This window comes from Pituophis catenifer, unplaced genomic scaffold, assembly GCF_029215685.1.
Source record: "Pituophis catenifer annectens isolate HBS135680 unplaced genomic scaffold, rPitCat1.0.hap2 SCAF_15, whole genome shotgun sequence".
Taxonomy (NCBI): Eukaryota; Metazoa; Chordata; class Lepidosauria; order Squamata; family Colubridae; genus Pituophis; species Pituophis catenifer.
The window spans coordinates 18,323,321-18,395,409 of NW_027256895.1; the positions used below are offsets into that span (position 1 = coordinate 18,323,321).

The 72,089-nt window shown below is 38.6% G+C and overlaps 2 protein-coding genes and 1 pseudogene across 2 annotated transcripts; 2 read left to right on the top strand and 1 right to left on the bottom strand.

Annotated features, from left to right (window-relative positions):
* Nucleotides 1–4,811: 4,811 nt before the first annotated feature.
* Nucleotides 4,812–20,530, top strand: LOC139324515 (vomeronasal type-2 receptor 26-like). The gene is made up of 6 exons (XM_070954227.1): nucleotides 4,812–4,870; nucleotides 6,034–6,325; nucleotides 7,117–7,971; nucleotides 12,958–13,185; nucleotides 17,259–17,385; nucleotides 19,629–20,530. The coding sequence occupies exons 1-6, from the start codon at nucleotides 4,812–4,814 to the stop codon at nucleotides 20,528–20,530; spliced, it is 2,463 nt and encodes an 820-aa protein (XP_070810328.1).
* Nucleotides 20,531–27,786: 7,256 nt separating this feature from the next.
* On the bottom strand, nucleotides 27,787–27,923 carry LOC139324706 (thymosin beta-15A homolog; annotated as a pseudogene).
* A 4,144-nt stretch (nucleotides 27,924–32,067) lies between these two features.
* On the top strand, nucleotides 32,068–42,081 carry LOC139324517 (vomeronasal type-2 receptor 26-like). Its single transcript, XM_070954228.1, has 4 exons — nucleotides 32,068–32,838; nucleotides 35,566–35,793; nucleotides 38,823–38,949; nucleotides 41,180–42,081. The coding sequence occupies exons 1-4, from the start codon at nucleotides 32,068–32,070 to the stop codon at nucleotides 42,079–42,081; spliced, it is 2,028 nt and encodes a 675-aa protein (XP_070810329.1).
* Nucleotides 42,082–72,089: the final 30,008 nt, after the last annotated feature.

The following is a 72,089-nucleotide window of genomic DNA, read 5'->3' on the forward strand; positions in this document are numbered from 1 at the left end:
CTTCCTTTGCACTTTGCTGTTCATTGGACAACCTGACCAAGTAAAATGTCTCTTGAGACAAACTGCTTTTGGCATTATCTTCTCTGTAGCACTTTCTTGCATATTGGGGAAAACAACCATAGTGGTTCTTGCTTTCATGGCCACCAAGCCAGGCTCCAAATTGAAGAAATGAGTGGGAAAAAGACAAGGCAATACAATTGTCCTTTCTTGCTCCCTGGCACAATTCACGATTTGTGTGGTATGGCTGGCAATTTCTCCCCATTTCCAGATTCTGACACACATTCAGTGGTTGAAGAAATTATTCTGCAATGTAATGAAGGTTCAACCACTATGTTTTATATTGTCCTTGGTATTATGGGGTTCTTGACAGCTACCAGTTTCATAGTGGCTTTCCTAGCTAGAAATTTACCTGATAGCTTTAATGAAGCCAAATTTATCACCTTCAGCATGCTAGTTGTTTGTAGTGTCTGGTTATCATTTGTTCCCACCTATTTGAGCACCAAGGGGAAGTACATGGTGGCTGTGGAGATCTTCTCCATTTTGGCTTCAGCAGCTGGATTACTGGGCTGCATCTTTTCCCCCAAATGTTACATCATTATTCTGAGGCCTGATTTTAATAAAAAGGATCGACTACTACAGAAATAAAATTAATTAAAATGTTTACTAGGCATTTTGAATGAAGTTAAATACTTTATGTTGTTTATAGCATGTTGGTCATTTAATATTTTTTCCTTAAATTATTTATCTTTCCTTGAATCCTTTCTTTGAACATTGTTTGTCTTTCCTTAAATCAATTAAAAAGCATAATGTTTTTTTTTTTACTTGTGTGTTTAATTGGATTCTCTTTATCTAGTTTTAGGATGTGTGGAAAAAGGATATTTAGATCATATTTATGCAGGAATATTAAATTCAAAGAGTTTGGCAATTTTTTTGAGTCACACTGGAAGCCATCAGCATGGTAGAAAAAAAATATGTATTTATTTATTTATTTATTTATTTATTTATTTATTTATTTATTTATTTATTTATTTATTTATTTTATTTCTATACCACCCTTCTCCTGAAGGACTCAGGGTGGTGTACAGCCTAATTAAAAACACAAAGACAGACAAAATTTAAAAATAATTAAAATTATTAAATAATAGGCCCAATTTGTAAAACCCCAAATTTAAAATCCCATTTAAAACCAATTAAAAATCTTTACATTGATAGCCCAGCCTGGCGGAACAACATGGTTTTGAGGGGACAGCGAAACACACGGAGATCAGAGATTTTACGAATTTCTGGGGGCCGATCATTCCAAAGGGCAGGGGCTCCCACAGAGAAGGCCGTCCCCCTGGGTGTCGCCAGCCAACATAATTTGGCCGATGGCACCCTGAGGAGACCCTCTCTGTGGGAGCGAACTGGCCGGTGGGAGGCTACTGGTGGCAGAAGACGGTCTCGAAGGTATCCAGGTCCAATGCCATGGAGCGCTTTAAAGGGGGTAACCAACACCTTGAATCGCACCCGGAAGACCACTGGGAGCCAGTGCAGCTCACGCAGGAGGGTTGTCACGTGGGCACAATGAGTTGCACCCATAACCACCTGCGCGGCCGCATTCTGGACCAGTTGGAGCCTCCGGGTGCTTTTCAAGGGGAGCCCCATGTAGAGAGCATTGCAGTAGTCCAGTCGGGAGGTGACAAGGGCAGATTATATACTGCAGCATTCCTGCTTACATTTTAAAATTATTGAAGCCATTATTGTGTTTGTGTGAATGTATGTATGTGTGCGTAGCATGTATGTGGAAAGGTTTTCCAGAAGTGAATTTTCATTGCCTGTTTCTTAAAGCTGGGAAAAAAGACTGGCCAGAGTCACTCAGCTGGCTTTATACTTAAGGTGAACTAGAATTTGCAGGCTCCTGGTTTCTAGCCTAGTCAAATTCAAATTGAAACCTTTATTGTCAGAGTACAACATGTGTACTATGAGATTGGTTGAGACTCCCTTTGTGCACCCCCTCCCCCAACACAATACAACTCACAGTGAAAGACAGAAAATCCCTCTGAATCCTGCTAACAAACACCCAGTCCTATTGCATCATGTGAATTTATTGCAAGTTGTGTTGGCCCCACAAGTCAATCGTACTATGTTGTTGTGGTTATTTTTCATTTACGAGTCTGACAGCTCACGGATAAAAACTGTTCTTCAAGCCTGTTTGTGTAGCTGCCTATACTTCTATATCTTCTTCCTGATGGTAGGAGAATAAAGAAGTGCTGACCAGCGTGTGAGTCATCCCTGAGGATTTTCCTCACTCTTCTAAGGCAGCGAGCCCTAGCAATGTCATCTAGTGATATCAGGGGACAACTGACAATGTTTTGTGCTGTACTCACAACCCTCTGTAATGTCTTTCTATCCGTGGCTGTCAAGCCAGCATACCACACCATAATGCACTGAGTGAGGACACATTCTATTGTAGACCAGTAAAAGGTGGCCTTGTTCTTGTTCCACTTTGTTTTTTTTTTTTTTGTTTTTTTTTTGCAAGACTCTAAGGAAGTGGATAGAGAAGGCAACAGAGAAGGTCCGTAAATTGTTCTTTCTTGCTCTCTAGTGCAAGCCACCATTAGGGGTGTGTGGCTGGCAATTTCTCCCCCATTCCCCCATTCAGACATGTAGTCTATGGCTGAAGAAATTGTTTTGGAACATAATGAAGGTTCAGGCATCATGTTTTATACTCCCCTTGGTTTTATGGGTTTCTTAACTGCTATCAGTTTCACAATAGCTTTCCTTGCACCTTCAGTATGTTGGACTTTTGCAGTATCTGGATATCATTTTTTCCACCTATTTGAGCACCAGGGACTTGGTGGCTCAGTGACTAAGATGCTGAGCTTGTCGATCGAAAGATTCAGCAGTTCAAATCCCTAGTGTCGTATAATGGGATGAGCTCCCGTTACTTGTCCCATAAAAAATGCAAGTAGAAAAATAGGGGCCACCTTTGGTGGGAAGGTAACAGCATTCCATGCACCTTTGGCATTTAGTCATGCTGGCCAAATGGCCACGGAGATGTATTTGGACAGCACTGGCTCATCGGCTTTGAAATGGAGATGCATAGTTTAATCCATAGCATTAAACTATGGCATCACCATAGCATTAAATCAACTAAAGTCTACAAAAGCACCCTAAGTAAAGCAACAATTCAGTAGTCCCAGAAGGAGAAACAGGAGTCATCTACAACATACACTGTAAGGATGGTAATAGCCACTATTTAGAACAAACATCCATGAACACCAACTAGCAGTAAGAACATATGATGAAAATTTTGTAACAGCTGAGAAACTCTCAGCACCAGAGACATACCATTCAAAAGAGATAATCAAAAAGCCAAATTGGAAACAAAAAGACCAAAACACTTCCTCACCACCAATCAATATCCAGATGAGCAGAGATTAACACCAAGATTAACACTATCCAATAATCAGGTAAACAATACACCAATCAAGGAATTACTAATTCAGACAAACAAGGTAACAGCCTAATCAAGGAACCACCAAGACCCCTGAACTGAAGAAGCTTCTTGGATGAGAACTGAAATAATTTCAAGGACAGAAACAAGAAAATCCAGTTTCCTCTTGGAAAAATGCTTTTGGGTGTGCCCCAAATAAGCACATTGACTTGATAGGCATATCAAACAAAATGCATACAATACCCCTACATTGATTATTTTATTGTAAAATATCTGAAGGGAAAGATGCTCCTTAACAGTGAGATCTAAATTTCATTTAAAACAATTTAATTTTATTTGTTGTTTAATTAATCATGATTGAAATTTCCATTTCAATTCAACTGTTTTCTCACTTGGAATTGACACTGGATTTTATTATAGGTTTTAGTTGTTATTTATTATTTTATACTAGAATTTTTAAGCATTGTGATTAACACCAGCTGTCTGCAATTACTGTAAGTTTGAATCTCACCAGGCTCAAGGTTGATTCAGCCTTCCATCCTTTCTAAGGTAGGTTAAATGAGGACCCAGTTTGTGGGGGCAATAAACTGACTTTGTATAAATATACAAAAGTATGAAGGCTATTGCTTAACTCATTGTAAGCCGCCCTGAGTGTCCGGAGAAGGGTGGCATATAAATCAAATTTTTTTAAAAAGTGTATATATACTGAGTGCTTGTATTTGTTCTGGTCACTGGTCTAAGACTGTAATAATAAATTGTTGTTGTAATCATGATTGAAATTTCCATTTGAATTCAACTGTTTTCTCACTTGGAAAAAAAACAGATACTGAAGAAGAAAACTTTTTATTTATATCATTTAGTTCTTTCTTCCTCCTGCCACTGTTATTTTGTCCTTAATTCCATACAGTACAATTCCCTGCATGTCACAAATTAGTTTATGCACCTGAGCATGTACAATTATTATCAATTATGCATTATTATTTTCAACCTTGCAGTTACAGAAAATATTAAAAGTAATGTATTTCAATAGCAATAAAAAACATAATATTCTGCCCCCCCCTCCAAGGGTACAGCTGGAGAACAAAGACCTTTGATACTGACTTTTAAAACACTTACACCTCCAACTTTTAAGTAGCCTCATGGAATAATGTAATTAGATTGTCCTACTTCAAATGACTAATGGAATAAACAGATGGCTGAGAGATGGATTGGTCTGCAAGATATTATTCTTTGCATCTGTACAATATTGTCCTTGTACGTAGAATCTGACACACCTCTTCATAGATGTTCTGTAGGAAACCAGCCTCTTATTAAGTACAAGCAATATCATTCAGAAGATTTGGTCATGGCAGGCATTTCCTGTCTAATTTACATGATGTCTGAAAAAGTAACATTCACAAGAAATCCATCAAAGGAACTAGTGGATGATTTCATGTATGTAATTCTTAGTTTTAAGCAATGCAATACAGAAATAGTTAAAATTTGTAGCATGATTGGATTAGAATGAGGGATAAATTTTGGGTTGCCTTTGCTGCTTGATTATTTCTCTCTCTCCTTAAGATAGATGATAGATAGATAGATAGATAGATAGATAGATAGATAGATAGATAGATAGATAGATAGATAGATAGATAAATAGATAGATGATAGAATTCTTTATTGGCCAAGTGTGATTGGACACACAAGGAATTTGTCTTTGGTGCATACGCTCTCAGTGTACATAAAAAGAAAAGATACTTTCGTTAAGAATTATAAGGTACCACACTTAATAATAGTCATAGGGTACAAATAAGCAATCAAATCATATTAGGAAGCAATCAATATAAATCGTAAGGATATAGCAACAAGTTACAGTCATATAGTCATAAGTGGGAGGAGATGGATGATAGGAATGATGAGAAGTTTAATAGTAATAGTAATGCAGACTTAGTGAATAGTTTCACAGTGTTGAGGGAATTATTTGTTTAGCAGAGTGATGGCATTCGGGAAAAACCTGTTCTTGGGTCTAGTTGTTCTGATGTGCAGTGCTCAATAGCATCATTTTGAGGGTAGGAGTTGAAACAATTTATATTATTACTAAATTATTGTCAGATTTCTATTACAAAAACTATTTTTCAATATGTTTTTATTTAGATAGCTTACAACCCCCTCCTTGATATCATTTGGGCAGATAATAATTTAATTTCAGTACATTCCTTTTTCATGTGGCAATAACTAGGCAATGTACAAAAAAACGTCAGCATTGGCATCTCATTAAAGAAGGAAGAGGAAGAAGAGCAGGAAATGGTGGAGTAGAATATTAGAGTAGGAGATAGAAACAACATTAGATCCCTAAATTAAAGAAACCTTCTGTAATTATTAACAATTATTCTATTTTCCAATTCAATCTTCTAAATGTATCCCAGTATTTAGGGCTATTTCAGATGGATAGAAGGAAGTGGAGTGTTACAGCCCAGGTATTTCAGTAAGACATTTATATCTATTGTTATTTAACTTTGCCCTTTGTCTGGAGACTAGCAAAATGCAAAAATAGAAAACATAAATTAGGATGCAGCCAATTCCAACTCTGTGAACAGATGCTCTAATACTCATTTCAGATTGTATATGCAAAACTACCAGCACATTTTGGCTTTGGAATTTGCAATCAAAGAAATCAATGAGAATTCCAGGATTTTGCCTAACATCACCCTCGGTATCCATATCTCCAATAGCTATGCCCTGGCAAGATGGATCTATCTGGCTTCCATGGAACTTATCTCTACAAAGGGAAGGTTCATCCCAAACTACAAGTGTGATTTTAAGGACAATGTAATATCTGTGATTGCAGGACATAATGGTTACATTGGTCAGTTCATGTCAAATATTCTGAGCATTTACAAGATCCCACAGGTAAGAGCCATCCCAGAAAGAAAGAAAAAAATCAAGTCCTTCCAACAATCCATTTATACGAACATTTGTGGCTTGTGCATACGAAATAGAAATAAAAATGATGTAATAAATTCATCTGGGAATTTGCTCCATCTAAGTGTAATGAAATGTAGATCTAGCCCAAATATAATGTACAGATATTCCTTTTTTATGTGAGAACACATGGATATAAAATGGAGCATATCATTTTATAGTGCAGCATAGGCCATCTTGAATTTCTCATTCTAGTTAAAAGTTAATTTCGTGAAGGAATATATTTATTCACAAAAATGTAAAACAGGTTCAGATTTTTAGTTGGCCGAATATAATGTTAGCTTCTAGTTTACATATCCAACTACTATACAGTATGTGAAATATAAGGATGACAATGTGTTTGATTTTGTTTAATTTCTATTCCAAAATTTTATCTAGATTATGAATGTGGTTACTCTCAGAAATCTTCAAAATAAAGGAAGATTAAAGGAAGATTAAACCTCTGGTCCCAGTGACTGACCCAGATTGTATCACAAGTTTTAAGTATAGCATAATGCAACGGTACATTTGCATCCTTAAATTCATACGTTTCTGAAGCTTTAAAATTGTACTGTGTTAAAAGAAAAAGAATCCATTTACATAAAAATTATATCAGCATGTGCAAATTCTGCTGTTCTTTCAAAAAACTATATTAATATTTGTATCAATACACTTCCTTAACAATAGATACAAGTACTTTGAATTGGAAATTTATCCTCCAGTTTCTTCATTTTTCTTAGCTCATATATGGTTCAGCTACAGAGATGGATGACAATATGCAAGCTGCTTTTTTCCATCAATTATTTCCCAATGAAGATCTTCAAATTATGGGGATCATCCAGTTGTTGCTTCACTTTCAGTGGAAATGGATTGGCCTCATTATACAAAATCCTGAAAGAGGAAAGAGTTTTATACAGAATAGGCTTGATATGTTTTCTACGAAAGGCATCTGTTTTGACTTCATAAAAGAAATACCAAAGGAACCCGTTACCAATGACATTGAGGTTCATCTTACTGGCTATTTTACGATATACGAGGTTATTATGAGAAGTACTGCCAATGTTGTGATCATATATTGTGAGAATGAGGACATGACTGTCTTGAGAATGTTGCCATACATTTCAGAATATGTGGACATGCCAATGAAGAGAAAAGATAAAGTTTGGGTCATGCCAGCACAGATGGAATTCACATCAATCCCCTTTCAAAGATACAGGAGCCTGGATTTCATCCATGGTGCACTATCATTGGTAGTTTCCTCAAAGGAAATATTAGGGTTTAAGAAATTTATTCAGGTGAGAAAGTCTTCTTCTGAAGAAGAGGATAGTTTGACAAGAGTGTTTTGGGAACATGCATTTGAATGTTCTTTCCCAAATGCTGGGTTAGATGAGGACAGTGACAATCAATGCACTGGTGAGGAGTCATTGGAGAGCCTTCCCAAATGTCTATTTGAAACTAGTATAAGTGGGCAAAGTTACAGCATTTACAATGCTATCTATACAGTGGCCCATGCTCTGCATGCCATGCTTTCACCTAAACGCAGAAAAAGAGGAAATGCTTGGGAACTCAGGACTCTCAATCAACAATCATGGCAGGTAAAAAATGAAATGTATATAAATATCCCTTTATATAAATGACTATTGTATAACTGTGTTCAGTTAGTATTGTAGAGTTGTATAGCTAATGAGATCAAAGTGATATGTCAGAAATTCAAAGGGGAGTAGCTTTTGCCTTAGTTTTAGAAGGAAGACAAGGGCAGTATGGGATAAATCATTTCCCAATGAATGGGACTATTTTTTATTTTTTAAAGAATAGAATAGAATTCTTTATTGGCAAAATGTGGTTGGGCACACAAGGAATTTGTCTTAGGTGTATATGCTCTCAGTGTACATAAGGAGAATAAAATACATTCATCAAGAATAAAAATGATAACCTGCTCAGGGCCAGGTTATCTTCGAGACCGCCTTCTACCGCATAGCTCCCAGCGACTGGTAAGATCCCACAGAGTTGGTCTCCTCCGGGTCCCGTCAGCTAAACAATGCCAGCTGGCGGGCCCACAGGGGAGGGCCTTCTCTGTGGCTGCCCCAGCTCTCTGGAACCAGTTACCTCCTGAGATCCAGACCATCCCCCACCCTATTGGCCTTCCGAAAAGCAGTGAAGACCTGGCTTTTCTGGCAGGCCTGGGGCCGTTGATCTCGCTGTTGCGATCTGGCGAGATCCGGCCATGAATGGGTTTTAATTGTTTTTAATGTTTTAATTTTTAATGTTTTTATATATGGTTTTTAAATGCATTGTAAGCCACCTTGAGTCTTTGGAGAAATGCGGCATACAAGTTGAATAAATAAATAAATAAATAAATAAATAAATAAATAAATAAATAAATAAATAAATAAATAAATAAATAAATAAACAGTACTTAGTGATAGTCAAGGTTATTATCAAATTGTACTAGGAAATAAATAAAAACAATATATATTGAAAGATACAAGCAACATGGTTATAGTAATAAGTGGGAAGAGATAGATACTAGTAAGGAAGAGAAGAATAATAGTAATACAGTCTTAGTAAATTATTTCACAGTGTTGCGGGAATTAGTTGTTAAGCAGAGTGATGGCATTCAGAGAAAAACTGTCCTTGTGTCTAGTTGTTCTGGTGTTCAGTGCCCTTAAAAGACAAACTGAGACATAAGGAATGTTTCCTTGTAGCCCACAGTGGTTTGTGATAGTTCGATCAAAACATTCCCCTATCCCCTTGCATAGGTTTTTGGAGATTCAAGATGTTGTAGGATGTAGGCCAGTCATATAAATAAATAAATAAATAAATAAATAAATAAATAAATAAATAAATAAATAAATAAATAAATAAATAAATAAATAAATAAATTTCTATACCGCCCTTCTCCCAAAGAACTCAGGGTGGTATACAATCTATTAAAAGCACAGAGACAGACATCAGTTAAAAATAATTAAAATTATTAAATAATTTTGGCTCAGATTTAAAACCCCAAAAATTTAAAACACCCAATTTAAAATTCATTACATTGATAGCCCGGCCTGGCGGAACAGCAGGGTCTTGAGGGCACAGCGAAATACACGGAGGTCAGAGATCTTACGCATTTCCGGGGGCAGTTCATTCCATAGGGCAGGGGCTCCCACAGAGAAGGCCCTCCCCCTGGGTGTCGCCAGCCGACATAACTTGGCTCATGGCACCCTGAGGAGACCCTCTCTGTGGGAGCGAACTGGCCAGTGGGAGGCTATTGGTGGCAGAAGTCGGTCTCGAAGGTACCCGGGTCCTATACCATGGAGCACTTTAAAGGTGGTAACCAACACCTTGAATCACACCTGGAAGACCACTGGGAGCCAGTGCAGCTTGCACAGGAGGGGTGTCACGTGGGCACCACGGGTTGCGCCCATAACCACCCATGCAATCACATTCTGGACCAGCTGGAGCCTTCGAGTGCTCTTCAAGGGGAGCCCCATGTAGAGAGCATTACAATAATCCAGCCGGGAGGTGACAAGGGCGTGAGTGACTGTGCGCAAGGCATCTTGGTCCAGAAAGGGCTACAACTGGCGAATCAGGCAAACCTGATAAAAAGCCCCCTGGCCACAGCCGTCATATGCTCTTCTAAAGACAGCCGTGCATCCAGGAGGATACCCAGATTGCGAGCCCTCTCTGTGGGAGGCAGGGATTCGCCTCCAATAGTCAGCGATGGCACCAGCTGACTATATTGGGATGCCGGAAGCCACAGCCACTTGGTCTTGGAAGTGTTGAGTCTAAGCCTATTTCTCCCCATCCAGACCTGCACGGCCTCCAGGCAGCGAGACATCACATCAAGGGCATTGTTGGGGTGGTCTGGGGTGGAGATGTACAGCTGAGTGTCATCAGCGTACTGATGGACTCTCACCCCAAAACCACAGATGATCTCACCCAGCGGCTTGAACAGAAGGGGCGAGAGGACCGACCATTGCGGCACTCCCCATGCGAGGTGCCTTGAGGTCGACCTCTGCCCCCCTGCCAACACAAACTGCAAACGGTCGGAGAGGAAGGAGGAGAACCACCGCAGGATGGTGCCCCCTCTTCCTAACCCCCTCAACCGTTGCAGCATGATACCATGGTCGATGGTATCAAAAGCCGCTGAGAGATCTAATAGGACCAGGACAGAGGAGCAACCCCTGTCCTGAGCTCTGACCATATAAATGGTCAGCTAGTTTTGGAGTTGTATAGCTAATAAGAGCATTCTGAAGCTGAACTAACTCATAAGCGATATGTCAGAACTTCAAATAATAATTCCAGATAACACTAAACATGGGGTGCAACAATGCACAATGAGAAGGAGGCAATGTCAAATGTTAATTCAAGAGAAGTTTTAGAAGGAGTGTGGGGTAAATCAGTTTCCAAGTGAATGGGACTGTTTAATAGGATATAAGGAATCCCACAGTAGTTTGTGATCTTTCTATCAAAACATTCCCCTAGGAACCTCTGAATCTTATGATGCAAATGTTTCTTCTATCTATGACCATGGTTCTCTTTAAATATCAGAAGGGATGGCCGTAACTTGAGATCTATTATGTAATTATTTATGAATAGTTATGCATGCATCATTTTGCCTTTTTGAAATCTAAAAATATCAGTTCTCTGCGGGAGTTCCCTCCAGTAGTTTCTGGATGGAATTTCTCCATCGTACACTGTTAACAATAAATCCTGCACTGTTCCTTGATTATTTGCTTTGGGTTCTTTATTTTGATTCTACAGTGAGGAGAAGAGTATGAGATGCATAAAAAAAGAAAGAAAGGATAGCATTGTTATTGTTGCTGCTGCTGCTGCTGTTGTTAGTTGCAAAGTCATGTCCGACCCATCGCGACCCCATGGACAATGTTCCTCCAGGCCTTCCTGTCCTCTACCATCTCCAGAGTCCATTTAAACTCATGCCAACTGCTTCAGTGACTCCATCCAGCCACCTCATCCTCTGTTGTCCCCTTCTTCTTTTACCCTCAATAATTCCCAGCATTAGACTCTTCAGTCTTGTCATCTCTTGTTTGACAACATCCAGCTTCACTTGATTCATTGATCTTACATTCCAGGTTCCAATGGAGTATATAAGTATATATATGGAGTATATAAGGATAGCATTAAGTACTGATTAATAGGCAGATTGCAAGAAGAAGGAAGAATGTTGTTTGTTCTTCCTTCTTCTTAGTCCATGCAGACATCCACAGCATTTTTAGTACAGCAATTCCAGTACAATAGACTAGAACCCAAAATTTCACAAATGGTTATATTAACACTTTTGCTTCAGCTGGTATAGATGATAATATTTGTTCCTGCATGATGAGAATGTAAAGAAATTCTAAAAATAATGTCAAGCAGTGCAGGGATGCCATTGAGACAAGATGCAAAAATAAGACGGAGTGTTAATGGAAATGAAATGATGATTCATTCCTGGAAAAATGGGATTTTTTAAAGTCATAAGTTTATTTGTCAAGCATATATAAGATAACAGGTAAAAGTATAAACATAATTTGAATACATGAAAAGAGTAAGTAAAAAGGAATATTAGGACAGCACGCTGGTGCTCTTATGCACGCCCCATACAGATCTCTTAGGAATGGGGTGAGGTCAACAGTAGACAGTTTAAGGTTAAAGTTTTGGGGGTTTGGGGAAGAAACTACAGAGTCAGGTAGTGCATTCCAGGCATTGACCATTCTGTTACTGAAGTCATATTTTCTGCAATTGAATTTGGAACGGTTTACCTTGAGTTTGTATTTATTATTTGCTCGTGTATTGTTGTGGTTGAAGCTGAAGTAGTCATTGACAGGAAGGACATTGTGGCAAATAATTTTATGTACTATGCTTAGGTCAGACTGAAGTCGGCGTAGTTCTAAATTGTCTAAGCCCAAAATGTGGAGTCTGGTGGCATAAGGTATGTTATTGCGGTTAGAGGAATGGAGGACTCTTCTTGTAAAATATCTCTGGACTCTCTCGATTGTATTTATGTCCGATATGCAGTGCGGGTTCCAGACAGATAAGCTGTATTAAAGAATTGATGTAGCAAATGTTTTGTATGCTCTAGTTAGTAGTACAACATTACCAGAGAAGAAGCTATGCAAGATTAGGTTAACAACTCTTAATGCCTTTTTGGCAATGTTGTTACAGTGGACTCAGGCACTTAGATCTTTAGAAATGAGTACTCCAAGGTCCTTGACAGAGTGAGGGTCATCTACAAGGTCATGTCCATCTAATTTGTATTTTATGTTTTGATTATTTTTGCCAATGTGCAAGACAGAGCATTTGTTGGTTGAAATTTGAAGTTGCCACTTGTTAGACCAATCTGACATATAGTCAAGGTCTTTTTGAAGGGTAGTTGCTTTGTCGGTGGTGTTAAACACTTCTGCTAGAGGGAAAGTTTACTAGGCTTTCAGGTTTCTGTTGTCATACCCTACAACAATAAAAATAGATTTTTGTACTATGTTTGCTGATTGGTGTGCTTCAAAAGGATCGCATATAGCTTATGAAAGTTCCTTCCTTTATTCTTGCTCCTTATTTCCAATTGTTAAAACTTTCTCTCAATTATTTCCATTCAGTTCCATTGGTATCTGAGAACTGTTTCATTTAACAACAGTGCTGGAGAAATGGTTTCCTTTGATGAAAGAGGAGAGCTAGCAACTGGATTTGATGTTATCAACTGGGTCACCTTCCCCAACCAATCATTTCATCGAATCAAAATTGGAAATATAGCTCCAGTGGCTCCCCCTGAAAATGTTCTTACTATTTCTGCAGAAGATATAATCTGGCCCACTATGTTTAACCAGGTACCAATATCAAACCACATGGAATAATTTCTATAATTTCTTTTATTTTCATTTACTGGTTTAAGATTCAGACAGTTTCTTCAACAATTCTGGTGGGACCCAGAAGAAGGGCCTTCTTTGTGGTGGCTCCCTCTCTCTGGAACATCATTTCCCCCAGAAATTAGAATTGACCCCACTCTAATATTCTTCTGGAAGGTGCTGAAAACCTGGTTCTGCCAGCAGGGCTGGGGAACCCAGAGCGGGATGGAGCCCATTAAATGGCTCATGTGATCTGCTGTCACTGGGGTGGGGGTGGGTAGGAAGTGGGGGGTGATTTTGTTATACTGTACTATATTAATTTATTTGATTCTCTTTGTTAGCTTTTCTTGTTTTAAGTGTGGTCTTTTATTCTGTAAGCTGCCTTGAGTCGCCATGGGTGAATAGGTGGCAATATAAATTCAATAAATAAATAAATAAATAAATAAATAAATAAATAAATAAATAAATAAATAAATAAATAAATAAATTACAGGCACACACTTCCTGTGTTGGCACGGCAACACAAGGGCCTTCAGTTTGATGCTCCTCAGCCTCAGCGCTCATGGGGAATGTTGGTGAGTCACTTCAAATTTCTCTGGATCAAGGAGAAAACAAGAACACATCTATGTGATCTGTAAATGTTTGCTCCTTGCAAGCAAATAATGGAGCAAAAATTTTATAACTTTTCAAATCACTTCAGCAGTTGTGGGATGAAGAATTTCAATCAGTTCATGGCTTTTATAAGCAATAGACGTGCTGACCCACATTTCTAATCACTTCTGAACTGCAAATATTTGCACCCAAAGAGAAACATCTTTGTTTTTGAGGATACGTATTTACTGAGTAGGGATGCAGTGGCTCAGTGGCCAAGATGCTGAGCTTGTCAATCGAAAGGTCGGCAGTTCAGCGGTTTGAATCCCTAGTGATGCGTAATGCGGTGAGCTCTTGTTACTTGTCCCAGCTTCTGCCAGCCTAGCAGTTCAAAAGGACATAAAAATACAAGTAGAAAAATAGGGACCACCTTTGGTGGGAAGGTAACAGCATTCCGTGTACCTTTGGCATTTAGTCATGCAGGCCACATGACCACGGAGACGTCTTCGGACAATGCTGGCCCTTCGGCTTTGAAACGGAGATGAGCACCACTCCCTAGAGTCAGGAATGACTAGCACATATGTGTGAGGGAAACCTTTACCTTTATCTATTTACTGAGTAATTTCCATTTGCTGGGGGACTATAATCAAATTGGAGTGAGCTAGAAAAAAATGACTTAATGCAAAAAGTGAAGTATTCGAAATAATGTTAGAGATGGTATTTATCTCCAGATATAATGGATTACATTTAAAAAGTATCTCCAAATATTTGCTGGAAGGGTAAAATGGCTAAGAACTTTTTAGGTGGGCTTACGAAAAAGTAATATTGGATTAAAATTTATAATTCAATTAAAATTTTTGAAAGTTAGTATACAGCTTAGACCTGATATTTGTAGCATTAGGGTTTATGGACAAAGAGTTGGAAGAAAAATCACATGGCACTTTACTTTTATATGTGAAAAAAGTGGGTCAGCTCTGGAAGGAACCTGCAATACCTACAATGGTATAATAATTAATAAAGGTGACAGAACTGGCAGCTATGGGTAAATTAACAGCTTTTGTAAGAAAAATGACACTGAAAATTTAATCTACAATTGGAAGATGTTTTGCAGGTAATGGGGAAAAAAATCAAATTATGTTATATGGATTCAATGATTGTTCAAACTTCTTAATTTGGGGAGGGAGAAGGAATAATGGACATTTATAATATAATGAATATTATAATATAGTGTTAAACTAAGGATTGAATTTAAGTGGTTTTTATTTTCTTAGAAGTCATCATTTGCATATATTATAATTTTGTTTTGTTTTTTAATTAGTGAATCATCTCTGTTTCTCATTTATTTATTTATTTATTTATTTATTTATTTATTTATTTATTTATTTATTTATTTATTTTTTCTTTAATTTATATGCTGCCCTTCTCCGGAGACTCAGGGCGGCTTACAGTGCGTTAAGCAATAGCCTTCATACTTTAAATACTTGTTTATTTATACAAAGTCAGCTTATTGCCCCCACAATCTGGGTCCTCAATTTACCTACCTTTGAAAGGATGGAAGGCTGAGTCAACCTTGAGCCTGGTGGGATTTGAACTTGCAGTAATTGCAAGCAACAGATGTTAATAACAATGCATTAGTTCACTGTGCTACCAAGGCTCTTTCTGATTGTTCATTTTGATTAGGTTTTATGTAACATAAAATGTTATAATACAGAGGAATTGACTGTTCTCTCAAAATGACTCAGGAACAAAGTGTTGTGACTCAGGCTCAAGTAGTTAGTATTAAATACAAACAGTTCGAAAACAAGCAGACTTTATTAGAACAGCTGAGAATTAACTCATTCTCAGTGTAGTCCAAACTAAATTAAAGCAAATTCTTCAAAACACCATTCCTCAGTTTATCACCGACCTTGGGATAATTAGGCAAACTGCCAAAGGCTTTTCTTGGCAAAAGTTCAGAAGCAGAAGACCGATAAGAAATGAATACAATGAAACAAGAACCAATTCTCTCAATGTTGTTTTCTGGCAAAGAGGCCAAGAGCCGTTGCTGGTCTTTTAAGCCTTATGGGAGGGGCCAATTATCTCTTGGCCCTACTCCTGAGTCGTCCTCTCTGTTTTATCTGCTCCTGCCTACTGGCAGCTCTTCTCATACGTGTGCTAGGAACAGGCTCCTCCTGTTCCTTTGCCTCTCTACTATCAGCCTCTGGAGGCTCTGAAGTCTGCACATCACTCCCCGATGGCCCTGGCCCCATCTCTGCCTCCGATGCAGAGCCCTCAACCGGGCCTTCCCCAGCCTCTAGGACTGGCCCATGTTCTTCCTCAGCTTCATCGCTGTCCAACTCCACTGCTAGCTCTGCAGGCTGCTGGCGGACCACAACACAAAGTGACTCATGAATACTATTACCATGAAGTTAAAACCTCCATTTAGAAACTGACTTGAATTATGTTTTTGGGGAAATAAAATAATTTTCATTCCATGGATACAGAATTCAATTTTTCTCAATTCCCATTCATTTTGTTGAACTTTTAAACCAAAGTGTTGAAACAGTTTCAGGAATTGCTAAAAAAAAGAATTATTGCCGTATTTTTTGGAGTATAAGACGCACTTCCCCCCTAAAAGAGGCTGAAAATTTAGGTGCGTCTTATATTCCGAATGTAGCTTTTTTGAAGCTTTTTTTTTCAGCCCTAACGAGGCGCTAGCGAGTGAAGTGACCTTCACACTTTGCCTGCTTTTCTCATTGCTTCTCTCTCCAAAGATCAACTGTGCTTTAGAAGCTGTTTTTTATCCCCAAGCAGGGGATAAAAAGCCCCCACGCTCAAAACCAACTAACTAATGTGCTGAAGCTGACCAGACTAAGGACACTAGCCAGATGAATACCTGGTAGGTAGATTTTCCTCCCCTATTTTCCTCCCCAAAAACTAAACTGCATCTTATACTCCGGTGAGTCTTATACTCTGAAAAATACGGTATATGATATATTAAAATGTATAGGCATATTATTGCTTATAAAAAAACTATATATTGAAATGAATGTACTTAACCTACTGGCTAATAGCTTCTACAAAGGGGAGAATTTTATCAGTCTTTAAAATAATAAAAAAGCCATACAATAGGGCTACTCTTACTATGTTCTTGTCACATGGTTACTTATGGCTGTATGCTTCCCACAGTATGAACTGTTTCTGGCTTGTGTGAATATGCCTCTTAATCTAGAGTTTTATGAACGTTTGCTCAAACTCAAAAATATTGGAAACAGTATCCAAAATTGTCCAATATTCCAAAGGAATGCCTATTTTAGTGTAATTTTAATTGCAAAAGATGTTAAATGAATACTGTAATTGAGTGTCAGAGCAATTTAAACAAGCTGTGTGTCTACCTGGGGGGGGGGGATATTCCCAATTCTTCTGCAAAAATTTCTGAATGTTAAATAATCATTTCTCAGTTTTCCTTCTTAATGTCTTAATAGGCACAGCCATTTTCTATGTGCAATCCTCCATGCTCATCAGGTTGCAGCAAAATAAAAATAGAAGGAAAGCCCTTTTGCTGCTATGATTGTCTTCCATGTCCAGAAGGAAAAATGTCAAACAAGACAGGTAAGGAATCTAAAAAGCACATATTTCATTGCTATGTATTTTGTGCCATGTCTTAGGTCTATTTTTTTAATTAGCTTTTTAATTGTAAACAGCTAGCTTGCCATCTCTTTAAAAGCCTGTCCATAATTCAGGAGAGATGTTCATTATTCAATCTATTCAAATCTCATGCCATCATGAGGGCAGGGCTGAGGATTTTGTGCAGTATCTGCATGACAAAGTCGCTCAAATTCGGGAAGGCTTGGACTCTGAGTGGGTAGATGCAGGCGGGTGATGGAGACAGGTCTTGAGAGTGTTATCTGGGAGGAGTTTGACTCAGTGACCCCTGAAGACGTAGACAGGATTCTGGGTAGACCTAGCGTGGCCACATGTTTATTGGACCCGTGTCCCTCCTGGTTGGTGCTGGCTTCCCGGGAGGTTACACGAGGCTGGTTCCAAAGGATTGTCAATGCTTCTTTGAGAGAGGGTTACTTTCCCTCTGCCTTGAAAGAGGCAGTGGTGAGGCTCGTCCTCAAGAAGCCCTCCTTGGACCCGGCTGTTTTAGCAAATTATCGTCCAGTCTCCAACCTCCGCTTCGTGGTGAAGGTTGTTGAGAGTATGGCGTGACAGTTCCCCCAGTACCTGGATGAAGCAGTCTATCTCGATCCATTCCAGTTGGGCTTCAGACCTAGGCATAGCATGGAAATGGCATTGGTCGCATTGGTTGATTATCTCTGGAGGGCTTGGGACAGGGGTTGTTCCTCTGTCCTGGTCCTATTAGATCTCTCAGCAGCTTTTGACACCATCGACCATGGTATCATGCTGCGCTGGTTTGAGGGGTTAGGGGTGGGGGGCACCTCCTTCCTCTCTGACTGGTCACAGTTTGTGTTGACGGGGGGACAGAGGTCAACCCCGAGGTGCCTTGTATGTGGGGTGCCGCAGGGGTTGGTCCTCTCGCCCCCTTCTGTTCAATATTTATGTGAAGCCGCTGGGTGAGATCATCCGTGGTTTCTGGGTGAAGTACCATCAGTACGCTGATGACACTCAGCTGTACATCTCCACCCTGAACCACCCCAATGATGCCCTTGATGTGATGTCCCAGTTTCTGGAGGCCGTGCGGATCTGGATGGGGAGAAACAGGCTCAAGCTCAACCCATCCAAGACCGAGTGGCTGTGGTTTCCGGCGTCCCTATATAGTCAGTTGGTGCCATCTCTGACTATTGGGGGCAAGTCACTGGCCCCCATGGAGAGGGCTCGCAACTTGGGTGTCCTCCTGGATGCACGGCTTTCTTTAGAAGAACATGTGATGGCTGTGGTTAGAGGGGCTTTCTATCAGGTTCACCTAATTCGCCAGTTGCATCCCTTTCTGAATCGGGACTCCTTGCACACGGTCACTCATACACTCATCACTTCCCACCTGGACTACTGTAACACTCTCTACATGGGGCTCCCCTTGAAGAGCACCCGGAGGCTCCAACTGGTCCAGAATGTGGCCGCGTGGGTGATTATGGGAGCGTCATGGCGCTCCCATGTAACACCTCTCCTGCGTGAGCTGCACTGGTTCCCGGTGGTCCTCCGGGTGCAATTCAAGGTGTTGGTGACCACCTTTAGAGCGCTCCATGGCTTAGGGCCTGGATACTTACGAGACCGCCTTCTGCCACCGAGAGCCTCCCACTGGCCAGTACGCTCCCACAGAGAGGGGCTCCTCCGGGTGCTGTCGGCCAAACAATGTTGACCGGCAGCCCCCAGGAGGAGAGCTTTCTCTGTGGGAGCACCTGCCCTCTGGAATGAGCTTCCCCCGGAGATATGGACGATTCCAGATCTACGTACTTTCCATCAGGCCCTCAAAACTTTTATTTCATCAAGCCGGGCTGGCCTAACTTTCCAATGGTGTAATTTTAATTTTAATTTTAAATGGGGGATTTTAACTGTCGGGCCAAATTGCTTAAATTAAATTTTACTTTTACAGATTTCATTGCTATGTATTTTATGCAACCTTTTAGGTTTTCCTTTTATATATAAACATTTTCATTACTTTGAAACTTTGTCTATAATACAGGATAGATGTTGATTACTTAGGAGTCCATTCAATCTATTTTATAATCATATCATCCTTTTACTCTAAGAAAGATCAACCAGACCATAAAAACACATCTTTTCATGTTTGGTTTCTATGAAAGCAAAGAGATTACAAGACTAGGAACTATCTTTCCTTCCATTCGATCAAATAAAATTTATAAATATGAATGCAATAATTTCTTTTTCAGATGCAGATGACTGCCTCCCATGTTCAGAAGATCACTATCCAAACAAAGCTCACAATCTTTGCATTCCAAAACATATCACATTTTTGTCTTATGAAGAAACTCTGGGAGTTAGCCTGACAACTACTGCTTTCTTCTTTTCTTTCATCTCAGCTTTGGTGCTGCATATCTTCATTAAACACCGAGATACTCCCATTGTCAAAGCCAACAATAGAAACCTCACTTACATTCTTCTCATTGCTCTCCTCCTCTCCTTCCTTTGCACTTTGCTTTTCATTGGGGAACCTGACCAAGTAAAGTGTCTCATGCGACAAACGACTTTTGGCATTATCTTCTCTGTAGCCCTTTCTTCTATATTGGCCAAAACAATCATAGTGGTGCTTGCTTTTATGGCCACCAAGCCAGGTTCCAAAATGAGGAAATGGGTGGGGAAAAGCCTGGCCAACATTATTGTTCTTTCATGCTCCCTAGTGCAAGCCACCATTAGTGGTGTGTGGCTGGCAATTTCTCCCCCATTCCCACATTCGGATATGCACTCAATGACTGAAGAAATCGTCCTAGAATGTAATGAAGGTTCAGCCTTCATGTTTTATAGTGTCCTTGGTTTTATGGGTTTTTTGACTGCTATCAGTTTTACAGTGGCTTTCTTTGCTAGGAAGCTACCTGACAGTTTCAATGAAGCCAAATTTATCACCTTCAGCATGTTGGTCTTTTGCAGTGTGTGGATATCATTTGTTCCCACCTATCTCAGCACCAAGGGGAAGTACATGGCAGCTGTGGAAATCTTCTCTATTTTGGCTTCTGCAGCTGGTTTATTGGGCTGCATTTTTGCCCCCAAATGCTACATTATTGTTCTGAGGCCTGATCTGAACAGAAAGGGACAGCTGATAAAGAAACAAAACTGATTGTTTAAATCAGAATGCTATAAAGTCTCCAAATTGTGATAGAAATCTCAATTGTCTCCTTAAGAAATTGCTGTCCATCTCATAGGACTGTTTGAAAACAAGTGTGCAGGAATAAAATGTGGAATGTAGTCCTTATATAATGGTTCCTTTACATTTCATATTGGGGGCTTTTTGTGTGAAATAGACAAATGTAATGCAGATGCTCTAAGAGGCACTGAAGGCTGTCATAGAAAAAGTGACCATAGGAAAACAGGAAGCTAATGAGAAAATAAAGGGAACGAAGGAAGGAGAAATGTGAGAAATAAAATGTGAACTACTTTTTGCCATTTTTTTCTACTTTTTAAAAAATTACATAGTCCAAAAATAGAAGAAAAGACAGGAATGTTGAGAAATAACTCAAAAAAAAAAAAAAAAAGGAGAGAAACACTTTTGGTAATAGGTAAACTTCTAAAAGAACACTGAGAGGAACAAAATGAGGTTACATATGTAAGTATAGCTAAGATTAGGGTTAGGAATTATATTGAAATCTTACAGCAGTCTTGAAATTTACATAATATTACCTGCTTGTCCGTGTAAATTTCATAACTAATGCAATTTATCATTAATACAATTTATTAACTTATACTAAGTAATAAACAACAAAGCACAAACCGTAGCATTAAACTAACTAAAGCATGGCATCCGGGGTGAAATGCTACCAGTTCAAACCGGTTCTCCTGAACTGGTATGAAAAAATCCTACTGGTTCGGGTGAACTGGTATTTCTGACGATCAGCCGGGTGACGATCAGCTGGGATGCACAATTTATATTAGCTCGAATCGTAGGAGTTCCTGCTTTCTAACTAATCTAAATCACATGGCATAGCGGATTCCCCCCTCACAGACTTGGAAGGCTTCAAAATGTTCCTTTTTTAGTGCTGCGCAGGCGTGCCTCAGGCATGCATGCGGGCGCAGCGTGCGCTCAGTAGCAGACTCACAGAACCAGTAGCAGACTTCAGAGGATTTCGCTGCTGATGGCATCACCATAGCATCACCATAGGGTTAAACCAAGTGAAATCTCTCCAAAACACCCTAAGTAAACCAACAATCAGGTAGCCCCAGAAGACGAAATAGGAGTCATCTGCAACATACAATGTAAGGGCTATAACTATCACTATGTGGGTCAAAAGACTAGCCAAACACATCCATGAATACCAACTAACAGAAGCTATGATGAAAGTGCCTTAATTTCACAACATGGAATAACTTAACCATAGTTTAAGCTTGGAAACTGTGAGCATCAGAGATCCAGCCAAGTCCCAAAACACACAAAGAGTTCACAACATCTACATACCAGAGTTGTGATGGCATACTGGTTAGAATGCAGTACTGCAGGCTAATTCACTACTCATTCCAGGAGTTCTGGCTAGCTCAAAGTTGACTCAGCCTTTCATCCTTTCGAGGTCAGTAAAATGAGGACCCAGATTGTTGGGGGCAATATGCTGACTCTGTAAACTGTCTAGACAGGGCTGAAAAGTACTATGAAGTGGTATATAAGTCTGTGCTATTGTTATTGTTACCATTCAAAAGAGGCAATCAAAAAGCCAAAAAGGAAAGAAAAAAATCCAAAATACTTGTGTCCCAACAATAAATACCAATATTAATGCTAGACCGACAATCAAGTAAACAACAGAAAAGAAAAAACTTATGCAGTCAAACAAGCTAACAGTAAACAACAGTCTAATCAAGGAACCACCAATATCATTCCCAGTAACACTGATAGGGCAAGCCACTATTATATAGAATGAGAGCAAACCCCACTCCGTTCCAGCACTGATGGTGTTACTTACTAATGTAATGAAATGTCTGCAGAAAAATGACCAAGCTCAGAGAGCACTAAGGTTTCGACAATTCAACTCTTAGCTACAAATACTTTCTTCCATTGAAACAGCAAAGTCTGGAAAAGATCTATGTATGTAGAGTACATTTATATTTATGTGTATCTACATAAAAATAAAGGGACAATGTGGCTCAGAGGCTAAGATGCTGAGCTTGTTGATCGAAAGGTCGGCAGTTCAGCGGTTCAAATCCCTAGTGCTGCATAATGGGGTGAGTTCCCGTTACTTGTCCCAGCTTCTGCCAACCTAGCAGTTTGAAAGCATGTAAAAAATGCAAGTAGAAAAATAGGGACCACCTAACTGTGTTCTGTGCGCCTTTGCCATTTCATCATGCAGGCCACATAACCACAGAGACATCTTTGGACAGTGCTGGCTCTTCAGCTTTGAAACAGAGATGAGCACCACCCCCTAGAGTTGGGAACAACTAGCACATATGTGCGAGGGGAACCTTTACCTTACATAGAAATAAACTGTATCTGTCTCTATATGTGTGTATAAAATCAGGGGGGGGGAAGGAGGGAGAGAAAGAGAGAGAGAGAGAGAGAGAGAGAGAGAGAGAGAGAGAGAGAGAGAGAGAGAGAGAGAGAGAGAGTGTTAAAAGAATTCTTTGAAGGGATTAGCAAATCTCAGTTTTTATTCCTTTCAAATTAATTTAAGGTCAATAGAAATTTGCATTTTCATCACTCTACTGCATTTAAAATGGGTAGAGAAATATGTTCTCTACCACATGCATTTTAGATCTTATTTGCCTAACTTTATTCTCATCTGAAACATTTTCAGATGAGAACTCTATAACAAAATTGAGAAAGAGAAATCTGATAGATCACACTCTCTTGATAAATTGAACAATCTAGGAATGAGGAATTCACTTTGCTTCCATAAAATGTACATAAGATTAAAAACTTGAACATAGAGCCGTGATGGCGAAACTATGGCACGCGTGCCAGAGGTGGAACACAGCACCCTCTCTGATGGCACGTGAGTTGTCACCCAAGTTCAGCTCTGCTGTGCATGCGCACATGCCTCCCACCAGCCAGCTGGGGGATGGGCCCCATGCGCAGGCCGGGCACATGCAGGTGATGGGGGCCCACACACGCATTGCATTTTGGGGGTTCAGGCATGTATACATGCATTTACATGCATGCATGTGCTCTATGGGCACTCGATCTGGAAATGGTTAGCCATCATTGACATAGAAAATTCCAGATCATTTCTTCCATTGGCCTTCTATCACAGATCCATGTATAAAAATGGGAAATGTTCCAAATGCACCAAGAAGTAGAAGTTATTCTACTTCTATTACAGATTTCCCAAAAAGGGAAAACCTGCATTGAAGAATTGTGCATGCAATACAACTGTTCTATGAAATGCTAATAATATTATAATAACTGTGACCCAAATAAGCACATTGGTGAGCAACAGCATATAAATAAAAATTCAGAGAATACCAGTACTTTGATTAATTATATTAGTTTAGAATATCTGAAGTGAAATATGCTTCATAACAGGGAGATCCAAATTTCATTTAATGGCAATAGCACTAACACTAGACTTATATACCACTCCATAGAACTTACAGAACTCTTACAGAACTCTTTGAGCAGTTTATAATGTCAGCATATTGCCCCAAACAATCTAGGTCCTCGTTTTATCAAACTCAGAAGGATGGAAGACTGAATCAATCTTGAACCGGTCAGGATCAAACTCCTGGTAGTGGCAGAGTTAGCCTGCAATACTGCATTCTAACCACTACACCACCATGGCTCTTAATACAACTTAATTTGATTTACTCTATTGTTTACTCTGTTCATCATAGCTGAAATTTCCATTTAAATTCAGCTGATTTCTCAGTTGGAAAACCAATTACAAATACTTGAGATGAAAACCTTTTTACATTTCTCATTTAGTTCTTTCTATCCCCTGGCCACTGTTATTTTGTCTTAATTCCAGGTTACAATTCCCTGTGTATCACAAATTGGGTTATACATCTGGACATGTCTAGATCTCTACAATTATCAATTACGTGTTCTTCTTTTCACTCTCTAAGGAGTTACAGAAAATATTAAAACTAACATTTAAACAGCCAAAAAATATAATATTCTTCTTTCTCCAAAGGTACAGCTGGAGGACAAAGTCCATTCGTTCTGATTTTTAAACCATTTACACCTCTGATTTTAAAGCAGCCTCATGGAATAATGTATGTTAGGCTGTTCTGTTTCAAATGCTTAATTCTCATGGAGTGAACAGGTGGCCGAGAGATAAATTGATCTGCAAGATGATATTATTCTTTGCATCTGTAACAATATTGTCCTCCTATATAGAAACTGAAGCAGCTCTTGGTAGATGTTCTGTAGGAGACCAACCTCTTATTAAGCACAAGCAATATCATTCAGAAGATTTGGTCATTGCTGGCATTTGTTTTCTCATTTACATGATGTCCGACAAATTAACATTCACAAGAAATCCATCAAATGAACTACTTGATGATTTCCTGTATGTAATTAGTTTTAAGCAATGGAATACAGAAATAATTAAAATCTGTGTCATGTTTGAATTAGAGTGAGAGATGAATTCTAGATTGCCTATGCTGCACTATTATTTTTCTTTTTGAATAATATTACATTAATTATCATGTGATTTCTCATATGCAAAGTAAAGTTGAATATATATTTCTATTTCAATAGCTTCCAACAGCCTCCTTGATAACTTTTGGGTAAATATTAGTTTCATTTTAATTTGCTTTCTTTTTCATGTGGTAATAACCAGGGAAACTATGAAGAAATAACAGTGATCATTTGTAGAAAGGGTATGTGACTGCAGTTAGTCCCTACATGCAGGTATTGTAGCAAATACTCTCATAAATTTACATTCTTTGAAAGTACTATACCGTGAGAATTGAATTTCCTTTTTTAAATACATGAGAAACATAGTTATAAGGAAGAATAACAAGGAAGAGAAGCTGGAAATGGTGGAATAGAATATTAGAATAGGAGCTAGAAATAAATCAGGATCCCTACATTAAATCCTATAGTAATTATTTAATGATTTAAAGTAATTATTTATGATTATTTCGCTTTGAATTCAGTCCACTGAATGTATCACCACTATTTATGGCCATCTCCAATGGATAAAAAGAAGTGTTACAGCGTGGTATCCCAGGGAGAATGTTTTATCGGTTGTGATATAATTTTGCCTGATAAGAGCCAAGGTGGCATAGTGGTTAGAGTGTAGTACTGCAGGCTATTTCAGCTGACTTCTAGCTGCAGTTCAGCAGTTCAAATCTCACCAGCTCAAGGTTGTCAGCCTTCCATCCTTCCGAGGTGGATAAAATGAGGACCCAGATTGTTGGGGCAAGATGCTGACTCTGTAAACCGCTTAGAGAGGGCTGTAAAGCACTATGAAGCAGTATATAAGTCTAAGTGCTATTGCTATAACTTTGACACTATTGCATTAAGCACTCAAAGAGATACCTTCCTTGAATGTTAATGTACCCCCTTGTTTCAGTGCTCATGGGCTGTATAATATTGAGTGATATAAAATAAAAAAAACATAAATTGGGATGCAGCCAATTCCAACTTTGTGAACAGATGCTCTAATACTCATTTCAGGTTGTATATGCAAAACTACCAGCATATCTTGGCTTTGGAATTTGCAATCAAAGAAATCAATGAGAATTCCAGGATTTTGCCTAACATCACCCTCGGTATCCATATCTCCAATAGCTATGCCCTGGCAAGATGGATCTATCTGGCTTCCATGGAGCTTCTCTCTACAAAGGAAAGGTTCATCCCAAACTACAAGTGTGATTTCAAGGACAGTGTTATATCTGTGATTGCTGGACATAATGCTTACATTGGTCAGTTTATGTCAAATATTCTAAGCATTTACAAGATCCCACAGGTAAGAGCCATCCCAGAAAGAAAGGATTCAAGTCCTTTCAACAATCCATTTATGTGAACAATTGTGGTTTGTGCATAGTGATATATGAAATAGAAATAAAAACTATGTAATACCGTATTTTCCGGCGTATAAGACAACTTTTTAACACATGAAAATCTTCTCAAAAGTCGGGGGTCGTCTTATATGCCGGTGTCATTCTCCTGTAACCAGGCAGACCAGCCCGAAAGGCTCTGATGAGCCTTAAATGGCTCTGGCGATCCAAGCTCTGACAATCCCAGCTTTGCCTGCTAATCAGGCAACTCAGCTGGGATCGCCAGAACCATGTAAAAGGAAAAAAACTTTTTTCCTTTTACAGGCTCTGGCTATCCAAGCTCTGATGATCCCAGCTGAGTTGCCTGCAGGGGCCATTTTGGATCTAGCACAGCTGCTTTTACATTGTGGGTGAGCCAGTTGTGTTGTGTTGTGTGTGTGTAAAGTGTGAAAGTTGTTTTTTTTGGGGGGGCTTTTTGTGGCTGTGTGAGGTTCCTGCTTGTTGCAGGGGCCATTTTGGGTCTAACACAGCTGCTTTTACATTGTGGGTGAGCCAGTTGATGTTTTTTAATTTTTATTTGGTGTGCGTTGGAAGAGGGGTAGTCTTATATGGCGAGTATAGCCCAAACCCTATATTTTAACAGTAAAAGTTGGGGGTCGTCTTATACGCCCAGTTGTCTTATACGCGGGAAAATACGGTAAGTTCATGTGGGAGTTTGCTCCGTCTAAGTGTAATGAAATGTAGATCTAGCCCAAATTCAATGTGAGCACACATGGATATAAATCCATACACTTTCTCATTTAATTTAATTTCATGGAAGATTACATTTATTTATTCACTAAAATAGAAAGGAGGTACAAATGTTTAGTTGTCAGAATACAATATTGTATCCCAGTTGATATACTAATATACAGGTGATTCTCAAGTTATAACAGTTCAGTTAGTGACCATTCAAAGTTATGTGATAACCCGCTCAAGTGTTTGTCTATGGAGATTCTCAGTCATCCAGGTCATGGTTGTCCCAAAGGTGATTTTTTTGAGAGACAACTGGACTTTCTGGTTTTTCTTTGAAGACGTTTTGCTTCTCATCCTTTTTTATTTTATTTTAATAGATTTTTCTTTCCATTTCTTGGAATTCAAAGTTGCAAAAACAATCACAAACAATTTTACTAATTAGGATTTAACTGATGAAATCACCCCATCTGACAAGAAAGGCAAACAATGAGAATCATACTGGGCAAGCCCCAGAAATTTCCTGTGAATTATTTTTTCTTCTATGATGGAAGCAGAGGGCATGGCCAAGCCCTGAAAGGTGTGGGGGGAGGGGGGAGGCCCAAAGAGGTAGCAGCGACAGATGGGCTGCTGTAGCATTTCTTGAGATGTAAGTTTATATATACGTTGTTTTAGAGAAACAACTGAGAAAGATCATCAGAGCTTCATGCCAGTGATCTATGATGACTTGGCACACTTTTTTTCCTGTTCAATGGACTCCTGGAAGGAAGCGTGTTCTTCTCTTCTATATTACTTTTCTTCAGCTTCTTCTTATCAAACTTCTCAACCTCTGACAGATCTGGTTTGTCGCACATCTTGGCCAGACAGTAAGCTAAGTCGATACTCTCAGAACTGCAAAGCCGCCTCCAACTTCCGCACCTTCTCGTTTTGTTTCTCATCCAAGGAGCTTCTTCAGCTCTGACTGGATGGTGAGGAATGGAAGGATTTATATTCCTTGCAGACTGCTGGACATTTGCATTTTTTTAGAGAGTAGTTGAGGCCACTTGGAGGTTTATCTGTGTCATCAGGGTCACCTGAGTGGTACAAATTGGTGTGGAGCCTTCTTGGAACAGTTGAAAGGAATTTGTTGTAGATTGGGGATAGATGATGTCATATGCCTTCCCACCTGTTGAGAGAGGGCTGTTCAGTTTTTACATAGATGGCCTTTTTGAATTTTGAAAGAGGGGTTAAAGATGTTGAAAGAGGGGTTAAAGAGGTCAGCACATAACTCCCAGATGGCCCTGGCCCCATCTTTGCCTCCAATGCAGGACCCTTGTCCAAGCCTTCCCCAGACTGGCCCATGTTGCTCCCCAGCCTCTCACTGTCCAACTCTGCAGGCTGCTGGCAGACCACAACAAAACCTTTCACTCTCAGCATGAAAAGCATTTTCAACTCAATCAGACACTGGAAGCAAAATCCTGTTGCTTTCAGCATCCCATCGACTTGCAATTGCTTTTCACACTGAGAGTGAAAGGTTCTGAGGGCTGTGATCTCATGCCCTCAGAACCTTCAGGCACCCATTCTCTGCAAAAGTGGATGGGTGCCTGAAGTCATGCGAGATAATTCCCTCTTATGAATCCTCCAGTTACAAATAGAACTGGCAAGCTCCATTACATGCGTAACTCAAGGATGATCTGTAATTAAATAAAATATAAGAGTATTGTTGATATTGGATAACAACAGAAGAATTGTTATGAAAGTATATTGATCCCCCTTTCTATTAAAATATTTCTGACAATATGATTGATTTAATTTTTAATCCAAAATTTCATCTAGATAATTAATGTATTCCTTAAAAAATAGATACAGTAGTGGCCAAAATTGTGAAAACCTTTTGGGAAAAGTGGGGTTTTTTTTTTCTTCCAATTTTTTTTTTAATTGTTTAAAACACAGAAATAGACATACAATACATCTTTTCAGGACAGAGCATTGATCTGGTCATATATTTGTTCAACTTTTTGCTCATCTTTAACAAAAAAAAATTATACTCTATTTTTGCCGTAATACTTATCACAAATCTCAACTATTACCATCTTATAAAAAACTAGCTCATATTAACTTGACCAAAGCAATTACCTTTCTATTAATCCACCTTAAATATTAAGTCAATTAATACCTCATAATACATTTCACAATTCTTACCCTAAATACTCACTATTAACAATACAATTCAAACATGTTTATATTTTTAAACCTTGTTTCCATTTCTAAAACTTCCTTACATTTTATTATTACGTCATATAATAGTCATTAAATCTTTATTTAATTACTTCCTCAAATTTAAGTCTTATCTCTAATCTTGAAAATATACCAATTTGACATTTAAACAAACTTTTAGTTCAAATAACACAACATAATACAATTGACAATTATTTCCCTAGATTCTGTCTATTTAACAATACCATTTATATAAAAACCAATTACATGAGTCTTATTTAGTAAATCATAATCCTATATTATTTCAATTTTCTTTTCTTTTTGCTTAAATGAATGTATTATTTAAAATATTCAAATTATTAGAATTGTTATAGGTATTTAAACAATATCCCAATTATTATAGTCATCAATTTTCTCAAATTATATCATCCAACATCTCAATAAAAATTAATTCATTATGTCCATTGATTTATTTTCTTTACATAATCTAATTTTCGTTTATTTTTGCTTCCATCTATATTTCAATTCTAAGTATCTGTAACATATTCTTCTCTCATTTCTATCTTCGTTTCTCTCTCCCCTCTTTTGCCCTATCTGTCCTGTTGTTTCCCCTCTCTTTTCCTCTTATTTTATCATTAGTAATCTCAGTATAATCATTAAATCAAAGTCCTGGATTCTTCTATTTAACACTATATTCCCTAGTATTTTTCAACCTTTTTCTTTTATCATTCCACTGTTAATCCCAGTGTAATCATCTTTATTTTTACTGTTAATCCCAGCATAATCATCTTTATTTTTTTTCATTGTGAATCCCAATGTAATCTCTAAAATTCTCCTTTTTATTATTACTATCCACATATTCAGTAACTTCTTCATATTTAATCATATTGTCTTTATCTTCTTTATTTTCAATCTCTGTGTGTTGCTTCTCCATCTTCATTTTCCTGTCTGCTTGCATGTGCTCCATTTCAGCTTTTATGTCCTTAAATTTTAGTCCTCCATACAACATTATAATTATTTCTCTTATTTCCATTTTCCATGGCAGGTACATCAATTTAATCATTTCTCTAATTTCCTGTGCTATTTTATTCTTTTTAAGTTAGTATTGTTCCAATTATAAAAGTTCCGTTGTATTCCCCCCTTTTTTCCCCCTCAAAGTCAAGCCGCTTGCAGACAAAGAAATCCTCCCCCAAAAGTTCTCACAGCTCTTATCTATAAAGTTCACACTTTTCCAAAACAAAGACCAAGTTGCAATTATTCCTTTTTACTCCTGAAGGTGTCTCTCTGCAATACACAATTACCAAATGTCAAACAAGTATCCATTTTGCTTCAATCTACATCAACAATCTTTAACTTCTCTATTTCTTTTAGCTTTTAAAAATATCAAAACAGTTTTATAGTCCAGTCCAAATTTAAACAGCTCTTCTCACTTCTTTTTTCCTTTTTCCTGTTTTAAAACTTATTGTCCATTCTCTTTGTTTTTCTTAAAGTTCGGGGAAAAAAAGGATCTATTTATTTCTTTCCAATCCTTTAACCAATCTTGGAGCAATTTCTCTAGTTATTTAAAGTTTCCAAATAGTTTTGTTCAAAATTCAATTTTCCATCAGGTTTTTATCCCTTTAAGATTGTGCTTCAGAATCTTCTTTTCTTCCCCCCCTGCTCATTAGCCGCTGTTTCATCGCTCGTGGTCTTAAAGTTAAAAAAATGTTTTCCTTATTGTTGTTTCAAACCATAGGTTGGCTGTCACTCACTCAGCTTCCAAAAACTCCATTCCATTCATCCCTCCTGCTCAATGCTTAATCCAGTTGCCCCAGCTTCGTAGCAGCCGCAATGGCTGCCATCCCCTGCCGCCGAGTCATAGAGAGTTTCTTCTGATCTTTAAGGAACTTGCCTGTTCCTCTTGGTCTTCCGATGTGCCTCTCTTTCTTCCCTGTCCCTGCAGGACAGTTCTGGTCCAAAGACCCATCGGCAATGGTTTGTCAGTCCAGGTTTTCGTGGGGCTCATCAGAGCCCGCTTTTTCCCTGACTGTCTCGCCGTGACGCCAAACCAGAAGTCCCCTGGGAAAAGTGTATTATTATTATTATTATTATTATTATTATTATTATTATTATTATTATTATTATTATTATTTTGAGTTTCAAGATAATCCTATTCCACTGCTGGAATGGCCTGGGACTAGCCCAGACCTTAACCCAATTGAAAATCTATGGAGCCAACTAAAGAAACTTGTTAGTCAGAAGTGACCCAGTAATAAAACCAAGTTAATAGAAGCAATCATTCAATTTTGGTTTCACATTATAACAGCTGCAGAACTAAAAGACTTGGTTCACTCCATGGGAAGTGAAGGCCGTAATTCATGCTAAAGATTACCCAACTAAGTATTAACTGACGTGATAATTTTTGTATATCTTGTTTTTTCTATGGTGATAATTTTTGTATATCTCATTTTTTCTATGTGTTTCACTTTTCTTCTTTATACTGTAACTGCTATTCTAGTAGCAAATCCTTCATAAAAGTTATTGCATTACATTCTTGATTAAATTATCTTTCCATTGATATATAATTTTATGGTACTACTCCAAAAAAAGTGGTGTTATTAGCTAGTTTTAGAAAATACACTTTCCCCAAAAGGTTTCCACAATTACAAAACGTTGCCATTACTGTAAGTATTTGGATCTGAAAATATATGCTCCAGTTTCTTTCTTTTTTCATAGCTCCTATATGGTTCTTCTATGGAGACAGATGACAACATACAAGCTGCTTCCTTCCATCAATTATTTCCAAATGAAGACCTCCAAATTATGGGGATCATCCAATTGTTGCTTCACTTCGAATGGAAATGGATTGGACTCATTAGCCAAAATCCTGAAAGAGGAAAGAGTTTTATACAAAATAGGCTTGATCTGTTTTCTCAAAAAGGCATCTGTTTTGACTTCATAGAAGAAATGCCAAGGGAAACTGTTACCAATGACATTGAGGTTCAACTTAATGGCTATCTGATGATATACCGGGTCATTATGAGAGGTACTGCCAATGTTGTGATCATGTATTGTGAAAATGAGGACATTACTGCTCTTAGAATGTTGCCATTTATTTCGGAATTTGTCGACATGCCACTGAAGAGAAAAGATAAAGTTTGGATAATGCCAGCACAGATGGAATTCACATCAATTCCCTTTCAAAGAACCAGAGGCATGGACTTCATCCATGGTGCACTATCCTTGGCAGTTTCCTCAAAGGAAATGTTAGAGTTTCAGAAATTTATTCAGATGAGAAAGCCTTCTTCTTCTGAAGAAGAAGATAGTTTGACCAGGCTGTTTTGGGAAAATGCATTTGAATGTTCTTTCCCAAATGCTGGGTTAGATGAGGACAGTGACAATCAATGCACTGGTGAGGAGTCATTGGAGACCCTTCCCAAATCTTTGTTTGAAAGTAGTATAAGTGGGCAAAGTTATAGCATTTACAATGCTGTCTATGCAGTGGCCCATGCACTGCAAGCCATGCTTTCATCTAAGAGCAGAAAAAGAAGAAATGCTTGGGAACTCAAGACTCTAAATCAACAATCATGGCAGGTAAAAATGAAATGAATGTAAATATCTCTTTACATAAGTGCCAGTCATATAAATGTTTGGCTAATGTTTTAGAATTGTATAGATAATGTTGTGGCCTGCCAGCAGCCAGCAGAGCTGGGAGCAGATTCAGACAGTGTGGAGGTTGGGGAGGAATGTGGGCCAGTCCTGGAGTCTGGGGAAGGCTCAGATGAGGGCTCTGAGTCAGAGGCAGAGAGGAAGCCAAGGCCATCTGGTAGTTCTTTGGTGCCTCCAGAGTCTCTGGAGTCTGACATCAGTGAGGCAGACAAACAGTGGGAGCCTGTTCCCAGTGTGCGCATGCACAGAGCTGCCAGAAGACAGGAACAATTAAGAAAATAGGGTCGATTTGGGAGTAAGGCTTGGAGATGATTGGCCCCTCCCATAAGATATAAAAGAGGAGCAAATGGGATGTGAGCTTTTGCAGGAAGCAATTACTGTATTTTTTGGAGTATAAAATGCACCTTTTTGCTCCAAAAAAGAAGGTGAAAATCTGGGTGCGTCTTATACTCCGAATGTAGCCTCACCCAGCTTCTCAAATGGAGGTTTCAGAGGCTGAAAAAAGCATCAAAACGGAGCTTCAGAAAAGAAGCCCCCAAACAGAGCTTCAGAAAAGAAGCCCCCAAACAGAGCTTCAGAGGCTTTTTTTCTGAAGCTCTGTTTTGGAAGCTTTCAGAGGCAGGAAACAGAGTTTCAGAAGTTTCAGAGGCAGAAAAAAAAAGCAAAAAAATAAAATAAATCAAGGCACAGAGCTCACAGCCGATCCACCTGCCAATCAGCTTTTTTCTTATTTTCTTCCTCAAAAACTAAGGTGCGTCTTATACTCTGAAAAATACAGTAGTTCATCTGGTCGGTAAAAGATTTGGAAAAGTTCTGTTGACTCTGTGTTAAGTTTGGCCTTGCCTTTTGTGTGGCAATTAGTTCTCTGGCAGCATTCCAAGGGAGATAAGGTGGGTGTTTGTAAACACTCCCCTGAAAGACTGTTTGAAAAGCTTTTCAGACAACCAAATGAATAAAAGCGGTTTGCCGGGACTAAGATAGTGCTCTACACTTTCTAAGGAAGTCTAGGTCAGAACAGCTAATAGGATCAAAGTGATATGTCAGATCTTTAAAGGGGGTAGATTTTGCTCTAATAATTCAGGGTAACATTAAACATGGTGTGCAACAATGCTGAGGAGGCAATATCAAATGATAATTTAAGAAGAAAATCAGTTTTAGGAAGAAGACAAAGCTGACATCAGAGGGCGGTGCTGTGGAAAAAAATACTTTTCCAAATGAATGGGATTGTTTAATAGACAAATTGAAACATAACTAATATGTCCTTATATCTCACTGTGGATTGTGGTGGTTTTATCAGAGTATTCTCCTGGCAACCCCTGAATCTTATGATGCAAATGTTTCTTCTGAGCTATAAAACCACTGTATCCTGAGATCTATTATGTTTTTTGGTTATGAATATGTATGCAAGGGTCACTTTGTCCTCCTTTTTGAAATATATGAGTGCATCCTTTGGCCTGCAGGAATTATGCCCTCCCCATGCACACACAATTTATGTACTGAATTCCTCCATTACACAAGGCTAACAATAAATACTGCAATGATTCTTGATTATTTGCTTTGGGTTCTGCATTTTAATTCCACAGTGAGGAGAAGATTATGAGATATGAAAAAGAAAGGAAGGAAGGAAGGAAGGAAGGAAGGAAGGAAGGAAGGGAGGGAGGGAGGGAGGGAGGGAGGGAGGGAGGGAGGAAGAAAAAGGAGGGAGGGAGGGAGTAAGAAAGATCATTTAGCAGTGAAGAAAGGCGGATCACAGCAAGAGGGATGAAAGTTGATTGTTCCTCATAGATAAGACACCAATGTCATTTTTAACATACCACAGTTCTGAAGCAATAGAATTTAAACAAGATTTCAGAATGGGGCTACATTATCACTTTTCATAAAATATTAATATTAATAATATTGCTTCTTGCATGATGGGAATGCTAAAAGAGTTATAAAAATAATGTAGAGGAATATAGACATTCCATTTGGAAAGGATGCATAAGCCTTTAGAAGGACCGTTAGCAGAAAAAAATGGTGATTCATTCATGCAAAAGAGGGAATGTGAAATAGCAAAAAATATATACATTCTACAAAGAATGTTTGCTGATTAATCTGCCTCAAAAGTGTAATATCCTTCGGGAGTAGGGCGGTATAGAAATCTAATAAATAAAATAAATAAATATCTACCATATTTTTCTGAGTATAAGATGCACTTCCCCCCCCACCCTAAAAGTGTGTGAAAATTTAGGTGCGTCTTATAGACTGAATACAGGCTTTTGTGGCTCCTGAACTCCCTGCACATTGTATTTTCACCCTCTGCAGTGCTCCACAGTCCATTTTCACCAAAAATGGCCCTAGTTTTGGGTTCCTGAACCCTCCGTGCATCCCATTTTCACCCTCCTGGGCCCCCAGAAGCACTCTAAAGGCCAAAAATGGGCACAGTTTTGGTGAATATGGGCCATGAGGAGCTCTACAGAGTGCTTCTGGGGGCCTGGGAGGGTGAAAATGTGATGCACGGAAGCCAAAAACTATTTTTTTCTTGTTTTCCTCCTGTAAATCTAGTTGTGTCTTATAGTCTGAAAAATATGGTAGCTTATGAAAGTTCCTTCATTCCTACTTGCTCATTATTTGCAATTCTTAAAATTTGCTTTCAATTTTTTTTGCATGTAGTTCCATCGGTATCTGAGAGCTGTTTCATTCAACAACAGTGCGGGGGAAATGGTTTCCTTTGATGAAAGAGGCAAACTAGCAACTGGATTTGATGTTATTAACTGGGTCACGTTCTCCAACCAATCATTCCATCGAATCAAAATTGGAAACATAGCTCCAGTCACTCTCCCCCAAGAACTTCTAACTATTTCTGCAAAGGAGACAATCTGGCCTATCATGTTTAATCAGGTAGTTTTTGCAATGATATCATGTCACAGGGAATAATTCCAATTCTTTCTGTTATTTTCACTTACTGGTTCAATAGTCAGACAGTTTGTTACAGGCACATTATTCCAGTGCATGGCCACCTGCGGGCCTTCAGTTTGAGGCTCTGCAGCATGAAGACGACACCTCAGCCCACCACAGAGAATGTTGGTGAAGCAGTTCAAACAGATTCCTCCAGATCAAGGAGGAACTACCAACTTTTTTTTTTTTGCTTTAATTTATATGCCGCCCTTCTCCGGAGACTCAGGGCGGCTTACAATGCGTTAAGCAATAGCCTTCATACTTTTGTATATTTATACAAAGTCATCTTATTGCCCCCACAATCTGGGTCCTCATTTTACCTACCTTTGAAAGGATGGAAGGCTGAGTCAACCTTGAGCCTGGTGAGATTTGAACTTGCAGTAATGGCAAGCAGCAGATGTTTATAACAGTGCTTTAGTGCTTTAGTCCACTGTACTATCAAGGCTCTTCCTGGTAGCAAGCAAACCATGGAGTGAAAGCCTTAGTAGTCAGCAAATGAGTTGAACTTTGGACAATCCAGCACTGTTGGAACTCTGCGGAAATGAATATTGAGCCTTAGAACTATTCCAGATCCAGTTGAAGATATTCATGAAATGGTAATTCAGGTTCTGCAGATTTATTAGACTGGTGAATGGCTAACTAAAGAAGAAAGAGATAAAATATATTGAATCAATACACATACTATGTTATGCTAAGAAAAGTCCTGGGATTTTATTTATTTAGTTCACATGGCGTAATAGAATATACCATTAACCATTGTTTTTATTTTCAGTACTCGTGTTGGTTCTTCTTTCTGAAAGATACTTGTAAGGTCTGGCAGCCAGAATATGTAGATTATTTAGCCATGACAAAGTCATGTTGCTCAAATGCAGCATGAGGAGGCTAGTCTACATTGCACCCCAGTTGTCATAGTGTATTTTGTAAGGAAAATAAAACGACAACAAATGTTGTCATTTTAAATCAATCACCAATTGATACCACAATTAATAAGAGTTAATCAGGATGGCAGATATGTGGGGTAGAATTAGATGTTCTAAAAAACCTTTCTGTTAGGAATGTAAGCACCTAATATCTGTAAAGATACTTTTTATAAGCATATGATGGATCAAATGTTATGTTAATCACATCAGATCTGGTATCTGTGTATTGCTTGGACAGCAAAAGTGACCAACAATCAAATGCTGACATGCATAACACCAGACATTTCACTAGAAGGCAAAAATGACAAAACTGCATTTCACTTATTTTGGCCATGTCATATGGGGGAATTCACTGGAAAAAACAATTAAATGGGGAATAGTTAGTGGTAAAAATAAATCAGGCCACCAAAGAACACAATGGCTGGATACCATCATCAAAGTTGACACAGCCAGAGTATTGAAAAACTCAAAGAAATAGTGCAAGATCAGAAGATGTGCAGAGACTTTGCCCATTGAATCATCAAGAATTGATGAATGATCAATGAATGATCAATGATGAATGATCACCATCATCCTCATCCTCATCCTGGCTAAAATGGACAAAGGGGCTTCAAATACTTGCTGGAAGTGTAAAACTCAACTAAGAGCTCCTTTGATGGATTTGCAAAAAAGCTAAACAATGTTGGATTGAAATTTTTAATTTAATTTAAAACATTAAAAATTAATATACAGTTTATGTGCTCGCTTCGGCAGCACATATACTAAAATTGGAAAAATACAAAAATTAATATACAGTTTAGATATGATATTTTAAATGTTGGGGTTTATGGACAAAGTATCGAGCTCTGGCCTATGGCTCGCCCTACCTGGGGAGATTGCAGCGGGAGCAGCAAGAGAGGTGGCATCCTGGCGGTGGCAGGCCCACCTCTAATGACATCAAACGGCTGCAACGTTCCCCTGCTGGTTCTACACCGCCCAGCTGATCAATCCCAGCCAGTTCTGCACTGCCCAGCTGCTTGTTCCTGGCCCGCTGACACCAAACAGCCACGGCATTGGCTGCTGAACCTGCGTCTCCCAGCTGATTGGGACCGGCGGCCTTCGCAGTTACCACGCACCACCCGCTGGCCATTCCGGGCATCAAAGGGGATATTTGCCACTGGATAGGTTGCAGTCCTAGCAGACACTGTGGTGGCTGGACATACACTGTCTCAACACTGACCGGAGCCGGATAGTGGTTACTGGTAGGCGTGGCAGCCGGACAAATGGGGGTGGGGTCCAAAGGCATGAAAATGTGCTGGGAAGTGGGCACTCCCAATGCTGACTTTACAAGGAACCTAATCATACAAACTCATCGCGTTCTGAGCCTCTGGCCTGTTTGTGGAAAGTAAAACCAGAGTTTTGCCACATTTGTGTCCTGGCTCCTTTTATTCCTACCAGGTCTGGCCTAGACCAGCTGAGACAAAGTCTTGGGAAAAAAATCACATGATACTTTTCTTCTGTACTTGAAAAAAGTGGCTTAGCTGTGGAAGGACCTACAATACCTACAACAGCATGGTTAGTAAAGGTGAAAGAACTCAAAGTGATGGGTAAATTAACAGCTTTTGTAAGAGAAAAGTCACTGAAGAAATTAATCTACAAGTGGAAGTTTTCGGACTTTTTGCAGAAAAAGGAGAAAACATCAAATTATGACATAGGGATCTGATGATTATTGAAACATTAAGTTTGGAGAGAGGGAACAATAGATCTTATAATATAGTGTTAAAATAACGGTTGAATTTAAGAGCTTTTTACATAAAGGCTGTAAAGATGTAAGTCATTCTTTGCATATACTTTTCTTTTTTCAAGTAGCAAGTATCTTTTTGCATCCCTTTCTTTCTCTCATTTTCTTCTTTACTTTTTCTTTCTGATTGTTAATTTTGGTTAGCTCTTATGTTTTATAATATGTAAATATTTATATGCCTAAAATTACTAGTGAAATCCCAACTCTCTAGATGCAAAAATTTCTAAATGCTAAAGCATCATTTCTTAATTTTCTTTCTTAATGTCCAATAGGCACAACCTTTCTCTATGTGCAATCCTCAATGTTTATCAGGTTGCAGCAAAATAAAAATAGAAGGAAAGCTCTTTTGCTGCTATGATTGCCTTAAATGTCCAGAAGGGAAAATTTCAAACAAGACAGGTAAGAGATCTAAAGCAGAGATTCCATTGCTATATATTTTATGCAACCTCTTAGGCTTTCTTTTTACATATAAACAGTAGTTTACTTTAAAACTTTGTCCATAATATAGAAGAGATGTTGATTGCTTAGGAGTCCATTCAACCTATTTTATCATCATATCATCCTTTTATTTATTTATTTTATTTGTCAAACATGTATAAGATAACAGATATAAGTATAAACATGATTATGAATACAGGATACAAATAATTGGGGACAGTAGGACAGGGACAGTAGGCACGTTGGTGTGCTTATGCATGCCCCTTACAAACCTCTTAGGAATGGGGTGAGGTCAACAGTAGGCAGTTTAAGGTTAAAGTTATGGGGGTTTGGGGAAGTAACTATAGAGTCAGGTAATGCATTCCAGGCATTGACCACTCTGTTGCTGAAGTTGTATTTTTTGCAATCGAGTTTGGAGCTGTTTACCTTAAGTTTGTTGTCAAGTTTCGAGGTCGTCACTTCAAGCTGCATTTACTCTGGTGCTGACATTTGTATCTATTGTGTGTTCATGTATTATTGTGGTTGAAGCTGAAGTAGTCATTGACAGGTAGGATGTTGTAGCAGATAATTTTGTGTACTGTGCTTAGGTCAGATGGAAGGCGGCATAGTTCTAAATTATCTAAGCCCAAAATTTCAAGCCTGGTGGCATAAGCTATTGTGTTGTGAGCAGAGGAGTGGAGTACTATTCTGGTGAAGAAGAATTTTTAGAGTAAAAATTCTTTTACTCTAAGAAAGCTAAACCAGATATTAAAAATACATATTTTCATGTTTGGTTTCTATGAAAGTAAAGATATTACAAGACTAGGGTGAAGGGAACCTACAATCATTTTGGAAATTATGGTTCAGAAGCAGATTTAAAGAAATGCTAAAGGGAAGATCCCACTTAATTAATTTTATTTTATGTTATTTTATTAAATTTCTATACTGCCCTTCTCCCGAAGGACTCAGGGAGGTGAACAGCCACAAGATAAAACACATAAATACAAAAATTTAAAATAAAATAAAAACGAATTAAAGAATTTGGCTGAAGGCTGAATAATTAAGCCTAATCTAGGAAGTAAAATTTATTGATAGTATATTCTTGGAAGTATAGATACATTTAAACATTAAGATATCTCAAGACTGTTCTTATTGCATGTTTACTATAAGAAAAGTGAATTCTTTAATGATCATTAGATCAACAGTAATGGTTTCTTAATCATAGAAAGCTAATAAAACAAACCAAAGAATAAATAATGTGGACAAAAAAATCCTAAATTAGTTATGTACTATAGATTTTTTTTTTAAATGATTTTAAGTGGTGCTGTGTTGTTTCCTGGAATGGGTAGCAGAATGGGTAGTAATAAGGAAAAGTTAAAAATAATAATTGATCTGCCTTAATTATGTTCCTCTTCTTTATAGAACAGAAATGTTTTGGTCTTTCTTTCAGTTCCAGAACTCCCAGGTAGCATACAGAACAATAGGCATTTTCTACATTAAACCAATCAGAATTTCTTTTTGCTTTATGCAGCACAGCTGTCAGAAATAATACATCATCATAACAGAATAATAGAGTTTGAATGGACCTTAGAGGTCATCTAGTACAATCCCCTGCTCAGGCAGGAAGACCTATACTATTTCAGACAAATGGTTGTCCAATCTCTTCTTAAAGAGTTGGAGCATTCACAACTTCTGGAGGCAAGTGGTTCCACTGATTAATTGTTCAGGTAATTTATTCTTAGTTCTAGGTTGCTTCTCTCCTTGATTAGTTTTCATCCATTGCTTCTTGTCCTGCCTTCGGGTGCTTTGGAGAGTAGGTTGACCCTCTCTTCTTTGTGGCAAACCCTTAGATATTGGGACACTGTTATCATGTCACCCCTAGTCCTTCTATTCCCTAAACTAGACATACCCATTTCCAGCAACTGCCCTTTATATGTTTTAGCATTGAGTCCCTTAATAATTTTCATTGATTTTCTCTGCACTCTTTCTAGAGTCTCAACATCTTTTTTATCATATAAATGTTGACAATAGGCATGTTAAATCTCCTTGATCACATTCTATCAGAACAAATTGAAAACACTTAGTTTACAAAGTTTCATTAGTTATCTTTCCTCCCATTTGATCAAAACATCTTGTTCTGGTCAAAGACTGTAATAATAATTTGATTGACTCAAAACATTTATAAATATGAATGCTATAATTTCTTTTTCAGATGCTGATGACTGTTTCCCATGTTCAGAATATGAATATACGAACGAACCTCACAATTTTTGCATTCCAAAACACATCATATTTTTGTCTTATGAAGAAACTCTGGGAGTTAGCCTGACAACTACTGCTTTCTTCTTTTCTTTCATCTCAGCTTTGGTGCTGCATATCTTCATTAAATACCGAGACACTCCCATTGTCAAAGCCAACAATAGAAACCTCACCTATATTCTTCTCATTGCTCTCCTGCTCTCCTTCCTTTGCACTTTGCTTTTCATTGGAGAACCTGACCAAGTAAAGTGTCTCATGCGACAAACGACTTTTGGCATTGTCTTCTCTGTAGCCCTTTCTTGTATATTGGCCAAAACAATCATAGTGGTTCTTGCTTTCATGGCCACCAAACCAGACTCCAAAATGAGGAAATGGGTAGGGAAAAGGATGGCCAATGGTATTGTTCTTTCTTGCTCCCTAGTGCAAGTCACCATAAGTTTTATATGGCTGGCAATTTCTCCCCCATTCCCAGATTCAGACATGCACTCTATGGCTGAAGAAATCATCCTAGAATGTAATGAAGGTTCAGCCTTCATGTTTTATATTGTCCTTGGTTTTATGGGTGTTTTGACTGCTATCAGTTTTACACTGGCTTTCTTTGCTAGGAAGCTACCTGACAGTTTCAATGAAGCCAAATTTATCACCTTCAGCATGTTGGTCTTTTGCAGTGTGTGGATATCATTTGCTCCCACCTATCTCAGCAGCAAGGGGAAGTACATGGTGGCTGTGGAGATCTTCTCTATTTTGGCTTCTGCAGCTGGTTTGCTGGGCTGCATTTTTGCCCCAAAATGCTACATTATTGTTCTGAGGCCTGATCTGAACAGAAAGGAACAGTTGGTAAAGAAACAAAACTGACTCTTTAGATCCAGCATGCTATAATGTTTCCAAATTGTGATAGAAATCTCAATTGTCTCCTTAGAAACAGAAATTGCTGCCCATCTTAAAGAATTGATTGAAAACAAGTGTGCAGATATAAAATATGGAATGTCGTTCTTATAGAATGGTTCCTTTACACATCAGATTGGGGGCTTTTTGCGAGAAATAGACAAATGTAATGTAGCTGCGGGAAGAATTATTTAAATTTGTCATAGAAAAGAGAGACCTATAGGAAAACCAGAAGGTAAAAGCTAATGAAAAAATGAAGGGGAGGAAATGAAGGAAAAAATGGGTTGTTGTTGTTTTGCCATTTTGTACTACTATTTTAAAAAATTAATAACCCAAACAAAGAAGAAAAGAGGGAAAAGATATAACTCATATAAATGATGGCAATAGATAAACTTCTAAAACTGAACTGAGAAAATAAAAAGAGGATATATGTGTAAGTGTTTCTAGGATTAGTAATCAAAATCTTTCAGCAGTCTTGACATTTCCATAATATCTGCTTGTCAATGTAAATTGCATAAAACAAATAACTAACACAATTTACAATTATTTACAAGAGTAAATAATATAAAGCAAAGTGTAAACAACATGTATTTACTGTAGTATATAAGCCAATGAAAGCCCTCTAAAGCATCCAAAGTCAACCAAAAGACCCAGCTGTCCAAGAGTAGAAATACAACGTATAGTGTAAGGACTGTAACAGGCCCTGTGTAGGACAAAAGTCAGAAGACTAGTAGAGTGCATCCATGAACATATGACTGGGAAGACATGGTAACATGGTTAGCCAATGAATAGACATGGTAACAAGGTCAGCCAATGAATAGGCATGGCAACTGGGTCAGCCAATGAGGGTTGTTTTGGAAACAGAAACTTAAGGAAGGAGTCCGGGCACGGCTTAATGCTGTGCTCAGTTCTGAGTCTAGCAAACAAGTCTGGTCTTGTCTGTTTGCTGAACTGAAATTAAGAACTTGCTTACAATCTCTCCTCTCTACCATGTTGGAAGAAATCTGCTGTGGGTATTGTAAATTTATTTCATGTGTTATTATGTATATAAAGAAGTTAATGAATCCTGCTGCATCAGTCTGCCTGTGTGTGCTTTCTGGATTTGATTTTTGCAACAAACTCTGACAATTTCCATGTCAGAATACATGGAATGACATAACCATAGTTTCAACTGGGAAACCATAGTTTCAACTGAGAATCAGAGACCAAGCAAGTCCAAAAATGCATATAGAGTAACAACAACTATATATCATTCAAAAGAGACAATCAAAAAGCCAAAAAGAAAACAAAAAGTTCAAAATACCTCCTCACCAGCAATCAACAGAAAGATTAATGCTAGACCAACAATCAAGTAAACAAGTCCAATCAAGAAACTAATAATGGAGTCAAACAAGCTAACAGTAAACAACAGCCTAATCAAGAAGCCACAAAGGTCTCACTGACAGGTCAAGCCACCATATACAATGAGAGCAAACCCAACTCCTTTGTAGTACAGACGATGTTATCTACTAATCCAATGAAAAATCTGCAAAAAAACAACCAAGCTCAGAGAGCACTAAGGTCCAGACAGTTCGAATAGGATAGAATTTTTTATTGGCCAAATGTGATTGGACACACAAGGAATTTATCTTAGTGTATAGGCTCTCAGTATACATTAAAAAAAAGATATATTTGAAAGAATCATAAGGAACAACACTTAATGATAGTCATAGGGTACAAATAAGCAATCAGGAAACAATATCAAAATAAATTGTAAGGATACAAGCAACAAAATTACAGTCATATAGTCATAAGTGGAAGGAGATGGGTAGTGGGAATGATGAGAAGATTAATAGTAGTGCAGACTTAGCAAATAGTTTGACAGTGTTGAGGGAATTATTTGTTTAGCAGAGTGATGGCATTCGAGAAAAAAATGTTCTTGTGTCTAGTTTTTCTGGTGTGCAGTGCTCTATAGCATCTGTTAGATTATGGTTTGAGCCTAACAAGGAGTCAGATGAATCATCTTCAGTAAGTCCTCTATTACCTAGGAGATCTACTAGGGAAAGGCATCCACCTGATCGATATAAAGCAACCATAGTTTGCCAGGTTAACATAGAACCTTCAAGTTATGAGGATATCAAGCTTTATCCTGAAAAGGAGCAAAATGCTTGGAAGGAGGCAATGAGTAAGGAAATTAATTCTTTAACTAATTTAGGTGAAACTGTGAAATTGCTACCTGGTGAAAAATTAATAGGTTGTAGATGGGTTTACAAAATTAAGAAAAGCATAGATGGGACAGAACCCATAAAGCTCACCTTGTAGCTCAAGGTTTTTCTCAGACCGAAAAAGATTTTGATGAGGTTTTTGCTCCTAGTTTACGTGCTAGTACTTTAAGAATAATGCTAGTGTGGGCGGTTAAGTATAAATATAGTATTAACCATATGTAGAGACAGCATACTTGCATGCTCCATTGAGACACACCATCTATATGAGGAAGCCTTTAGGAGTTGAAACACAAAACCACACTGATTGTTGGAAGTTAAATAAAAGCCTTTATGGTTTGAGACAATCAGGGTTTGAGTGGAACCAATGTATAGTTAAAAAGCTAAATAAGATAGGTTTTCATGAAGGTGTAGCAGATAAGTGTCTCTTTAAAAGAGAGAATAATGGGTTGGTATCATTTTTATTATTGTTTACAGATGATATAGCCATAATAACTAAAACTGACAAGGAAGCCATAGATATTGTTAAATAGTTACAAACCAAATTTAAAATCAGAAATTTAGGAAATATTAGGCATTATTTGGGTCTAGATATCAATCAAATGGCTAGAGGTTATAAAATATCTCAATCTAGCAAAATAAGCCAAATGTTGAAACGTTATGGCATGGAGCTATGTAAGCCAGCTAAAATGCCTATGACACAGGATTTTCAACAAGGAGAAATCCAAAGTTCTAAATTTAGTAAGGAGATCTACCAGTCTCTTATAGGTAGTCTATCTTATATAAGCAATTGGTCGAGACCTGATATTTCATTTGGAGTAAACCAATTAGCGAGATATAATGCAGAGCCAACTGATAGGCATTGGCAGGCCGCAAAGCGTATATTAAGATATCTGAAAATGACGATGCATTATGCATTGTATCTAGAACCTAACAATGATTTAGTATTGAGCGCATATGCTGATGCCAGTTTTGCTACTGATTTGACCACCAGAAAGTCCACATCGGGTATAGCTATCATGTTAGACAATTGTTTGATTGGCTGGAAATCAATTCGTCAAAAACATATTAGTCTATCTACTATGGAGGCAGAATTCTCATGTTTGTCACTAGTTTGTATTGATCTGATTTATTACAAACAACTAATGATGGATATTGGTTTAAAGATGGATTATCCAATTGTAATACATGAGGACAACCAAGCTGCTATAAAAATGGCAACAAATTTAGCAGTTAAAACTAGATCTAGGCTTCCGGTCTGGCTTCCATCGCCACCAGACGGTCCTCTGAGACCGCCAGCCCCGTTGCCTGTAAAGAGCCGCCTTTACATATGAAAGGCGGCTCGAAAAACTCCATTTCCTGAAGGAAATGTGAGACAGAGCAGGCGAGGGCAGGTAGAGCTCTCTGCAAAGTCCCCAGAGTTTTTTTTTTACTCTTGGGGACGAGCAGGTTGTGGCTCCCTCTTTCCGCTCACCGCTGCTCCAGGCTTCGAGAGAACTCTGCCTTTTTGCAGAGCTAGGCGCTGGAACCGGACCAATTAACGAAATTAACAGATGGACTAATTAAAAAGGACGAGATTTGGACTTGGGACCCTAAATTGCAAGTATTTTTAATGATTTTATAAGCGTTTCTAAGTGAAGGAAAAAAAAAGCTTAAAATGGCGACCGCTGAGGCTTGAGAAGTAGCCGAAAGTGAAAGTCCCAAGTTACAAAGTAGCGGAGCAAACAGTGCTGGCTAGAATAGAGAAAAGAAAAAATTTCTATTCTAAGTTTCTTTTTTTTTCTTGGAGATCTGATATTGATCTTGTTGGAGAGAAGTCCTCTTTCTTCAAAAAGAGTTTGTCTGTGTGGCAGGATGGCGTTAAAATGGTGTTTCCCACATTTACAATTATGTGAGCAAGTTTCGAGTTTACAGACTCAGAAGAATGGTTTTAATTTAAAAGAATTTGTTTTGAAGGAAATGGCAAGATATGATGAGATTGTGAACCAGAATTTTGAAAAATTTAAGCAGGAAATTAAAGAATTCATACAATTAAAGTATGATAACTTACAAAGAAAGATTGTAACAGTGACTAATGCTTTTTCAGAAATAGTTATAAAGATGGACACAAATATCAAGTTATTAGAGTCTAAAATGGAAGAAGTTGATGATAAGATTTATAATTTGAACAATAAAATACAAAGAATGGAAAATGATTTGATAAATATTCAAGACAATAGCTCTGAAGTAAAGTCTAAAAAGGAAGCTGATCACGAGATTTACAATACAGAAAATATAAAACAAGGGATTGAAAGAGAAGTTACATTGATGCAATACAGGCTCACAGAATTTGTGGTTAGAATGAGAGGGTTACAGGAAAATAATAGAGATGATTTAAGAAAAATATCTGCTGAAGTTCTGGCTGGGATTTTAAAGATTCATCCAGAGGAGGTATCTTGTAAGATCAACAAGGCCTATAGAGTAAATTCTTGGATTGCAAAGCAAAGGCAATTGCCTAGAGATGTGGTGATTTATTTTACAGATAAAGAAATAAGAAATGATATTGTGCAAAAATCTTTTAATTCTACTCTACAATTGTATGGAAGAAAGATCTGGATATATAAAGAGTTGCCGCCCAAGATATTAAAAGATAGAAAGAAATTTGGATTTTTGGTGACTGAGCTAAACAAACAAAACATCTCATTCAGGTGGGATGTCCCAGTTGGCATAATATTGAGATATCAAGGAGAAAGATTCCAACTAAATTCTGTTGAAAAAGCGGAAGAATTTTAATATAAGGTTCTTAAAATGGGTTCAACATCTTCATGTATAATACATGAGTGGAATAAAGAAAAGCAAAATCAACAAGAGATAGAAATTCAGGATAAGCAGAAAGAGATGGAAGTAATGGAAAAACAACAAGTTACAGAGAACTTTGTAGATGAGCAGCTTCTGGATTCTCCTTCAGAGGTTACAGCTGGACTATTTATAAATACAAGAGAGGCGGCTTTGGATTCTAATGTGATGATTCATCAAGTTACAGACCAGCATAGAAATCAATCAGTTGACATACAACTCAAAGAAAAGAAACCAGAATGGAGACTTAAGCCACAAAAGCAAACCAACAAGATCAAGTTATAGATCAGCATGAAAACCAAATAGTTAATACACAATTTATAGAAAGGAAATCAGGATGGAGATCTAACCCACAAAAAGTCAAGAAAAGAAGAAGCAGGTCTTACAAAAACAAAAACTTTTAAACTAAACAACAGTGCAATGCCAGTTATCTAAGAGATGATTGAATATATGAAAAGATAGCTGAGGCAAAGTATTGATTTATATTATCCTGAGGACAGTGACAGACCTCTGCAGTGCTGTACTTTTGGGATGTGAAAAGGGCCTTAAACTGAATGGATTGGAATTATCTATTTTGGATTCTTTGATAAATGTATTACGTTTATGTTGAGCTACAAGGCAAGAGAGTTATGGGATTGGGGCACGCAGAAGATCTGGTTGTTACCCTATTACGGTGGTTAGAATTAATAATTTAGATGAAAGACACTACTATAGACACTATATGGAATACAAATATAAAGTCATTCGGGTGGTTGTTTTTTATATATCAAGACATCTATTGTTGATGGGGGCAGATGGTAATTGAAGATACCGAACATACTGTTGGAATTAGGATGTGATGTTACCCTAATATGGGTGATGGAGTTAACAATCCAGCTGAAAGACACTACAGAAGATATTATATGGATTACAAGCTTAAAGTCATTTGAGGATTTTATTTATATAAGGGAATACTTCTTAGTGGTGTGGGCAGAAGAATAAGGAGATCAAGAACTATTATGTATGGTAGTTCTGTAGGAATGTGGGTGGAGATAGGTTAGCTTATTGATTGTTTAGTTGAAGAAAAGGGATATTATGTTTAGATATGAATATATGTAAAAGATTTGAGTTAAGAGATATATCTATGGGGGTGGAGGAAATGGGCAGACTATGAGTTGAATAAATGTTAAATTAGGATTTATTATATAGTTTTATAGTGGAAGGTTGCTTTGAAATGTCATATTAATATATAAAAAAGATTTGATTTAAGAGATATATGTATGGGGGAGGAGTAAAAGAGTAGTGAGTAGAAATTGTTAAATTGGGGGATATAATAATATTACTATGCTAAATTAGGAGTTATTATATAATGTTATAGTAGAATGTTATTTTGAAATGTATAGTATAAGGGGGATATAATAATATTATTAGAAAGAAAGGGTCAGCATATGGGGGATGGAGCAAGGGGATGGTAAAGTATTATATAATCTGTTATGAATTTGGGTTGTACCCTGAAGAAGCCACAGGGGGAGGGGAGGGCAAGGGGGGGTTAGGGATGGGGGGGGGGAAAGGGGGAAAATTTGTATTTGAAAAACTTTTTCAATAAAAATAAAATTCAAAACTAGATCTAAGTATACTGACATTCGGTATCTGAATGTTCACCAGTGTATCCAAAGCAATTTTTTTTTTTTAATTTGATTTATATGCCGCCCTTCTCCGGAGACTCAGGGCAGCTTACAATGCGCTAAGCAATAGCCTTCATTCTTTTGTATATTTATACAAAGTCAGCTTATTGCCCCCACAACTGGGTCCTCAATTTACCTACCTTAGAAAGGATGGAAGGCTGAGTCAACCTTGAGCCTTGGCGAGATTCGAACCTGCAGTAATTGCAGGCAGCTGTTCTTAATAACAGGGTGCTTTAGACCACTGTACTACCAAGGCTCAATATGGTTAAGTTGGAATATTGTATGTTGGAAGACAATATTGCTGATAATTTTACCAAAGCGCAAGGTGCTATCAAACATAAAACGTGTTGTGAAAGCTATGGATTAAGAATCTAAACTGTATATATTGACCTGTCCAAAGGGGAAAATGTTAGGATATGGTTTGAGCCTAACAAGTTGTCCAGGCAATATATGTGTTCTGTGACTTTAATATGAATATGTATTGTGTGACTTTAAAGTTTTACTGCTGATTCATTGTAATGCTGAGTCATGCTGTAATTAGTTGTGAACGTATTTAAGAAAGATACTGTAACATATTCAGTTGATGATAAGCTACCATTGTGTGTGGAGTTGCAACCATTGTGCTATCATCGGTTGGATGGATCTGCTACCATTGTGGTTTGTTACCAGAGTGAGTTTTTTATTCTAACCAACTACTGTTTGTGTAGTAAGACGATTTTGTATCACTGGACTGATTTAACTGGCAAAGACTTGGATTGATTTAAAGACTATGAGATTGTTTTTTCACTATAAAGTAAACTTTTGATAAACCAGTTTGCACATCTCTTATTCATTCCTCTCAGCAACATTTCTCTGTGCTCTACACTCTGCTGGTGGGTAACACAACAACAATATCCTTAACAGCATCTTTTTGAGGGTAGGAGTTGAAACAGTTTATGTCCAGGATGCAAGGGGTCTGTAAATATTTTCACAGCCCTCTTTTTGACTCGTGCAGTATACAGGTCCTCAATGGAAGGCAGGTTGGTAGCAATTGTTTTTTCTGCAGTTCTAATTATCCTCTGAAGTCTGTGTTTGTCTTGTTGGGTTGCAGAGCCAAACCAGACAGTTATAGAGGTGCAGATGACAGACTCAATAATTCCTCTGTAGAACTGGATCAGCAGCTCCTTGGGCAGTTTGCGCTTTCTGAGTTGGAGCAGAAAGAACATTCTTTGTTGTGCTTTTTTGATGACGTTTTTGATATTAGCTGTCCATTTTAGATCTTGCATTATGGTAGAACCTAGAAATGTGAAGGTCTCTATTTGTTGTGGCCTGCCAGCGGCTTGCGCGGATTGTTGCTGATCCCAATGACGAGGAGGCTGGTGTGGTGTTGCACCAGCAGCCTGTGCAGCCGGCACTCAAGTCTGACAGTGAGGAGGCTGAAGAAGATGTGTGCCAGAGGCAGGGATTCAGCCAGGGCCTTCAGAACCTCCAGAGGCCCCTTTAAGTGCAGAGAATGACGTGGAGGAACCTCTTCTCAATGCACAGACATGCAGAGCTGCCAAAAGGCAGGAGTGGTTACTCAGGAGGAGGTCTCCTTGAGAGTAAGGCTTGGGGCTAATTGGCCACTCCCTTAGCCTATTTAAGTTTGCCTGCAGCTTGTAAAAAGTTGCAAGAAACAACGTTTGTTTGTCCGCTGATCATTGAATTTGGATTTCCTTTGCAAACCTTGCTTCTGGGCTTTCTACCAACTCTAGTAAGACTCTATCTTATCTGTGGAATTTCTGGCAGGTTGTTAAGAGTGTTTTATTAACAGCCTGCATTTTCAAAAGACTGTATTTTGAAGTAAACGGAGTTTGTTCAAAGTTTGTGTGTGCGGTATTCTTTGGGATCCGTAGCTGGGGCAGAACACTACTGTTGATACTGTGTTGTCTAGTATTGTGAGAGGTGAAGTATGGAAAGGTTTCTCCTAAAATTTACCACCATTTCTATGGTTTTGAGTGTGTTCAGTTCCAGGTTGTTCTGGTCACACCACGAGGCTAGTTGTTCAACCTCCCATCTGGGAGGGAGGTTGAACAACCTCCCATCTGGGAGAAGGAGGCTTTTGCTGTTCGATGGGCGCTGTTAACGTAGAGGTATTTTCTGGAAGGATCAAAACACCCTTTTGAGGTGTGGATTGATCACAAAAACTTAGAGGCCTTAAAAACACCACAAAAACTGTCACCTAAGCAAGCCCGCTGGGCCAAACACTTTAACTGATTTAATTTCTCCCTGCGCTAATTTAATTTAATTTAATTAATTAAATTTATATGCCGCCCCTCTCCGAAGACTCAGGGTGGCTCACAATACATTTAAAAAATCATTATAAAAAAGACATTGAAAATTAAAAACTCATTCACATCATTCATGGCCGGATCTCGCCAGATCACAAGAGCAAGATCAACGGCCCCAGGCCTGCCAGAAAAGCCAGGTCTTCACCGCTTTTCGGAAGGCCAATAGGGTGGGGATGGTCTGGACCTCAGGAGGTAACTGGTTCCAGAGAGCTGGGGCAGCCACAGAGAAGGCCCTCCCCTGCGGGCCCACCAGCCAACATTGTTTAGCTGACGGGACCCAGAGGAGACCAACTCTATGGGATCTTACCGGTCGCTGGCAGCTACCTTCCTGAAGGGAAGAACTTTATGGCAGATGCCCTCTTGAGACTGCCTCAGTACAATAGTGTTCAAGAGGAAGTGATTCATCCAGTTATCCCCTCGAAACAGCTGGTGGCACCAGTGGTTACCAGAGCCCAGGTGAAAAGGACCTAACCTTGTCCAGCGACTTGAGCAAGCAGTTAAAAGAAGCACTAAAAACTGACGAGTGGTTTTTAGCCCACTCCAATGAGTGTACGCTTTGGGAGGGTTTTGCCTGGGCGGGAGCGAAACTGTATGTCCCCACCAGCCTGAGTGGGGCAGTATTACAATACGCCCATGATGCTAAAATCGCTGGGCATTTTGGTTTCGTGAAGACATTACATTTAGTTAAACAACAATTCTGGAGGCCGGTGCTGAAGAAAGATATAAAAGCCTACGTGGCGAGGTGTCCCATACTTTGCTGAAGTATGTGCTTCAGCAAAGAAGCCTCTGGAGAAAACCCCTGGGTTACTTCAGAGTCTAGCCAGGCTGCGAGCCCCATGGAAGAAGATCTCCATGGATTTTATTGTTGACTTGCCTGAAAGTGGAGGGAATACAGTCATTTGGGTGGTTACTGATTTGTTTTCTAAAGAACTGCATTTTGTCCCATGTCCCAAGATCCCTTCGGCTAAAACTCTGGCTAAATTGTTTGTTCAACATGTGTATAGATTACATGGGGCTCCAGAGTGAATACCCGGATAACACCTCTCTTGCGCAAGCTGCACTGGTTCCCAGTGGTCTTCCAGATGCGTTTCAAGGTGCTTGTCACCATCTTCAAAGCGCTCCATGGCTTAGAACCGGGATACCTACAGGACTGCCTTCTACCACCAAATGCCTCCCACCATCCAATACGCTCTCACAGAGAGGGCCTCCTCAGGGTGCCGCCGGCCAAGCAATGTCAGCTGGCGACCCCCAGGGGGAGAGCCTTCTCTGTGGGGGCTCCTGCCCTATAGAATGAGCTGCCCCCAGATATAAGAAGGATCCCCGACCTCCGCACCTTCCATTGTGCTCTGAAGACTCTATTGTTCAATCATGCTGGCCTGACTGAATAAATTAATGTTAATGGGTTTTAATTGATTTTAAAGGGGTTTTAGCTAAGGGTTTTAATAACGGCCAAATTGCTTTATTTTTTTTTAACGGTTTTTAATTTTTGTGATGGGTTTGTTTTAATATGGCTGTACACCACCCTGAGTCCTTCGGGAGAAGGGCGGTATAGAAATGTAATAAAATAAATAAATAAATAAATAAATAAATAAATAAATAAATAAATAAATAAATAAATAATCTCAGACAGAGGGGTCCAGTTCACCTCCCACTTTTGGAAGAAGTTCCTGGGGTTGTTAGGCTCCACCCAGAGGTTAAGCTCCACCCACCATCCTCAGACCAATGGGGCTTGGGAAAGAACTAACTCGGTGTTGGAACAATACCTTAGATGTTACATAAATTATCAGCAAGATAACTGGGTGGACTTGTTGCCATTTGCAGAGGTCGCCTATAATAACTCTATACACAGTAGTACTGGATTTACCCCATTTAAGGTGGCCTCCGGCCAAGACTTTGTGCCCATCCCAGAGTTGCCTCAGGAAAAACCACAGATATCTTCTTTGGCTGAATGGATTGAACAGCTACGTAGTACCTGGTCTGTAACCCGTAAGGCCCTGGACGAGGCTCACCAAGCTCATAAAACCCAAGCTGATAAGAAAATAATTCAGGGTAGGGATTATAAAGTAGGAGATAGGGTTTTCCTTTCCACCAAGTACTTGCAAACTATCCAAAAGTAAAAAAAAAATTGGGCCCAAATACATGGGTCCTTTCCCTATCGTACGCATAGTTAACCCAGTTACAGTGCAATTAGAGCTACCTAAAACCTTGCGGAGGATTCATCCAGCATTTCATGTTAGTTTGCTGAAACCCAAGCGTATGTCCCCTTTGCGTTTGGACCAAGAACCTCCTCCTGTCCTCATACTCATTGAAGGGGAACAACATTTTGAGGTCAAAGAAATATTGGATTCGAGGAAACATTGTGGTAAACTGCAGTACTTGGTGGCCTGGAAACATTTCCCTTTAGCTCAGTCTGAATGGGTAAATGAGCGAGATGTTAGGGCTCTGAAGCAGCTGCAATTATTTTATTCCAAATATCCTGATAAACCTTAATCCTGGAGCTGTACTTATGTTCCTGTTTATGTGATTTTCTATTTTCCCTTATTCTGTTTTTCTTCTAGGAATAATGTGTCTTCTGCAGGAGGGCTGAATGTCAGCCTCCGCCTTTATATTGTTTGCTTGCTCAGCTGCCATTGTAACAGGAGGGGGGGAGCTGTCTGGGAGGGGGAAGTGAGCTGGTGGAGTAAATGGGAGAAAGTTTTCCTCAACCTTTCTCTGCAGCTGGGAGGCGCGCTGATAACCACTCAAGATCAACTGTCATGGCATACCAGGAGGATAGAGCCATCGGAAGTTGCACCCCACATGACCCCTTGGGGGGATATGGATTGGATCATCCTGACTGGAAGATTGGGGGGAGGGTTTTAAGGATGCTTTCTATGTGTGATTTTCGCACCTATTGTCTCAGACTTAGCTTTTCTTTGGTTGCATTCAGTTCATACTCAGTAAAAGTACCTTTTTCTATTAAAATGGAGTTGGGGTTTTTCTTTCTTGAGTATCTGACACAGAGATTGAATATAAAGAAGAAGATAAAGACAATGAGATTAATTTGGGAAAAATAATTGAATATGTAAATAGTAATAATAAAAAAGAGATTTTTAGAGATTACATTGGGATTAACAATGGAAAAAACAGAAAGGGCAAAAAGAGACAAAGAAGGAATGAAGAGTGGCATAGAAAGAATATAAAAAACTTAAATGATTACACTGGGATTAACAGTGAAAAGAAAAAAGAGAGAGGAAAAGGATGGAAAACAACAGGAAATGCAGGGCAAAATAGAAGAGTCCAGATTTGTGAAATACAAAATGATTACACTGGAATAAACAGTGGGATAAATAGCGGGGAGATAAGAAAAGGAGAAAAGAGATGGGAAACAAAGAGAAATTTAGGGCAAAAGAGGAGAGTTCAAGATTTTAAAATACAAAAGAAAAAAAGGTGAAAGAAAAAGGCAAAAATAAAAATGGGAAGGGAGAAAAAGAAATGAAAGAGAAAGAATGTTGCTCCTGGAAGCACGAAGCCGAGAACACCAGCCTGAAGATGACAAATGAGACTTCGTCGAAACGTCGCCAAGACACTTCCAATTTTACGTGGGAGAAGACCCGAATAACCAAAGACCTACACACACACACACACACACACACACACACACACACACACACATATATATATATATATAATTGAAATATGAATAGTTGTAAGAAACTAATGTGAAACCATATAAATGTAAAAATGAACTGATTAATAATTGGAATATTTGTTTTTGTATCTTTGAAATCTAGAAAAGGACAAGTTTTCTTTTCTTTTTCTTTTTTTGAATTTCTGTAGAAATGTATAAGTTGTGATTTTTGGTTTATTGGGAGAGTTGAATGAGTAATATAAGGGGGAAAACTATTTGGTTTATTACTATTGGTAAATATAACTAATTGATTTATAAGAAATTGGATTGAATGGAAATAACTGGAAGATTTATGTTCATACTGATCAATATACAAAAATGATAGTTATATAATTAACAGATTTGTACTAAAATGTTGGATTGTAATTGTAATGTTACATAATCAACCAATGTGAGGATAGAAATAAAAATAGATGACAATGGGAAGGGGTATAATATAGATAGAAGGGAAAAATTGAATTTGATTAGGATTAAGATTAGAGATGAGAATGAAGGGTAATATTAAAAAAAATATTAAAAAATAGGTAAAAAATACCTATGGCAAAAAGGAAATACAGAAATTGTAAACTTAATTGAAATGATTATTATTTTTTTTAAATTTGTGAACCGGCCAAATATTCTGTTCAAAGAAAATACATTTTATGTTTGTATGTGTGTTTGTCTAAAAAAAATAATAAAAAATCTTTTATATAAAAAAAAACTTTTTACATTTCTCATTTAGTTCTTTCTGTCCCCCATCACTATTATTTTGTCCTTAATTGCAGGTTACAATACCCTTTGAATCACAAGTTGATTTGTGCACCTGAGCATGTGTAGACCTGTACAATCATTATCGATTATACATTCTTATTTTCAATCTCTAAGGAATTAAAGAAAATATTAAAAGTAATGTATTTCAGCAGCAACAAAAATGCAATATTCTTTTTTTCCCCAAGGGTACAGCTAGACAACAAAGTCCTGTCATTCTGATTTTTAAAAAAGTAAACCTGTACTTTAAAGCAGCCTCATGGAACACTGTATCTCAGGCTGTCCTATTTCAAACGCCTAATTCTAATCGAGTGAACAGATGGCTGAGATATAAACTGCTATACAAAATGATATTATTCTTTGCATCTGTAGCAATATTGTTCTTGTATGTAGAAGCTGATACAACCCTTTCTAAGTGTTCTGTTGGAAATCAGCCTTTTATTAAGCACAAGCGATATCATTCAGAAGACTTAGTCATTGCGGGGATTTCGTCTCAAATTTACATGATGTCTGATAAAGTAACATTCAGAAGAAATCCATCAGATGAACTGGTTGATGATTTCATGTATGAAATTCCTGTTTTTAAGTAATGCAAATACAGAAAATAGTTAAAGCTTGTGACATGACTGAATTAGGATGAAGAGTGAATGTTAAATTGCCTCTCCTGCATTATTATTTCTCAATAATATTGCTTTAATTTCCATCTCTTATACAAGTTATTTTCCAATGTGTTTTTATTTCTATGACTTTGGTACCATTCTAGCAGGTATCAGTTTAATTTTAATATACTTTTTTCATATGGCTATAACTCGATGAAGTTCAAATGAAATAAATGCTTGCAGAGCATTGCTTCATACCAGCGATATGTTAAGGTGTGCATGATTGCAGTTAGTCCCTCATTCAGATATTATATCAAATATTCCTGAGAAATTTCCAGTGTATTGAATAAGTAAAGTAGAAAAATAGGGTAGGAAGTAATATTAAATATAAACCTCCAAATTAAGAAAAAAAACCCAGTAATTATTAATATTCATTGCATTTTGCAATTGGGCTGCCTGAATGCATATGGATTGTTATATTGCTTTGACCTCTTTCTTGAATATTTTAAACAAATGGTTTCTTTGATGCTAGTGCTTCCACCTGTATCAGTGCATGTGGCCTACACAATCTAAACTTGTGTGATACAATTAGAATGCAGCCAATTCCAGATTTGGCAACAGATGTTGTAAAATTCATTTCAGATATTATATGCAAAACTATCAGCACATCTTGGCTTTGGAACTTGCAATCAAAGAAATCAATGAGAATTCCAGGATCTTGCCAAATATCACCCTCGGTATCCATATCTCCAATAGCAATTTCCTGGCAAAATGGATCTATCTGGCTACCTTGGAGCTTCTCTCTACAAAGGGAAGGTTCATCCCAAACTACAAATGTGACCTCAAGGACAGTGTAATGTCTATGACTGCAGGACATAACACTATTGTTGGTCAATTCATGTCGAACATTCTGAGTATATACAAGATCCCACAGGTAAGAGCCATCCCATAAAGAAAGGAGTCAAATCTAAATACAGTATTTTTTGCTTGATTTAGTTTAATTTCTATTCCAAACTTTTATCTTTATGAATCTATTAGTGTCAGAAACATTCAAAACAAAGGGATAACATTGCCTTATATTGTTAAAATCACAATCAAGCTAAACATCAAAATATATTTCATCAAGGGTAGAACAGAGAGGAATGATTCAAAATGCTAGAACTTCATGTATATCTAATCTACGGTGTAAATCATGTCATTGAAACTTGTAAACAGCATAATCAGAGGTTCATGTTCATTCTTGCAGTTCTTACATTTCTGGAGCTTTTTTATTAAAAGAAAAGGAAACAATTATCATAGAAATTATATTGGAATATACAAATAGTAATCAATCCTGCCCTTGCCTGGAGAACATTAATATTTAAATAAGATCCTTAAAATAGGCATAAGTGATTTGGAAGTATATACTCTGTTGCATAATTTTAAGGATCAGACTCAATAAATGATTCTAGAATTAGTGACATTTATTTGTGACAAATCCCCCTCTAAATGCCGATTCGATATATAACAATAATTACATTCAGATTCAGAACAGTACAAAACTTGTAATTTAGAAGTTAAATATTTGTATTGTTTAGATGGCAAAGGCTTAGTCAATATGTCAGCTATTTGTTCTGATGTTTCGCAGTGAAATGCTTTAATAAATCCATCTTGAGATAATTGTCTCACGTGCTTGAATTTTATATCTATATGTCTGGATCTTTGACCAATAGCATCAGATCTAGATAACTCAATAGCAGCTTTGTTATCTTCATGTATGATAAATGGTAATGAAGGATTTTTCCAAATATTTGATAATAAATCATTAAACCATACAAGATTGTTGGAGGCTTTAGACAAACAAACATATTCTGCCTCGGTTGTTGATGTAGCTACTAGATCCTGTTTTCCAGTATACCAGTAAACTGGACAATCGTTAAGAAAAAATACATAACCTGATGTGCTTTTTCTACATATGGTATCACCTGCCCAATCCGCATCAGCGTAACAAGTGAGGACGGGCTCTTTGACATTATTAGGTTCCAGTAGTAAACAGAAGTCTAAGCTGTGCTTTAAGTACCTTAATATTCTTTTAACGGCTTCCCAATGGTACATTAAGGGTTTGCTAACGTACCTGGATAACAGATTGAGGGGCAAAGCAATACCAGGTCTAGTCCAATTAGAAATATACAAAAGGGAACCAATAACTGATCTGTAAAGTGTATTATCCTTAAATTCAGGGGATGATTCATCTATGTCTCTAAAGAAATCTGTTTGCATAGGAGTGTCACAAGTCTTAGCATCATTCAAATTACACTTGTTTAGGAGTTCTATAATTTTACTGATTTGAACTCCAAGATATTTATTTACCTTCCCCAATGATTTTAGAGAAAAATGTTCATTTAGTTTTGTTACAAATGTATCTCTTTTTTCTTTATGTTTACCGATATACAAAATATCATTCACATAAATTAACACAAATTCTAAGGAATGAGTCTGAATGGCTCTCTCTGCTCTTCATGTCCTCCGTAGTTGTCTGTGTGTGTTTGCGCATGCGCGTTGCTCATTTCGCTTCTGAAGCTGTCGGAAGAGGTTCTCGCCGCTGCAGCTCCCTCGTAGTGTTCTTCTTCCGATGATTCGGTCTCTGGTTCAATCTTGGGTGTCCAGGTGACGGCAGGCGCTTGTTTCTTTTCGCTGAAATAGTTCTTGTTGAGATCTCTGGTTCCTGGAATCGTCTGTGACGTGGGGGAGTATTTGCAGGGTTCTCTGGGTTCAGGTGTCGGTGCTCTCGTCGTTTGGATAGAAGCGGGTAGATTCTGAGATGTTTGCTTGCTTGCTTGTCTTTTCTTTATTTCTCGATTGCTAGCTTTTGTTGATTCTTTTGTAATTCTTAATTTTGGACCGAATGTTGCAAAAAGAGTTTTCATTGCTGATTCTATTTGCATTTCGATTGAAGTTTCTTCGATGTCTGTGTCAGACTCTTCTGAAGAGTAGATTTTTTCTTTTTTGCCTTTTGCATTATGTAGGTCTTTTCGCGCCAGACATTTTGAATTCTGTTTTCTGATTGGCTCTGCTTCGCTCATCTTAGTGGTCTGTTGAAACCAAGATGGCTGCCATTCAAAATTTTGTGTGGGACCGTTAGTCTTCTTTTTTGTTATATTCTTATCTACAGGCAATTCGCTCACCATTTTTGATTCTTTAGATTCATCTGTTACGATGTGTTTTTCTCTCGCTGCTCCGCTGTTTTTTATGATGTCTTGGAGGTTCGCGATGAGATTTTCGTCATCCTTTTGACTTTTCAAAAGTCTCAGTATCTCTGACCTGAGTTCGTTGTTTTCTATCTCGTTCTCTTCTTGGTCATCAGTTTCATCAATTATCTCCTCGTTGTCTGTAGTGCAGTCTTCAGATTCTTTTGATATTATAGTTGTGGATTCATCTATCATTTCTTGATCCGTTTCCATCTCTTTGCTGTGTGCCCTGGTGTTGGGTCTTTCTCTTTTGTTTCTGGAGTTTTCTCTCTTAGGCATATCTGATTTTTATTGAGTCAATTTAACCATCCTCTGCTACCAGATTGTTGCATAATTTTAAGGATCAGACTCAATAAATGATTCTAGAATGAAGTATTCAAACATAACACTATTTATTTACAGTAGGCATTCTATATTCTCTTAGTGATTGTAGATAGAAGCAAGGAGGAGGTGCATACAACTCCTTTTATATTAACAAGGCGGAGTAAAGGATGGGAGTGGTTACATATGAATATATTAAGGGAGGAAGAATAAATTAACCCCTAATACCCCGTGTATATACAATTCCCCTATTAGAGAATAAGGCATTTACTTGTGACATACTCTAATTTCTTCTTTTTTCTTAGCTCATGTATGGTTCAACTGCAGAGATTGATGACAACATACATGCTGCTTTCTTCCATCAATTATTTCCAAATGAAGACCTTCAAATTATGGGGCTGGTCCAATTGTTGCTTCACTTCCAGTGGAAATGGATTGGGCTCATTGTCCAAAACCCTGAAAATGGAAAGAGGTTGATACAGAATAGGCTTGATATATTTTCTAAGAAAGACATCTGTTTTGCTTTTATGCAAGAAATGCCAAAGGAAACTGCTACCAATGATATTGAAATTCAGCTTAATGCTTGTTTTTTGCTGTATAAGACTACTATGAGAAGTACTGCCAATGTTGTAGTCATATATGGTGAAAATGAGAACATGGCTGTTCTTAGAATGTTGCCATTTATTTCAGAATATGATGACATGCCAATGAGAAAAGATAAAGTTTGGGTCATGCCAGCACAGATGGAATTCACATCACTCTCCTTTCAAAGATACAGGAGCCTGGATATCATCCATGGTGCACTATCGTTGGCAGTTTCCTCAAAGGAAATATTAGGGTTTAAGAAATTTATTCAGATGAGAAAACCTTCTTCAGAAGAAGAGGACAGTTTGACAAGAGTGTTTTGGGAAAATGCATTTGAATGTTCTTTCCCAAATGCTGGCTTAGATGAAGACAATGACAATCAATGCACTGGTAAGGAATCACTGGAGACCCTTCCTGAATCTGTGATTGAATCTAGTATTACTGGGCAAAGTTATAGCACTTACAATGCTGTCTATGCAGTGGCCCATGCTCTGCAAGCCATGCTTTCATCTAAGAGCAGAAAAAGAGGAAATGGTTGGGAACTCAGTCAACAGTCATGGCAGGTAAAAACAACATGAATGAAAATATATTATATATTTATATAAGGGCCAGTCATATAAATGTTCAGCTGTTCTGGAGTTGTTCAAATAAGAGCATTCTGAAGCTGAACTATCTCATAAGTGACATGTCAGAACTTCAAATAATAATTCTGGATAACACTAAACATGGGGTGCAACAATGCACAATGAGAAGGAGGCAACGTCAAATGTTAATTCAAGAGAAGTTTTGGAAGGAGTGTGGGGTAAATCAGTTTCCAAATGAATGGGACTGTTTAATAGGATATAAGGAATGTGTCCTTGTATCCCACAGTGGTTTGTGATAGTTCTATCAAAACATTCCACTAGGAACCTCTTAATCTTATGATGCAAATGCTTCTTCTAAGACCATTGTTCTGTTTAAATAACAGAAGAGCTGGAAGTAACTTGAGATCTATTATGTAATTGGTTATGAATAATTTTTGCCTTCCTTTTTGAAATACAAGTTCTCTGCAGAAGTTCCTTCCATTAGTTTCTGGATGGATTTTTTTCAGTGTTCTAAGTTAACAATAAATAATGTAATTATCTTTGATTATTTGCTTGGATTCTGAGTTTTGATTCCACAGTGAGGAGAAGATTATTAGATGTGGAAGGAAGGAAGGAAGGAAGGAAGGAAGGAAGGAAGGAAGGAGGGAGAGAGGGAGGGAAAGAAGGAAGGAAGGAAGGAAGGAAGGAAGGAAGGAAGGAAGGAAGGAAGGAAGGAAGGAAGGAAGGAAGGGCATTGAGCTGCAGTGAGTCCTGATTAGTTGCTTGGGGTCCTGCATTTTTGTTCCACGGTGAAGAGAAGAGTATGAGATAAATAAGAAAAAAAGAAAGGATGGTATTGAAGAGTGATCAATAGACAGACCACAACAATTTTTTTGTTGGCTCTTCATAGATCAAATGCTCACAGTATTTTAGTACAGCAGAGCTTGTGAGCAACAGCAAGTAACCAGGGTGCCATTAAGAGTCAACATTATTGGTCCAACTGACATAGATGATAATATTGCTTCCAACATGCATGGGAATACTAAAGGAATTCTAAATAGCCAAATGCTTTTTAGAAAGGATGCAAAAGTCATTAGAAGGACTGTTAAGAGAAAGTAAATGGCAATTTAGTCCCGGAAAAGAAGAGAAAGTGAGAGAGAGAGACTAATCCTGTCTTAGAAGCAAATTCCTGCAGTTTCTGTTATCAAACCCCATAACAATAAATATTCCTTATATTATATTTGCTGATTTGTCTGCCTTAAAAGGATAACACCTAATTTATGAAAGATCCTTCATTCATATTTGCTCATTGCTTCCAATTGTTAAAACTTTCTCTCAATTATTTCCATTCAGTTCCATTGGTATCTGAGAACTGTTTCATTTAACAACAGTGCTGGAGAAATGGTTTCCTTTGACGAAAGAGGAGAACTAGCAATTGGATTTGATGTTATCAACTGGGTCACCTTCCCCAACCAATCATTTCATCGAATCAAAATAGGAAACATATGTGGTAAACAGGAAACCAGTATGTACCTTATTAGAAAGTAAGACAAAGACCATGAACATGCAAGACAGGATCTTTATTATAACTTTGCAAAGTGATTTTTCTCTCACAGGAAGAGAAAAGCAATTAAGCCTTTTTCTTGCAGATCTTTTATACAATTTTCAGAATACACAGGTCTGATACAACAGGATACAAGCATGTCCTTAGAATCCATATCTTATATAACATATTTTGCACATGTTCTGCCTCCTGGAAAATCCCCACCTTTCCAGTAAAAAATACCCTACTCAAAAATATTACTTATGCTTGTGATATCATTATATGTGTACTTCCCCTTATTAATGAGGGCACGTTGACCCAGAAGATTTCCTGCAAAACAAGCATATCCTAAGAACATACATCAGCATTATACACAGGAATTACACAGTTCCTTTTCTCATGTTCCTAGGTCTTATTATGTTCTCTTAGCAAAATTATATAATCAGGTTATACAAGGTAAAATAAGGCACTTAAAATGGCGTAGCTCAGGTTATACTTTTTACAGGAATAATCCTTTTTTCTCTCACATATCTCCAGTGACTCCCCCTGAAAATCTCCTTACTGTTTCTGCAGAGAAGATCATCTGGCCCCCCATGTTTAACCAGGTAGTTTTGGGACCAATATCAAACCATGGTGAATAATTTATTTTATTTTTACTTACTGCTTCAATGCTCAGAAAGTTCTATCAGGAATTACAGGCATACAATGACTCTTTTCTCAAAGTGACTCGTGAACTTGATTACAATAATAATAATAATAATAATAATAATAATAATAATAATAATAATGCAAAAAAAATGCACTGTTTAGAAGAGAGGGGGATTTACAAAATATAAAGAAAAACCCCGTTCCAGAGTTTACATGATTTCTGGGAATGTTGGAGTTTTAGAAGCAGGACTCCCAATAGCAACACTGTGTAAAGTGACATGTTTAGTAACACTCAGCTTCCTAAAAATTGCAATCTGTGACACCCCCTGTGTAACAGATATAAGTATGTTAAAAGATTTCCTATCCAGTCACCATACACTCCATTATGAAGGCACCTTCATTTAATTGGCATCATGCAGTGACTTTGAACATACAATATTCTCTGAGTGGTTAATTTATGTTAAAAGTGAAGAAATAAATGAGTCTGAAATGGTCACCCAGGATGATTGAATTTTCATAGCATATTTCAATATAGAATGGTTTGCAAGTTCATGAGCTTCAAATGTTAAGACATTTCCAGAAGGGGAGATTACATACATCAGTAGTGGATTCCATTTACCTTCGCTACCGGTTCAGAACTGTGAGTGCATATGCTCGCTTTGCTTGCACGCAGCACTTCTGTACATACGCAGAGTGTCAGTGATGACATCCAGGTGGGTGACGTCCAGGTGGGTGGGCGGAGCCTCCCGCCCCCACCACTATCGGTTATTTTAGAAAAAATATATAAGCAAAAGTAGCGCAAGAGTAGTAAAATAACAAAGTAAAGATAAGAAGATACTGTTTGATAGCCAAAGGGTAGAATATCTACTATCTATAAATATGGCATGAGTTATCTTATTGTAAAATATCTGTCTGAAAATTGTTTGGAGCTTTAAATTGGAAATACCTAGTTAACATAGTATAAATCACCGAGTAAAGCTATAAATGCAGTACATTAAATCAATAATGGAAATCTAATTTCCCATCAAATTCAAAGATAGACTTTTGGTTGTGATATAAATTCTTTTATAATGTTATAGTGGAAGAATGATTTCCAGTTAGAATGAACTTCTAATTTTTAAATACAAAGTTATTCTGGATATGAAAGAATACTTTCACAATTTAGTTAGCTATTCTTCCAAAGAAGCAATTAAGCATTCTTTCATATTTTTTCTATATCTTCAATATAGAAGATCCTTGGAGGCATTAAGGCATAATTTCATTTTAGAAATGAATCCTTTCTGAGGATTCTCTTTGTCATTTCACTAATTGTGGCAAAGGACATCTTGTTTGATTACACAAATAACAAAAGAGTCTTAAAAAATAACCAATATGGCTGCACTTCCTAAATTATACCACTTTCTGTCACATGGTTACCTAAGGATATATACTTCGTACAACATAGCCAACCCAGCATACAGCCTGTGTACTTATTTAACTGGTAAACATTTACCCAACATCATATTTTTGCAATAGAGTTGCATTTCTCATATCTTAAGAGTTGTTTGTAAGATGACTAAGGCTGCTTGCTTCTCCCAATGTGTGTTTCTGGCGTGTTTGACAGTACTTTGTTACTACAGTGGTACCTCGGTAGTCATTGTTAATTGGTTCCAAAAGGCACAACGAGTACCAAAAATGATGAGTATTAAACAAATTGTTCTCATAAGGAATAAGGTTGTGAGTCACAAGGTAGCTGATATCAACAAGTTCTAGCTTCTTCATTGAGTATCAACCAAACAATGAATTCAAAGCAGCTGTTCCAAGGTACCAGTGTATATACCTTAAATACTAGTCAAATCCAATTTTCAGATGCAAGAATTCCTGAAAGGTTAAGTAATAATTTCTCAATTTTCCTTCATAATGTCCAATAGGTACAACCCTTTTCTATGTGCAATTTTCCATGCTCCTCAGGTTACAGCAAAATAAAAATAGAAGGAAAGCCCTTTTGCTGCTATGATTGCCTTAAATGTCCAGAAGGGAAAATTTCAAACAAGACAGGTAAGAGATCTAAAGCAGAGATTTCAATGCTATTTATTTTGTGCAATGCCTTATATTACTCTTTAATTGTAAACAACAGTTTACCATCTCTTTACAAATGTGTCTATAACACAGGAGAGATGTTGATTACTTAGGAGTCTATTCAAATATCATGCCATCTTTTTTTACTCTGGGAAAGATAAACCAGACCATAAAAATAAATATGTTCACCTATGGTTTCTATGAAAGTAAAGGGATTTCAAGATTGGGTGGAATGAACCTATTATCATTTTGGGAATTGCAGTTCAGAAAGATTTAAAATAAATGGTAAAGGAGAAATGTCAGTTAGTTAAGCAAGCATAATTTCCTGACTGTATATTTTGGGAAACAAACAATAATTTAAATTTAGGTTATGTTTTTATGTATTCAGCACATTTCTACACCATCATCTGAATTAAGTGAATCTGGATAGCTTACAGGTTTTTACATACTCTCTCTGCTCCTGTTCAACATTTATATGAAGCTACTGGGTGAGATCATCCATCACCATGGACTGAGGTATCATCAATATGCTGATGATACTCAGCTGTATGTCTCAGCTTGTAGTGAGTTAAGTGATGTTGTGTCCTCCCTCTGACATCGCCTTGAGGCTGTTAGGGGCTGGAGGGGAGAAACGGGTTGAAACTTAACCTTTGCAAGACCGAGTGGCTCTGGGTTTGGGGTTCTGTGGCCCAAGGAGAAATGGATGGGGTGGCACTACTCCAAACAGACCTTGTGCATAATCTGGGGGTTCTCTTGGATTTGCAACTCCTGCTCTATGAGCAAGTGGCAGTCATGGCCAGGAGAGCCTTTGCACAACTGCGGGTTGTGCACCAATTATGCCCTTTCCTGGACCAACAATCCCTATTCACTGTCACTCATGCCCTAGTCACTTCCTGTCTTGACTATTGCAATGTGCTCTATATGGGGCTGCCCTTGAAGAGCATCTGGAAGCCCCAGTTGGTGTAAAATGCAGTGGCCTGCATGGTTTTGTGCAGACCTCAATGTGCAAATGTATCACCTTTCCTGCAGGAGCTGCATTGGTTGCCAATTTGCTTCTTTTTTTATATTAAAAAAGTTTTTTTTTTTATTGAAAAGTTTTATGAAAAATACAAACATTTTCACCCCCCCCTTCCCCCCTCAACCCCCCTCCCCTTCCCACCCTCCCTTCCCCTCCCTCCCCCCCACCCCCCTCCCTAGACTTCCCAGAACGAGCACAGGGTATAGCATTCACAAACCAAGAACTAAAATGTGCTAACAAATTATTACATTTCATATTCTCCCTAGGTCCTTAACTCCTTATAACAAACATAAACTACTTAATATTATTTCATTCATAAACTATATGAATCTTCTTATTCGGATACTTCTTCTGTATGTAATCAATCCATTTTCTCCATTCCGATATATATCTCTCATTTGAATGGTCTTTAAGGTATGATGAAATTTTTGCCATTTCCGCCAAATGCGCAACTTTTAATGTCCATTCCTCAATAGTAGGTGGATCTTCCTTCTTCCAGTACTGTGCCACCAGTAACCTGGCAGCTGTTATTAAGTTCAAAACCAGCTTAGTCTCTATTACAGTACAATCCGTAACTATTCCCAACAGAAAAAACTGTGGTGTAAATTTAATTTTTTTCTTCAAAATATTTTGAATAATCCACCATATTTTTATCCAAAAAGCCTTAATCTTTTTACATGTCCACCATATATGAAAATATGTAGCATCTTCACACTCACATCGCCAACACTTGGGTTGTAAATTTGGATACATACAAGCTAGTTTTTTTGGGTCTAAATGCCATCTATAAAACATTTTGTAAAAATTCTCCCTTAAAGTTTGTGCTTGTGTAAATCTTACATTTCTAACCCATATCTTTTCCCATGTTTCCATCATTATTGGTTCACCTACATTTTGTGCCCATTTTATCATACAATCCTTGACTAAGTCTGTTTCTGAGTCTATTTCCAATAATGCATTGTACAACCTTTTTATGTGCATTTGACCTTCATCTTTTATTTGCTTTATCAGATTCTCATCCTGCTGCAAAATACCAATTTTTTGATCTTCTCTCCATCTGGCCAGCAGCTGTCCATATTGAAACCAAGTCTTAATAATCCCTTCTTCTTTTAATTGTTCCATGGATTTTAACTGTAGTCTGACTCCTTCCTTATAAAGAAGTTACTTATATGTAATCTTATCTTGTGTTAACAATCGCTTTCACTAGTAAGTTTTGATTTCACACCCTCAGGAGCCATTATTTCCCTTTTTAAACGGAGTTAAAGATCAGTACTTGCATTTTTTGTTCTCCTGATTTGCTCTGCCAGCATCCAAAGTCCAAATTTCTTATAATCCTTAAAATTGTGTTGCTGGTGTGGTCGCGACGCCTCGGTCTGCATAAAGCAGACTCATCCTGGATCCGGAACAACCGAAGGGCTTTCAGGGAGCTCTCACCCTGCAAACCCCAGGCTTAAAAAGAAAAACCTGGGGGTCTAGGGGAGCTCTACCCAGACCCTTCTGCTCTTCTCTCCCCCTTTTTCCCTGGGGGAGAGTTTCGAACCGCTAGACAGCTGACTTTTGCTGTTCTAGCGGCATGGGGTCACGGGAATCAGATGGGTTTGCTGATCACGTACCTGGCTCCCTGCCACGTGGCAACAGCCCTGCCCGAGCTACTCAACGTCATTGCCACGGTGGCGGTTGATACCCCCAGGCTTATGGTCATGGGGGATTTCAACCTGCCATCAGTGAGTGAGGCATCTGAGGTGGCTCGGGAGTTCATGGCTACCATGACAGCTATGGACCTGACCCAGTTAATTCATGGCCCTACCCACACGGGGGGAAACACGCTGGATCTGGTTTTTGTCTCTGGACAGTAGTTGAGTGATCTTGAGATAGGGGATATAGTTACCGAGCCCTTGTCATGGTCAGATCACTCTCTCCTTCATCTCGACCTTCAAACCACTGCACCCTGCCGCAGGGAGGCGGAGCCGGTAAGATGGTTCCGCCCCAGGTGCCTGATGGAACCTGACAGGTTCCAGATAGAGCTTGGGCCATTTCCTGAGGCTCTGGCACATGCCTCGACTGGAGACCTAGTGGCTGCCTGAGATAGGGCGGCCGCTGGAGCTCTGGATCGGGTCATGCCTTTGCAGCCTCTGACCCGGCGCCAATCTCAATTGGCTCCTTGGTTCACCGAGGAGCTGAGGGAGTTGAAGCGCCGGAAAAGATGCCTAGAGAGTAGTTGGAGGGCCAGTCTTTCTGAATCTGACTGGACACTAGTAAGATCCCATATTAGGAATTACCTAATGGCGATAAAAGCAGTGAAATGTAGCTATTTTGCTGCTCTTATTGCATCATCAGATAACTGCCCGGCCGCCCTCTTTAGGGTGACCCTCTCCCTGCTCTACCAGGAAGCGCAGGAGGACCCCTTGGAGGGTAGAGCCGAGGATTTTGTTCAGTATCTGTATGACAAAATCACTCAGATTCGGGAAGATCTGGTCTCCGACTGGATAGTCTCAGGGGGAGGGACTGGGGCAGGTCTTGAGAATATTATCTGGGATGAGTTTGATCCTGTGACCCCCGAGGATGTGGACAGGATTCTGGGTAGACTGAACGCGACCACTTGTTTGTTGGACCCGTGTCCTTCCTGGTTAGTGCTGGCTTCCCGGGAAGTGACATGAGGCTGGCTCCAGGGGATTATAAATGCTTCGTTGGGTGAGGGTGACTTTCCCGCCGCCTTGAAAGAGGCGGTGGTGAGGCCTCTCCTCAAGAAGCCTTCCCTGGACCTGGCAATGTTGGTAAATTATCATCCAGTCTCCAACCTTTGCTTTGTGGCGAAGGTTGTTGAGAGTGTGGTTGCGCAACAGCTCCCCCAGCACCTGGATGAAACGACATATCTGGATCCGTTCCAGTCAGGCTTACAGCATGGAAACAGCATTGGTCACATTGGTAGATGATCTCTGGAGGGCTCGGGACAGGGGATGCTCTTCTGTCCTGGTCCTGTTAGATTTCTCAGCGGCTTTTGATACCATCGACCCAGGTATCATACTGCACCAGTTGGAAGAGTTAGGGGTGGGAGGCACTGTGTTGCAGTGGTTCTCCTCCTTTCTCTCTGACCGGTCGCAGTCCCTGTTGACAGGGGGGCAGAGGTCGACCCCGAGGCTCCTCATATGCGGGGTGCCGCAAGGGTCAGTCCTCTCGCCCCTCCTGTTCAACCTTTATGTGAAGCTGCTGGGCGAGATCATCCATGGTTTTGGGGTGCAGTACCATCAGTACGCTGATGACACCCAGCTGTACATCTCCACCCCAGACCACCCCAACGATGCCCTTGAAGTGATGTCCCAGTGCCTGGAGGCCGTGAGGATCTGGATGGGGAGGAATAGGCTCAGGCTCAACCCATCCAAGACCGAGTGGCTGCGGTTTCCAATGTCCCAATATAGTCAGTTGGTGCCATCACTGACTATTGGGGGTGAATCATTGGCCCCCATGGAGAGGGCGTGCAACTTGGATTCACGGCTGTCTTTAGAAGAGCACTTGATGGCCGTGACTGGGAGGATTTTTCATCAGGTTCGCCTGATTCGCCAGTTGCGTCCCATTCTTGATCGGGACTCCTTATGCACGATCACTCATGCCCTCGTTACCTCTCGCCTGGACTATTGTAATGCTCTCTACATGGGGCTCCCCTTGAGGAGCACCCGGAGGCTCCAACTGGCGCAGAGTGCAGCCTCATGGGTGGTAATGGGAGTGACTTGGCGTTCCCATGTAACACCCCTCCTGCGCGAGCTGCACTGGCTCCCGGTGGTCTTCCGGGTGCACTTCAAGGTTTTGGTTACCACCTTTAAAGCGCTCCATGGCTCAGGACCTGGGTACTTGCGGGACCGCCTACTACCACCAATAGCCTCCCACCGGCTGGTACGCTCCCATAGAGAGGGGCTCCTCCGGGTGCCGTCGGCCAAACAATGGGAGAGCCTTCTCTGTGGGGGCACCTACTATCTGGAATGAGCTCCCCCCCGGAGATACAGAGGATCCCAGATCTGCGCACCTTCCGCCGCGCTCTAAAGACCTTTTTATTTCACCAGGCAGGCCTGGCCTAATTTTCTCCCTCTTTTATAAAAGAATTTTTAATTTTTAATATTTTTTAGTATTTTATATATTCAAATTTTAAAATTGCTTTTAAATTGATTGGGGTTTTAATTTGTCTGGGCCAAAACTATTTAATTTGATTTTAATTCTGCTTTTAAATTTTGTATGTATGGATTTTATTGTTGGCTGTTCACTGCCCTGAGTCCTTCGGGAGTAGAGCGGTATATAAATCAAATAAATAAATAAATAAACGGAATCATGGGGCTGGAGCTCCTAAAGGAGCGTCCTTCGGCAATTGCGGAGCCACGGGAAGTCTCGGTTGCCAATTTGCTTCTGTGTGCAATTCAAGGTGCTGGTTGTCACCTTTAAAGCCCTTAATGGCTTTGGACCAGGTTATATGAGGGACCATCTCTGGCTGGTTACATCTACCTGACCCACCAGAGCAGGGAGGCAAGGAATTTTGTGGGTCCCATTCCTTAAGGAGATAAACCTGGTGGAACCCAGAAGAAGGGTCTTCTCCATGGTGGCTCCCTCCCTCACTGGAACATCATTCCCCCAGAGAAATGGCCCACACTCTAAGACTCTCCCGGAAGGCACTGAAGATCTGGTTCTGCCAGCAGGTCTGGGGAACCCAGAGCGGGATGGAGCCCATTAAATGGTTTGTGTGATATATTGTCACAGGGGTGGGGGTGTGGGGGTTATTTTATTATATTATTTTTTAATATATTATTTGATTGTCTCTTTTATTAGTTTTATTGTTTTAATATAACAATTAATATATAAATTGTTTTATATAACAATTTTATTAGTTTTATTGTTTTTATATTCTTGTAAGCTGCCTTGAGTCACCATGTTCCAATTGGGGGCAATATAAATTTAATAAACAAATAAGTAAGTAAGTAAGTAAATACATAAATAAATATCTTAGTATAACAGAATAACAGAGTTTGAAGGGACCTTGGAGTTCTTCCAGTCCAACTCCCTGCTCAAGCAGGAAACCTTATACCGTTTCAGACAAGTGGTTATCTAATATCTTCTTAAAAACCTCCAATGTTGAAGCACCTACTGGATTAATTGTTATCCCCGTCAGAAAATTTCTCTTTAGTTCTAGGTAGCTATTCTCCTGTATAAGTTTCCATCCATTGCTTCTTGTCCTGCCTTCAGGGGGTTTGGAGAATAGATTGAGCACCTCTTCCTTGTGGCATCCCCTCAAATATTGGAACACTGTTATCATGACACCCCTGGTTCTTCTTTTCACTAGACTATATATATAAAAGCAAATCGAAGTATAGAGATATAAGTAAGAATAAGTTAAAAACAAAATTTAAAAGAAGAGTTACAGCATTAAAAGTTTTTTCTTTTAATTTGATTTATATGCCGCCCTTCTCCGAAGACTCAGGGAAGCTTACAATGCATTAAGCAATAGCCTTCATACTTTTGTATATTTATACAAAATCATCTTATTGCCCCCATAATCTGGGTCCTCATTTTACCTACCTTAGAAAAGATGGAAGGCTGAGTCAACCTTGAGCCTGGTGAGATTTGAACTTGCAGTAATTGCAGGCAGCTGATGTTAGTAACAGTGCTTTAGTCTGCTGCGCTACCAGGGCTCCTTTTTAAATTAAGTTAAATTTAAATTAAGTTTAATTAATTTTAATTTAAATTAAGTTAAAATATTAAGGGGAAAAGAATGCCATCATGACACCCAGGGTTGTATATCAGTCTTCAACTTCCATGATGATGAAGACCAAGGACCGGCCTCACATCTGAGAGTAAGGTGTTCCCCAGAGTAGGAAAAGCAGCAGAAAAGTATGTCTTCCAGCAACCTGCCAGGCAAAATTCCTTAAATGACAGAATCTGCAATATACCCTCCCTGCCCGATTAGGTGGGATAGGATCATAGAGTGGGGATGACAGTTCTTCAAATAATCT

Excerpts from the sequence above, each read along its gene's own strand:
- LOC139324515 (XM_070954227.1), top strand. The coding sequence starts at position 4,812 with ATGTCTGAAAAAGTAACATTCACAAGAAATCCATCAAAGGAACTAGTG. Across the intron at positions 4,871-6,033 it reads GAACTAGTGGATGATTTCAT|ATTGTATATGCAAAACTACC; the intron begins GTATGTAATTCT and ends TACTCATTTCAG. Across the intron at positions 6,326-7,116 it reads GCATTTACAAGATCCCACAG|CTCATATATGGTTCAGCTAC; the intron begins GTAAGAGCCATC and ends CATTTTTCTTAG.
- LOC139324517 (XM_070954228.1), top strand. The coding sequence starts at position 32,068 with ATGGGGATCATCCAATTGTTGCTTCACTTCGAATGGAAATGGATTGGA. Across the intron at positions 32,839-35,565 it reads TAAATCAACAATCATGGCAG|TTCCATCGGTATCTGAGAGC; the intron begins GTAAAAATGAAA and ends TTTTGCATGTAG. Across the intron at positions 35,794-38,822 it reads GGCCTATCATGTTTAATCAG|GCACAACCTTTCTCTATGTG; the intron begins GTAGTTTTTGCA and ends AATGTCCAATAG.